The 64,553-nt window shown below is 42.8% G+C and overlaps 1 protein-coding gene and 1 long non-coding RNA gene across 3 annotated transcripts; one reads left to right on the top strand and one right to left on the bottom strand.

The window, feature by feature from the left end:
- Positions 1-5,807: 5,807 nt before the first annotated feature.
- EIF4B (eukaryotic translation initiation factor 4B) lies at positions 5,808-51,916 on the bottom strand. The gene is made up of 15 exons (XM_061614589.1): positions 51,810-51,916; positions 37,928-38,068; positions 31,801-32,009; positions 27,044-27,160; positions 22,674-22,728; positions 21,909-22,049; positions 19,919-20,035; positions 18,791-18,973; positions 18,028-18,265; positions 16,891-17,000; positions 14,553-14,772; positions 10,936-11,003; positions 9,562-9,676; positions 9,200-9,269; positions 5,808-8,125 (listed from the first exon to the last, which is right to left on the bottom strand). Exons 1-15 carry the CDS (start codon positions 51,820-51,822, stop codon positions 8,045-8,047), a joined length of 1,878 nt encoding a protein of 625 aa, XP_061470573.1. The 5' UTR covers positions 51,823-51,916; the 3' UTR covers positions 5,808-8,044.
- LOC133379406 (uncharacterized) lies at positions 51,667-63,129 on the top strand. Of its 2 annotated transcripts, XR_009761173.1 has the most exons (4): positions 51,667-52,176; positions 52,750-52,912; positions 58,125-58,206; positions 62,773-63,129. It is a non-coding gene; the product is annotated as an uncharacterized LOC133379406 (long non-coding RNA). The 2 variants fall into 2 exon arrangements; XR_009761172.1 differs by lacking the exon at positions 58,125-58,206 and having other exon boundaries at positions 51,680-52,176.
- The last annotated feature ends 1,424 nt before the right edge of the window (positions 63,130-64,553 follow it).

The raw sequence follows: 64,553 nt of genomic DNA, 5'->3' as shown, positions 1-64,553 counted from the left end.
GATCCTTTTCCCCTCCATTCTTCACCACCACTATCCATTTTTTTAAATAATTGTTTTCTCCACTCCACCCCATCTCACTCTCCACCTCCTCCCTCGTCACCTCCTACCCATCCACAGAGCATGAGGAAAGAGCAACACTGCAGAGAAGCCCAGTTTGAGGCACATGATTTTCATCCACAAATCAGAGGAGCAGAAGACTTCCCCTGCTCCCCCCACAAGTAATAATAATAATAATAATAATAATAAATTTAATTTTTGTGTCGCCTATCTGGCCGAAGCCACTCTAGGCGATGTACATATTAAAATTCAATAAAATACAATATAATTACAGAATAAAATACAATTCAGTCAACACGAATGCAGGCGTAAAACTATGTAGGGCAATCAGAAACAATAAATAATCACAGAAAAATTAGCCCACCCTGGAGATCCCAAAGGCCTGTCCAAAGAGCCAAGTTTTTAAGGCTCGGCGAAATGTATCCAGGGAAGGGGCATGGCGAATATCAAACGGGAGGGAGTTCCAGAGAGTGGGGGCCGCCACTGAAAATGCCCTCTCTCTAGTCCCCACCAACCTAGCTGTTTTCGTTGGTGGGACTGAGAGAAGGCCCTGCGTGGCTGATCTAGTCGGGTGGCTTAATTTGTGGTACTGGAGGTGCTCCTTCAGGTAAACTGGGCCGAGACCGTATAGGGATTTAAAGGTTAACACCAACACCTTGAATTGGGCCCAGAAAACAACTGGAAGCCAATGTAGATGAAATAACACTGGTGTGATGTGATCACGGCGGCAGCTGTTTGTAAGCAACCAAGCCGCCGCATTCTGCACCAGTTGTAGTTTCCGGACCGTTTTCAAGGGTAACTCCACGTAGAGCGCATTGCAGTAGTCTAATCGAGAGGTGACCAGGGCATGTACTACCAGTGGGAGCTGATGAATAGGGAGGTAGGGTTGCAGCCTCCGTATGAGGTGTAGTTGATACCAAGCTGCCCGGCTCACTGCCGAAATCTGCACCTCCATGGACAGCTTGGAATCAAGAACAACCCCGAGGCTGCGGACCTGATCCTTCAGGGGTAAACTCACCCCATTAAGCCTCAGGTCAACAACACCCAACCTTCCCCTGTCACCCACAAGCAGCACCTCGGTCTTATCAGGATTAAGCTTCAGCCTGTTCCTTCCCATCCACCCACTCACGGATTCCAGGCACTTGGACAAGGTCTCCACAGCCAACTCCGGTGAGGATTTAAAAGAGAGGTAGAGCTGCGTGTCATCAGCATATTGGCTGGCTGAGAGGCCTGGGAGTCCTTCTGCCTGCAGGAAGAGGAACATTGCGCTGCCAGGGAGGGAGAGCCCCTCGTCATCTGCTGCTGCTGTGCTGCTTCCCCTGGCTGTCACCACCACCACCCTTCCTGCTGGACTGCTGCTATTAACAGCTGCCACGCCCTGCAGGACCAGGTCCCAGCCTATTTCATCGTTGCTGCTGCACTGCGCGAGGAGAGTCTTCAGCATGGGACATTGTCGCCGGATGTATGCTGTGTGGTGTGAATGAGATTGGTGTGTGTATGTATGTCTTTGCTTGTTTTAACTACACTTTAATTGTATTTTATTGTATTTTAATGCTATTTAATTATTTGTTCTGTTGAGTTTGCTATTTATTTCTATGTTTTTGTATTTTATGTTGCTGTTTTACTCTTATGTACACCGCCCAGACAGCCTTTTGGCTTTGGGCGGTATAGAAATAAAATAAAATAAATAAATAAATAGCCATTTTTCCATTATCAGTGTTAATTCCATCTTCCAACTTCCATCCTTGCACCCATAATAATCTTGCTGTCATAGTCATATAGTAAGAGTCTGATGGGAATTTCCTTCATCACAAATATTTCCTTGCCATCAATTCTGAATGTGTTGCTGAAATATTGTTGTAAAGTCATATCTCTGTTCCTCTTTTTTATGAAATGCACTAGCACATCTCTTGAGAGTTTTTCCATTGTCACATATCTGGAATTAATTCTATAAATTTTCTCTATTTCAAGTTCCATCAAATCATTCCAGTCCAGAAATTCCATTGAAACATTGATAGCTTTATCTCTGATATCTTCATCAATTTCTCCAGGGACAACGCCAAATTCCAAACAGTAATCTTTATCTCCAGGATCCACAAACTCCAAATATTTTTCCAGTTCCACACTTGATATATCTGTTCCAATCTCCAGGATTTGCATCCTCCCTTTAATTTTTGCCATAAAGTCCAAATCTTTTTCCAATTCCACATTTGATATATCTGATCCAATCTCCAGAATTTGCTCCTTCCCTTTAATTTCTTTTTCATCTTCTATTGCTTGTCCATCTGCTTCTTTTCTCATATAATCCTTTATTTCTTTCAGCTCCTGTTTCACTTTACCAAATTCAGTTGCCATCTCTTGTCTACTCTGTCCCAGTTCTTGTTTCATTATCTTAATCTCATCCATTATCTTCTGAAACATATCCAGAGGGGAAAACCTTTCCAGGGGTACATCCAGGGTCTCTGCCACTTCTTTGATTGTCATTCTTAAAGCCGAAGAAAAAACCTTTCAAATTTCCAATATAGCCACAATTCCCAAGCAAAGAGTAATTTGCTTCTTTTTCCAGCAATAAGGGAGTTAATATTCCAGGCCTGTTGACATCATCTGGCCAGCACAGTTCTTATCTCCCGCACGTCCAAGAATGCAAAACAAATTTGGTTCACAGCGCCGAACAATTAGTAACATACACGAACAGCAGATTTGTCTAAAGAAAGTAGTCCAAGAAAAAGTAGTCCCAGACATATATCAATCAAATAATCATCTAAATCAGATTTTCTCTTCGGGTAAGTTGCCCCTCATCTGTTTTAATCTTTATAGTTTCCAAATTCAGGCCAGCTTTTTGCCATAAAAAATAAGATAAGCTTTTTAATTTTTCTTTCCTCCTCAATTCCTTGTATAAAAGAGAGAAGTGTAACTCACCCAGATATCTTGATTGCTGATTCTTAAACAAATCTCTTTTACTGTAGTAATTTAAGCCAAATGATAAGATTAGACAGAAGAAAGCTCGCCCGTTGCGGATCGTTTAAAAGAAAAAACGTCTCGCTTTTTTTCAGCCCAGCTTGCTGGAAGTCCTAACTCCGTCCTCGGCTGCTAGGTATGCCTTCTTTTCCCAGGGAATTCCTGATCGATTCCAGCCACCGACAGCCCAACGAAGTTTCTGTGGATAATCTTCGGTTCACCCTTGCCTGGGAGAACATTTATACCAGTCAAAGTTCCCTTTTGACTGATTTTAAACTGAAAAAAGCTTCCTCTGAGACAGAGCTCATCTCAGAGGCAGCCACAGGCGGAGCAATCCTTCTGGGAAGTCCAGTATGAGCGTGTCTTAACTCTAGTCTTAAAAGAGCAGGTTTTATGATCACTGCATAAAAGCATCACCCCACATACACGTGTAATATTGCTTCAAATAATCAAACCCATCCAGGTTATATCTTTCCCCAGAGCAGCTATTCAAGGCTGATCTCCATATTTTTCTCCCCACGCCTCCTCACCCACTGCCATGGAAATCCTTACCAAAAAAGAAAAAGGGTGTGTGTGTGAAGTAATTAAAACACAACTTTAATTTTGGAAGAATTATGCAAATATTACTTTGATTTGCACCAATTATCCTGGAATTAAACCTTCAGCAGAGAACATACAAGTCTGTATGTTAGCCTTTGTCAACATGTCAGCCTCCAGATGTTTTTGGACTAGTGTCCCATTAGCCCAGCCCATGGGAGAGCTATAGTCCAAAACATCTGGAGGGCTCAAGGCTGGCAAAGGCTGAAGCCCCTCAGTTGCAAGCCTGGAGTCCCCTACAGCTGTTTCAAAAGCAGGAAATGTGCTAAGAAAGCTACTTTGGGGGATCTTGACAATGTAGGATACTAGCCCACTATCTCCCTCTTGTGGAATCAAAGCAGAATCTTAGCAGTATACAGCATGCAACCAGTGGTAGACTACACAAAACCTTTCTTGGGGCCCCATCAGTTGCTGGTACATCCAGCAACTTGATAGGGCTTTTTTGGGATGGCACCCTGCCTTCTGTTAAAATACGGCTGGTGTCTCCATTATATTGACTTCTGCTGAAGGCGATCTCTTTTCAGCAAGATATTTGAGGGTGAATGATGAATTTTGTCCAGTTGCAATGGGGGAACAGCTTTCAGCTTGGTACAGGTTTTAATACCATGTTTTGTTATACTGTGCTTTTATCATTTTAGCATAGCTTGTGAGTGTATGAACCAGCCTGAGGTTATTCATGATTGAAGGGTGGTGTAGATATTGAATAAAAACAGCTAATTAACTAGCACTGACTTTTCAGCAAACTGAATGATCTGCAGCGCCTAGACTAGAGCAATGCTTTATGAAACTCTAGATTGAGGGGACCCTTTTCATATGGACTTGTCTGCTGCAAAACCTGTGTTTTGGATTTTCTGGGGTGCATATTCATCTTTCACATGGCACTACCCTGTTGAGCCTTACTATGATACCATGTGAATAATATATTATCTAGGAGACATCCAGCCGTACTTTGTGGTTACATAGTGCTGGGCAAGCAATCTTGCCTTGCATTACCAAATCTCCACAGAAGGTAAACCAAGATGAGCCACTAGTGAACAGCAAACCAAGCTGCCTTGAGGCTCCAGGTAGGAAGGGACTCTGAGGCAAGGGGAAATTAACAAGCAGAACGTGGAATTCTACAAAGCAACCCTTCAATTTTCAAGCTGTTGTAACGCATCACTCGGGACCCCATAGAAGGGGATACAGGGCCTAGCCTGCCAACCGATTTAGTTGGATACCACAGATCCCCCTGTCAAAAGACTTGTCCCCCTGGGGTCCCTTGTCCTTAGTTCTCCAAGGGGGGCGTCTTTGCTTCTGAGAACAGTCTCACCCTTAGGGCCACTGCTTCCCAGGCACTCTCCCTCTTTCAGGAGTAATTACTTCCGTAGTAACTGCCACCACCCTTCTGGCTAGGTTCCTTTCTCTGAGGGAAGGGACCTCAGAGCCCAATGTGAATTCCAAGGGATTAACCCTCGTTAACTAACAGTAGTGTTCAGCAGTCAAAGGAAAATAAGGAACTCTCTTGGAATTTTATCCTTCCCTTTTTATGGGGTTTAAGTCACCAAATAGGGGGGAAAGCAAACAGTCATCTCCCGCCTCTGCAGGGGTCTACTCCTTTGAAGCCTTTGAAGATAAGGGAACTAGCCAGCCTCACCCAGGGGTTCTGATCTACATACCCCTTCTTCCTGACTTCTAATCCCAGGAAGCTGATAAGAATAGCTAGGGATCAGTTACATCCCCTTGCCCAGGTTGCAAATTGCCTGCCTGACACTGAGCTGCGGATCTCCCCCAGCAGGGAGTCCTAGGTAATCATGGGCTCCCAGAATCCTCTCTGGTTTCTCATTCCAGCTTGACCAAAGTTAGCTATTCCTGACACACACACACACACACACACCCCGAGTAAATTTAAGTTCCATCAGTGATGCAACTGTCTGGGATGCTCCTTAAATCCATGGGACAGGGAGAGGCAGCATGCTTCTGAATACCGGTTGCTAGAAACCGGAGGGGAGAGTTGGTTATTTGAGGAAATTGTCTTTCAGTAAAACTTCACCCTGACTCACTGATGAACACCAGAACACAGTTTGAAAACCAGTTTGCAGAACCTTGTATGGATGAAATGGACTAATCCGTTCCATACATGTGAGTGCAACATCTGCTTGCCTCCTTGTGCTCATGCAGAAGAGACACCGCTTGCAAAGGACTCTGGCACTGAAGTGTTATTTTAAAGATTAGTTTTATTTGGAGAAAAACAAAAAACTGAGGCAGGGAGGGGGGAGGGGAAATTTTACATAATAAAAGACATCTCCCAGGAAGTCCACACAGATTACAAATCATTTTCATAGAAGATATTTTGTACAAATTTTACATGTCTTTAGAATGTGTAAAATGCACCTCCACTTTGTGAACCTGTCCTGACAGCGCAGAGAGAAAGAGAGAATAGGCAAGGGAGAGACGGGAGGGTAGAGAATGCTTCTGGGGTATGCAAATTAGCAGTTTACCTCAAATATAGCCCCCCTCCACATTTCACACTCAAAGCAATATTGCATTTCAAATCCGTATCTGCTCTCAGCAGGGTCTCCCCCTCCCATTCCTTTATATCCAGCCCCCAGGACATGCCAATACCCTTTATGTTTCAAAGGACTGATTTAAACTGTAGCTAAAAGTTATTGAAATAAGACACCAACCACAGCAGGCTTTGCAACACACTGAATCTTGCATTTGAGTCAGCTGGATTTGCTTCCAAGAGGAAAAGGCATAGTTTCCCCCACCACCACCACCACCACGTAAAAAGTAGCAGCTCCTTGGTGAGCATGCGCACGCCTTGTAAAGCTAACCACTTGTTCTAGCCAGATACTCTACAACCTCAGTGTAAAGCATGTTTTTGGAGAGTTGGCTATTAAAACCTTGTGCTAGTTCAGTTCCACTGTGCAGATAATTCCCACTTCCCCTACCCATAAACTCAAGGTATAAAAAAATGAAAGAACCAAGACTGCAACAACAAATGGAATAGATGTGTGTCTCAGTTATGTCTGACATCTGACGGTGCTGGGGTGGTGGTGAAGGAAGTTTAAAAAAGTAATTAAGGGGGCTAAAAATAAACCCTTTACACAAGGCCTGAAGAACGTTTGCCAGCCATGTTGTGCACTTACTTGCCCAAGATGAGGAAGGAACTTGAATAGTCACATGATGCCAACAGTAAAAGATACTCAGCCACACTTTCAATGACTCTTGCTACCTTTAAACAGTGCCCAAGGTTAAAAAGGTGCCATTTAATTTTGTGAGTGGTTGTGATGGTACCTCAAGTGATTAAAAGGGGGAAGAAGAGGAAGGGATGGGGGGGGGAACTTCCAAGAAAAGTTTATAGTCTCCAGAAATTCCTCTTTCAACTATTGATTCCCATAAATCCAGTGGCTCCTTCATATATTGCAGTCCCCTTCAGGGAGGTTACTGAAAACTGATTCCATTTGGTGGAGCCTGTTTTAATATATAAAAAGTTACTTTCTGCATGGTTCAAACTGACCACACACTCTTCAAACCAGCGCTGCACAGTTCTAGTGACCGCTGGCATGGAGAGAGCCTCTGCACTATTTGGTCAAACTACATGGAAAGTGGCTTTCAATGAAGAAGCAACTGTCAGCAGCCTTCATGATGGGGATAGGCAAGGGTACAAAACTGGGATCATCTTTGAGGCTCTCAAGAAGAGGGTACCCTTGGTAGGCAAAGTTCCATTAAGTTTCAGCCTTAGTGTTGTCCTGGGGCTTTCCATACCTGTTGGATTTCAGAGACAGTTGGGACAATGCAATGAAACCCCCGCTCCCAGCAAAGCCTGCATCTAAACTCAGGGATTACTTGTGCAGAGATGCAATCCTCTACCTTGACAGCCATCTCATCCCTTCCTCCAGCCATTAGGACAAGACTGCTCTCCTCCTCCTTCAACGCACTAAAGCTTTCAAGAGTATTTTTTTCCAGGTTACATTGCAGAACTCAACCAAGCTAGCAAAAGCGGGAAACAGACAGTTCTCAGCTGCCCAAGTCCCCACTGCGCTCACTCATACACACCTGGCCTGCTAAAGTGCTAGCCTCTGCTTTTAATGGGAAGGACCTGGGGCTCTGGACGTGATCAGAAGCTGCATGAAGTCACACTCAAGACACACACTGGGCCTATTCCTTTTTTTTTTTAAAAAGACACCTGCCATTTTCTCTCTTGCTATACTTTTGTTTGCAGGGATTTCTCCAGTTAGTTCAATACTTTTAAAGGCTGCAGCTGCATGCAAGAGAAACTGTATCACTTTTTCATTTTTTTTAAAGGAAAGGTTTAAGAAAGGTCTCTCCAAGGAGATGTTGACTTGTAGGCTTTTATTTTTCTGTCTTGTCTGAATAAAGGTTTGGTTTTGCTTGCCGAATGTTCCTGGGTGGCAACTGGTAAGGAGCCAGCACGGAGGGACTGGACAGTTTAGTCAGCATACTCATTCCCCTCCGCTTCATCGTCACCATCCACTGACAAAGCAGCATACTTGCTAGCACAGCTAAATTTCTGCAAGGAAAAAAAGCCAGGAAAGGGGCGTTAAAAAACAGCACTCCAAACTGGACACTTAAAAGCTGTCTTATGACAAGTTTGACAAACAGGGAAGTGGGTTATCAGGTGCTATTCAGATGGTACATCACAATCCTTAGAGGGTAGACAGAAATGGCAGATAAAAAAGGAACTGTGAAGCTCACTACGTGATCCTTGGCCCCATCACCGTTTCTCAGGGTTGCAATGAAGGAGAAAGAAAATAAGCTCTATGCCCCTTTTACAAAATGGGCTTTATGGCCAAGATTCTTTGCATGCACTCCCAGGAAAGCTCTACTGATTCTTGTTCTATATGTGGCAGACTTTTTTATTGGTTCTTTCCCCTCCCCCCCAGAAATGGAAAGAACAAAACGAGAACTCAATAACCAATTTACATGTGCCTTTCTGTGAGCCACTTTTGAGCATAATTATGGGAAACTGGAATATAAATGAAACATACCTATCTGTTCTCCTAGAGCACAAAGAACTTGAACATATGAAGCCATCCTCGTATAAAGTATCCCCCACCCCTAATTCAATGCTTCTCCTTGGTCACTAACCCATCCCTGCTATCCCTGTTAACTGAAGATGTCAAGAAGGACCCTGCTCTCTATCTTACATGTGATCTACCAGTGAGGATGGGGTTTGACCTTATTTCCAGTTTAGGATTTAGAAAACTGATACTTGGCTTTCTGGTGACTGATTTTGTATATTCCTACATCCATGTGCAATCCAGTAGTATCAACAGAACTTTGCCCATGACCTGGTGAAGCCTACTTCCCCCCTTCAGAGCCAGCAATGGGAACCAACTCTGTGAGAAGCAGAACTGCAATAGCTATGAGGAAAAAAATATCAACACAACACAAGGGAATTCCACTAGTGGTATCATAAACAAAAGTATGACTTTTCATTGGTTGGACCCAATTCACAATTAACAGGGTAAAGTGCAGAAGGAGCCTCGATATCCTCCAGCTCAATGAGTGACAAAGAACCACTGCCTAATTTCCTATGCATTTAACCAAGAATTACTTTAAAAGCAGTAGATTCAGTGCTTACAGGGGTAGGGTTCTCTTCAAATTGCTTTGGCTCAGATGCAGATCTTGAGTCATGCTCCTTACTTTCTTTCCTGAAAGAGATTACCAACACCTTAATACAGTAACTAAAGTGCAAGGTTTACACACATAAGAATAATGGAGTCAGAACCATTTTACTCCAAACCGAAGTCACAATGCTAGGCAATCTATACTCCAGCCCCATGGAGAACTGTCTGGACAACCCAGAGCACTGTGTGCCCTAGACAGCAAACTGAAATGAGATGTGCAAGGTTTCGGCTGTTTTATTTCAACTTACAGTGGCTCCCCAGTAACACTCCAAAGCAAATCCAGAGTTAGAAGAGTAGGATGTGAAGACAACAATACCTATCTGAATCTTGCCAATGGTCTCTGCTGCCTCCATCTCCAGGACCACAGCCAGAGCTCCCACTTCGGCCTATTGGAACACTCTCCTTTCCTCCATCAGGTCTATTCTCATCTCCTGAAATAAGTTGAGAGAAGTCTTCCATTATTCCTTCTTGAAATAATTTCAACCATGTGATATCCACTCAGATTACAGGGACTCTTAACACTAAAAGGTCATGTACCTGAAAGTAAGTTTCATTTCAATTAAATTTACTTCTGCCTGTGACAGGGTACCAAGTCTTAATATTTATTTTCAGCTCTTCATTTTTCTTTACATAAAGATCTTCTACAAATGTGAAAGGCTCAACAGTTTTTCTTACTTTAAAATTAGTGCTCTTGATTTAGATTCCCTCCTTGAATTTTAAGGTCATAATAGTTTCCTGCATTACTTCATTATGAAGTGAAATTTCAAATATACTTTGCCACTTTACTGACAAACTTGATCATGATAATAGAACAAGAGTTTGTAGCAGTATACTTTGTCCTTGCCTTCACCAGGAAGAGGTTAATGCTGGAATCCTACATGTTTACCTGGGAGTACGCTCCAATGAACACAGTGGGACTTATTTCCAAGTAAACATACATAAAGACTATGGCACAAAGTTTTTTTTTTATCATCTCAGGCAGGAAAGTCAAGTTTGTACCATAATGCTTTCCACTCCCCAGTCAAACCATTACCACTGATACAAACTTAAGAGGATCTCCTGCTAGTGAGAGTGAAAATGACACTAAGACAGGTATAGGGTTGTAACATAGACTGAACACACACACAGCTTATTGAAACCTAGATCCAAACAGAAATTCCCCAAACAGATTCAATTTGACATTTCTTCTTACTGGACTCCCAACAGAAAACTCTGCTGCCCTCTCCTGGTAAACTGGAATATATATCTAGAAACTACACATGCAAGTAGTAAGTTGCAACACTGGGAATCTAATGCTTCTCAAGGCTCTCAGTGAAGAGACAGGCCTAAAGTAGAGATTTTCCTTGTAAAGTGGAGGCTTTTTTTTAAATCCCAGCTGGAACTTGCATTTATCTGTAACTATTTTTAATATCTGCAATTGTCTTGTGTATGTTTGTATTGTATTGTGAAGTTGCATTAAGATGCTTCCTAGGAAGAGATTCATGAACAAGCAAACTCAATTGCCATAAAGGCCATTTCAAATGTTATGCATTTCCTCAAAGAAGCAAATTCCAGTGCAGAACCAGTAATAAAATTTGCATGTGTATTGCCGTGCATGATAACTGCACACAGCAAATCTACAATCCCCAGGGCAATCTCTCCTCCCCACTGACTCCTGCATGCAAGTTTCCACACTCTACTCTAGCCTTACCTTTCCTTGGGGTGTTCTTGGAGGGCACTCCATCTTCTGAAGGTAAGGGTGGCACAGCCTGGTTGCCACTGCAACAGAGAGCAGATGAAAATAGAGTTGATACTTCCTAAAGTTTGTGCACACTGTACACTCCCGGAAATGCTACCTACCTCCATGCTACATTTTAGTAAGCTGAAGTTTCTTATCTCTAGCGAAGCTATCTTTTAGGCCTTTAAGCCTGCAGCCAGAGGGCAAGAGAAGTACAAACATACACACAGCATGCAAAAAGCTGTGTACCTAAACACAAGAAGCCTGCAATGATCAACCATGATGTAAGAGTCAAATCAATACTAAATTCCTCAGAGCATCAGACCATGCTTACATATTTCTACCAAAGAACAACAGGAACTACGCACCTTTCAAGCTAGCATGGCCTTGTATGCGTGTACATGCTCCCCCCGCCACCAAAACAGAGTTATCCACAATTTTAGTTTTTAAGTAAGCTACTGCTTAAAAGTCACACATGGAGGACTCTAAATAAGACTGTATGTGCCCTGCAGGAGCATGGAATTTTGTGTTGGTTTAATTTTTTTAAAGTTTGTTTCCAATTCTTATTTACCATCCAAAAACTAACTTTTGTGAGGGTTTTTTTCCCTGTATGTTAATTTTTATTGTAAAGAGCCAAACATGAAATCTACAACAACAAAACCAGCAACAGCAAAGCAACACTGAGATGAAGCAAAAAATCCCCCTACAATTATTTTATAACAGGAACACAGGAAGCTGCCTTATACCAAGTCTAACCATTGGTCAATTGATGACAGTGGCTCTCCAAGGTTCCAGGCAGGGGGCATTCCCAGCCCTACCTGGAGATGCAAGGATTAAACCTACGACCTTCTGCAGATGCTCTACCCCTGAGCTACAGCCCTTCCCCAAATGTTAAATAATGTACAGACTGAAAAGCTTGGAGAAGTAAAACAATATTTGCTTGGTATGCAAAATACCACAATTATAAGCCCCAAGAAACCTCTCTGGGGAGGCGGCAATTCCATAACCAGGGTGCCACCACTGAAGCTCAGCATCCTGAGGGTGCCCGATTTCATTTAAAAACCCACATACATTCTGGGCCTTTATGGCTACAAAGGTAGGCTTCAAAGTGTGCAAACAATGTCTGGAGCAATCTCAGAAGCTATAGAGGTGGCTTGCAGTCACCCAAATACAAAGCATCTGTGTCCTGGAGATCTTCCCCATGACTAATAATTTGTATACTCACGTCTGTTTTTAAAGTCTTATAGACTAACGAACTAAAAGCAACAGGAAACAGCAGTCACTTCTCCAACAAGCTGAAGGCCTGACAATAGTCAAACAATTGGATCTCACATAGCAGATCAGAAGGAGGGTGAATGGGAAAGGCAGCTCTTCTCCCATACTGAATCAGATTGTATCCTCATGGGAAACCAGCGATAAATAAGCTAGCAGAGACTCTATGGCCTCAGACCTTATTCTGTATCAGGCAAAATCCTTGAGACATTTTAAATCAAGTTATATGTCGCTTTCTTTAAACCTTCTCAACAGCCTTCCTTGCAACAGCACTTTGGACAGTCATCCATATAGTTGTTTATATGTTCTCTTTCCTCCCAGATTCATTAAATTAAAGGAGATAAAAGACAGAAGGAATAAATGTCAACTAACAGAAATAGCTTGGATCTTTCTTTCTTTCTTGTTTTTTGTTTGGACCCCAAAAGGAAGAGCAACTAATGTACCTTAAGGGAAAAAAGTATTGTATTTAAATAATCCCAACAGCTTTGTTTAAATTTAAAAATTCATTCTGCTGGTAAATATTGTGCTGTGGTGATCAGTCTGTGAGTGCTGTAATTCTGTGGGACTGAAGAAAACCTGTATCTCAGCTTTTTGGAAATCATGAAAGCGTGAATTTCTAGTTTTTATGGTTGTGAAGATAGGTTTGGGGCAATGCTAGTTGAAGTTCCAAGCCAGAGAGATCATCAAGGTAAATTCTTTAGTGGGTAGGAGCTTTAGGCTGCAATCCAATACACACTTACCTAGGAGTAAGTCCCACTGAACCCTTGCCTTTTATGACATGCAAACCAAAAACATGCAAAACAGCAAGATTATGCAAGAGAGAAAATTGTGCAAATTTGCACAATATACAGGTCAAAGAATTAGGGTTTGCTTGATGTGGAATATAGATTACTTTGGTACAATTTTTTTAGCAGCCAAGGTTCAAGTTTATATACTCTTATATTAGAAATGCAAATGATTAAGTGGTATATAAATGGTTTAAATCAAATAAATGAATAACTCAACTTGTTGCTGTGGAATTCAGTTTGCCCTGGCACAGAATTTTGATTTTCCTGTTCACCTTGTTCCAGCCTTGTTTTCTAGGCTGGAACCCCTGACTTGTACTGAGACCTACCACCCTACAAAAGCAGCTAGACTGGAGAGGACTAGATCAAGAGCCTTCTCTGTAGCGGCTCCTTTGCTATGGAATGCCTTGCCAACTGACCTCTGCCAGGCCCCCTCCTTGCTGTGCTTTCGACAGGCCTTGAAGACTTGGCTCTTCAACCAGGCTGGGGAGGGGGGTTAGGTTGTTAGATTGCAGTTCTAGGGGTGGTTTTAATTTTTCTGCTTATGCTTTTTATGGAATGTATTTGTATTTTATTGTACGTCGCCCAGAGTGGCAGGATAACCCCTGCCAGATGGGCGCCTAACAAATTAGATTAGATAGATAGATAAGACAGGTAAGACAGGTAAGACAGGTAAGACAGGTAAGACAGATAGAAGCATTCTCTGATCCAGGTTAACTACTTGAGGAGACTTCTGCTGAGTCAAAACTAAACAGCTACTTTCCTACCTGCTGTGTCAGCATTACAAATATAGTTGGATAGCAAAGACGTTCATAGTATCAAAACTTTGTGTTTTATTCTCACACATACTTAACTTTTACAGCAGAAGGCCAGGCCTGTCTTCTGCCGTAGATGGATGAGCAACTTGTTCAAAGCAGAGGACTAAAGGCTGACAAATAAATGGTTTACTTAGTCTGAAGGAAATAGGGTGTTATTTTCATGAATGCCACAGGTGCCAGATTACAGAGTTGGATTCCCTTTACACAGTATTCTTGTTCTGAAACTGCTGTTGTTTTTTCCCCAGCGGGTGGGTGGCAGGGGAGAACTCCTTAACTTTTGAGAAAAGTCTAGTTAAGCACATTTCAGTCATGAGTTCAGAATGACACCTACCCCATGTGAATTAAATATTTTGGCTTCTACACCCCCATTCCTTAATGTTTTGCCATCACCTTTTCAAAATATTCTTTCTGCAACCAAAATTACTAGAAGTTTCGCATTTAAAAAATAATAGTAATTTGGGATTCTATCAAGCCTTAGGGCAGGTATGAGGAACCTTTGGCCACCCAGATGTTGCTGAACTGTAACTTACATCAGGCCCAGCAAGCATGGCCAGGGATGTTGGGAATTGTAGTTCAGCAACATCTGGAGGGCCAAAGGTTCCCCACACCTGCCTTAAAGTAACATGCAGCCTATCCCGTCTGCAAAGTAATTCATTGGTTGAAAAGGACAGACTAAAAAGAGGAGCATGTGCATCCACGCCCCAGAGGCACTCACCTTGTAGGGGAATACTGGTCCGAGTCCGAGCTCTGTGAGCGTGCCGGGTGAGAATTGCTGCTGCGTTTCACCCAGGCGTTTTCTTTTGGCGGAGGAGCTGGCATCACCTTCAGGGGAAGCTTCTCTTCCCTGGGAGTCTTGGAGGTGGGAGACAGACCTTCATCTTCTTTACTGCTGCCTTCATTTTCCAATGATTTCTCACTCTCCCTCCTTCGTGAGGCTAGAGAGACAGTATACAAAACAATGTGGGTAGGGAGCCGTGTTTTCTCCCTCAAGGCTCTATTACTGAAAATACATTTTCCTGGGTTATTTTCCCAGTGTTTCTAGGCTAGCTGGATGCTTCACCAATACACACATGACCAAAATCACTCAGTGCGTTTATACACTAAAGTAAACCTAAACTGGGTCTGGTACTTAATCCACAATGCCAAAACCACAGAATTATAAAAAAATATCTAGACTGATGATTCCAATATAGGAAGGAGACTTCCTGATAAGTTTTTTTGTCAGCTTTTTTGTCTTCCCTAGGGCAGAAGTGATCAATTGCCCATTGGAAGCAACAGAAACATCCCAGATTTCAACATAACTGATTGGGGGTAGATGTGCTGCTCCCCAAACAAAGCTCTAACCTATGTGATCAAAAGCATGACGTGTAAAGAACCTTGAAGTTTAGCTCAGCTGTACTATCCAGTCTTCAGTCTATAAGTAGGTTGGCACAGAGGCTGTGCCGAGAGCCAGTGTGGTGTAGTGGTTAAGGTGCCAGGGTTTGAATCCTCACACAGCCATGAAGCTCACTGGGTGACCTTGGGCCAGTCACTGCCTCTTAGCCTCAGAGGGAGGCAATGGTAAACCCCCTATGAATACCGTTTACCATGAAAACCCTATTCACAGGGTTGCCATAAGTCGGAATCGACTTGAAGGCAGTCCATTTCCATTTTTACAGAGGCTGTGAAGCTGACTGTGGTTGAGGAAAGGGGCAGGTGATTAAATCCTTTCCATATGTATAGGCTGTTTATGCAAGGAAAATCATCCCACACACACAAAAATGTGCCTCTTCACCAACTGAAATCCTATTCGTGCCTGCATGTGAGAAAACAAGCATAGAAGGGATTTTGATTGCAAAACATGAACAGCTTACACAGAAAGACTTAATCATTTCTCCCAGCACTACTGCTATGATCAAGTTCACAGCTCCCACCCCGACCTGTGCTACCTTTAGAAAAATCCACCATGTATATAGTTTGGGTCTCAGGATTGTTAAATGCTGTTTTAAAATGCCATACTGCATGCTATTTCTCTCCTACCCCTTGTCACCATCTGTTAATGGCCGATTTGGCTAAGGGGGGGGAACACATAAAATACATCTCAGTTTACAGCAAAGGTCAACCTAGCCAAATTGCCTCACAGACTCTCACCAAGACTAAAGCCAGTGTTCAGTTGCATGCGAAGCATATGCATTGTGCTTTAACTCCTAGCAGAGAGCAGAATGGAAATTCCAGTCAAATAGATATCTGGGCAATGAGAGACAGTCTAGTTAGAAAAAAACACAAATCTGCTCACCGTGGCAAGTGAGGCACTGCCCTCTGGAGAGCATAATAAATGACCAGCTTTACTTCCAGATTTGACGCTGCAGTGGAAGACAGGGATTGTTCTTAGTTGCACAAAGATCCCCACTACCTTCCCAGTTCCAGTGCTGGGAGGAAGGCTGAGGGGTTTGCAGCCACCACCATCCCAGAAAATGCCAGCAAGGTGTGCGTGTGCCCCTTCAGCACTGCTAGGTAAGGGCGTCCCTGGTGCCTTTGCACAGTGGTGCCCACGTGGTCTTTTGGGAAAGGTTAAGGGGTGGGAAGGTTGGATGCTGCTGCTGCTGCCTGAAGGCACTGTGGGAACCCTGAAACAGCCATATCCAAGGTAGCATGTGCCTACCAGCCCAAAATTGTAGATCTTGTTGATCAGTCTATTGTAAACAGACAAAACACAATTCTGTCAGGCTTTTTACATGATTGGCAGCACCAACCACTTGCAATCCAACTTCTTACAGAGGGACAATATTTGTTTAAAAGAGGAAGGTTGTATTAAATTGTGAACACACCACTGATCACCCATTACCTTCCCTACTGATCAGCTATTTAGTACCCGAACTCTGGATCTGTTGGTAGGTTATGGACAACTTCCATTATGAAGCACTAAGAATCCCCATATCTCCAAATTTTGTCATGCGACTCAACCGAAGCTTGCCCAATGGGAATGCACACAAGAGGACTGGCTGTAATCAAGATAAGTAACAGGGCTTTTCAGAAACAAGATGTGCCTCAGGGTCGAGGGAATTGCAACTTACTTCTTCCTGTTGGGCCTGTCCCCACAGAAGCGGTTGTACTGCCAGTCTGCGAGGATTCACTCCCTGTCCGTGACCGCTCTTGGTTATCTTCACTACGCCAGCTGGGGTGTCTAGAGCATATTCAGAAAAGCTAGGTTTACTGAACTGTAGATGTGGAAAAATCAAGCATGCACAACTGATGCTGCTGCACTGCAGAAGCTAAGTAGATGTAACCCCAATCGGTGCCTAGATGGGAGACCAAAAGGAGATACTCTCAAATTTTCCCAAATTGAGAATGTCATATGTTCAAAGAGATATCCTTTCAGAGGAAGCTTCCCAAAGCCCCTTTTGGGGAGGGGGGGAGAAAACCTCTTTGGAGAAAAAGAGCCTTGGATCACACTGCCCACAAGAAATACTTCACAACTGAGCTATGATCCCTGCTGCAGATGAGGCCCAGTTTCAACCTCTGTCACCTCCAAGTGAAGAGATTTTGGACAGCAGGTCTGGGAAATAACCCTCAACATTCATATGTTCAAGTCTGAAAGAGCCCTGAAGGGATAAGAAATGTTTGTTAGCTGCTCTTGAGGAGATACCAACAATTCATGTGTGTTAACTAAAATTAAGATACTTTTGCTGGGGACTTACATGTAATGTGATTTGCCCTTGCAGTCGCCTGGTGTTAGCCTAGTTTGGCTGTTTGACATGTTGTAATAGCACAGTTTGGGAGACAACAATTTAGGCAGGCCTGATGCCTGCCCAGCATTAATTCTCTGGGCTTACACAAGTAGTTACAAAACGTTGCTCTTTAATGCCACAAACCTAGCTACCAAGTTCCACTAACTATTATTATTTATTAAATTTATATCCTGCCCTTCCTCCCAAAGGAGCCCAGAGCAGCAAACATAAACAAAACAATCTGAACAGACTCAACAGATGTTGTTTCAAAGGCAAGCTAACTGAACGTTACAGTTCACTTTCTTCAGGATGAATACACTCTGGGGGTGCTCTGTAGTACCAGATGAGCTGTGGGTGTATCTATAGCACTTTCTGCAAGATCACCAGCTTGAGCCTGGCATCATACTAGGCTCAGATTTGCAGACAGCTCCAGCAGTTGCTCTGCAGGGCTGTGCGCATACCATGCCTTTTCCTGCCACTCACCGCTCCCGGGGCCGCCGCTCTAGCCTGGGCTTATCATCTTCCAGCTGGCGCTGCAGCTTCTCTTGCTCTTTCTGTAGCCTCTCTTCTACTTCGCGCTCTCTTGCAGCTGTATCCACAGGCTTGGCCCCCCCGAAAATGGAGGCTGCACGGCTGGACTGGGTAGCAGGAGCTACAGATGTATCTTCATCCTTGGGTGTGCTCCGAGGCTTCAGGTTCAATTTAGGCCTCTGAGTGGGACCTAAGGGGAAAAGAGCAGGAGGTTGAAGAAAATGAACAGTGCAGAAAATGAAGAGCCAAAGCCACTGGTTTCACAATTGGGGAAAATCTAACAAGCAAAGACTTGTGAAAAATGCGTATGTTTAGCTTAGCTAGGTAAGTATGTTCAGATTAAAGGTTGAATGGTATATGACATTTAGGCCACATAAAGGATCTCAGGAACAAGAGTCAGAATAAGGACCAATGCCCAATAGGAGCCAATAAATTATTAGACAAACCATCTACAAAAGGTGGATTTTCCAGCTCTCAGAATGGCCAGACTACTGTGTTTGATGGATTTGGCCACATACTGTATGCACTGGGGATAGGTGGTGGATAAGAAGAAAAAAATATCTATGTCTTAAGGTCAAATTCAATCTAGTTTGCCCTGGATTGAATATGACAGGCAATAAGGGACAATGGAACAATCTGCAGCTGAACATAACACGCAATGATGGCAAAGCCAACAACTCCTCCTCCTTTTCTTCTGAGTAAGCACTGAACCTACCTCTATCATCCCGCCGGCTGTCATCCCTACTATAGTCATCCCGTGAGCTGCTCCACCTATCCATTCGGTCATCCCGTCTCTCGTAACGGTCTTCATAGCGGTCACCACCACCCCTAAAATCATCATCCCGACGGTACCCACTGCCAAAGGCTCTTCTACCACTGCCTGACCTAGAGTCGAAACCTGCAGGGGAAGGAAGTTACAGTGGTTCAATCTAGCACAACAATCTAGCACAACCTGCAGGGGAAGGAAGTTACAGTGGTTCAATCTAGCACAACATGTCTGAGGGCAGCATCCCAGGGTGCTCTCAGGGGAGCCAGAAAAGAGAGTAGCCTTCAGAGTGTGCGACACATCCACAGACAAATACACATGTGTGTATGTAGCTATGAAAATGTTTCCCTGACATGACATCCACAAACAGAGACACACAGTCCCTGATCAATCAGCAGCCAAATATGGACAGAAATGACAAATTAATCCAATTTCAAAAGGATGTCATGTATAGTCTGCAGGGTGTTCTTTTCAGTCCCTACATGCGCATCTTGGGAAAAAACCTTCCACTTCAGTTCAAAACCTGACCAAAAGCAAAGCATAATGAATAGAGCTGGAAAGTGCTAAGTGGCCAGGATGCAAGTCATGTGCACTGGTATGAAAGCACCGCTCCTAATAACTAGGTCACCCAGGCCTGGAGGAAAAACAAATGGCACCATCACAGAAACCAAGAAAAGGATAACTGGTAGAGAAAGGTCCAAAGGTATAACATTTAGTCTCATCTACTATTTACTCACAGCCAATACATTAGCTAACATTATCCAGATAATAGGGCATTGCAGACACAGAAGCACACGCAAGATGTAGACCAAGTAGGCAGGACTAGCAAAATTTCCTTCCACACAAGAGCAGTAATCAATCTTGAAACACACAAAAAACCCCTCTAAATATTTTCACCTTCAAGACAGAAATGCTTCCATACCCTGACTATACACAAAATAGACTGCTCTCTAAAAATGTCATGTCAATAGGTGGGGAATATGGGAGCTACACAACACAGCCCATGTTACAATGTAAGCAATTTTTCAGATTAAGTGATGTCTCATGTAAGCATCTCAAACCCCAGACCCACAGTACCTCCTCTATCGTATTCTCTACGGTCATCGTAACGATCTCGGCCCCCAAAACGGTCCATCTCTCTTCGGGGACCATCACGGTACCGATCCGAATCATAACGATCACGGTCCCGATACCCTAAGTGGGAAAACAAGGTTACAGTATGTACAAGATAGAACCAGAGTGATGACTTTCAGAAAAAGTATGCCACAGCCTGGACGAAGTTTAAGCATCACCCATGTTTATGGCTGCCATTCTGCTAAGTTACAAAACTATTTATTGTTGAAATGCTGTTTCACCTTGCACTGTGAGAAAGCATTTAACACTTGTATTCCACAACACCCGAAAGTTCACAGTAGAAAATTATGCACAAAAGCAGGTTTTGAAGTACCCCCCAAAAATGACCCTACTTTTCCCTTTTCAGAAATCTCAAGGAAAAAGCAATGCCACAACTATGGGATAACAAAGAATGCCTCTCAGCATGCTTTTTTCTTTTGCATGTTGTACATAATACACTAAAACCAAGAATACCTTTGGTTATACTGATCAGACTGAGGAAACAGGTAAAATAAGAATGAGAGTGTGGCTTGTCTAAGGAGTTCCATGTCAGAGGTGAAGCCTGAACAAAGGACTTCTCGTCCACTGTGTGCCAAATAATTCTGCCCAAACTTGGTCTGACTCTCCTTTCTATTTTTCGGGAGGAATTCACCCAGCTTTCCCATAAAAACCTGATTATTTTCTTGCTAGAAACTGCCAAAATGGAGAATGCCCACCACTGGAACCACAGTTCAGTTTTTTCATTTGATGGATGGTGGTGTAAAGTTTGGAATATTGTGCTGCAGGACAGATTGACTCAGTGTAGTCGATTAAGTAAGGGAGTAATAAAATCAGATAAGTTTTGAGTTTGTTTGGTGGCCTTTTCTGATTTACCTTACCAGTCCAGGTTGTACTAGATGTCCTCTGGATAGCCACTTACCTTTTTGGTCAGATCATCTCCCACATTATTGACTTATTATTTGTATCTGTCTGGTCTATACCTATGTATGCTATTTTAAGGCTTTACTGTATATGTTTTTTGTATCCCATTCTGGAGATATGTTTGTTGCTCCCTAGTTTTGTTTCTGGTTACTGTTATTTTATTGTGTTTTATTGTACGTTCTAAAATTCAATAAAAAGACCACAAGTAAGCTAGAGAACAGTAGAGGAAATGTACTTTCCTCAATAGGAGCGGCCAACTCACAGGAAGCGACGCAAACCTGGGGTATGAGAATTATAAAAGGGTCTTTTTCCCTTTTCAGTTGACTCGAGAGAACTAGGAAGTTAGGAACAGGCCTTCAACTCACCTGTGCTGCTAAGACTGTTATGCTGCCCCATAATTATCTTATCTCAAAATAAAAGCATGAACAGAAATCATGCAGGAGTTGGAGCAGCAAGTGACTGTTTCTAGAACCAGGCCAGCTTGGTTGGTTGACATGAAGGATATGTACAAATTAAGTGACTTCTCCAAATCCTGCATTGAGTAGGGATATTGGTAGGAATGTAGGTAAGAAGGGATAGACACCAGAAGCCCAAAACATAGGAAGGCGGCTTAATCAAAGTAAGACCACTGGTCCATCTAGTTCAGTACTGTCTATTCTGATTGGTTTCACACTGGGGACACTGCCAGCCCTTCCTGGAGATACCAGGAACTGCAGATGTTCTACCAAGGATCTACAGCCCTTTCCTAGTACACATTAATTCCTTGCTTACTTTCCATAGTAACTGGTTGTCAGTGACCTGGCATTCACTCTAGAATCATGTACAGGGAGGCAAACAACTCTTGTCAGAATAAATTATCAAGAAAGGGTTTTTCTTTTAAAAACACACACAATAAAAGTGGACATAACAAACCTTAACTCTGTAACATGTATTTCCACACCTCAGGTGCCCAGTGGATTACTTAGAAGCATGTAAAAAAAATTAGAAAAGAGCAAGGGAAAAGGCCACAGCACACAATTAGTCATGAACTCACTATCTCCAAAGCTATCCTCGCTCCTGCGGGGAGGGTAGTCATCAAAGTTATCTGTAGCAGGACGAGCCCTCCAGTCAGTCTCGAATCTCTCTGAATCCCGGTTTCGATCACGGTCTCTACCAAAAGAGCGATCATCCCTATCTGCGTAAAGGAAGGAAAAACAATCCAACAGTTAAATGGCACACTCAGTTTCATGGATTCACACATCTGTAGAGGAAGTTGAAAATCCTCTGCATCAAAACAGATGTTAACCAACATGGCTGCAGCAAGAATTCTTTTGGCCAAGTGAATGAAGGCCTCCTTAAAACCACTGTGATGTAAAGGACAATGGAGAAAGGAGCCAATCACTTCACTGACAAAGCAATAACCATCAGCTTTGGCAAGACTACATACAGTACTGCATATATAAGAGGCAACAGATTGTTGGCTCTGCATACTCTTTGGCATCTGCTTATACCTTTTGAGCCCTCAGTCACTGGGCTAGAGAGGCATTCTTAAGACAATGGGAATCCAGTGATAATTCTACATTACTTAGTACCCTTGCAATGAGTACTCTTGAACCTGATAAGCTAAGTCAAAAAAAGCCCCATCACTGTGAAGGTAAAACCAACAAGTATTCAGCACTCCTTCTCAATTTCACCCTGACACTGAAGTGACTTGCTAGTAGGTGGAGGGAAAACTGAGCAGTTTCACTGCTTTATTTGCAGCCCTTGTACATAAAATTTAGCTGGTGCAAGACCTCTCTTCTCTAAGCCATATGCTTACCTTTATCCTGAGCTTGATCAGCAATATCCACTCGTATTCTCCTGTTCCCTAGAGACTAAACATACAATGGAACATTAGCTTGTTTTAAGTCTGTATTAAAAAAGGTGCCCAGCAAGCTCAAGACTGTATTTGATTAATGCATATAATTAGTGCTGAGTAAATGGATGCCCTGATAGCTCTAGATCGTCACTGGATTTTGTCCCCCAATGTTCCTGATTTACATTTGTAGACCATCACCTGCACTGATGTATTGGAGAACATAGGAACTGGGTGTGCATAAGAATAATGTCATTCATGGGTTCTCTCCAATGTGAGTGGTCAAAACTTTTAATGTGCCTAATTGCATTACACTCAATTTGTACTTAAGAGATTCTCCATTTCAAGCCAAAGCTACTTCAAAAGTTCTGTAACTTTTTCAGTATAAGCTAATGTAAGGGATCAGCTTCTTGATGCACATTAAGTTGCATTTTTGCTCTTATGCTCACAGTGCAACAAAGATGGGATCCCCAAAAAGAAACTGGAAGCAGAAGCAAAAAATGATGGGTTAAACAAGAAAAAGTTTATTTTTCGAACATGCTTTAGGTCCTACTGGTCCCTCGGGGAAATTCAGACTTGCTACTACTTACTAGCATAAAATGCCCAAACTGCATTCAATAAAGAAACCTCTTCCTTGTTTACCCCATTGCTCTTTGCTTATTCTTGCATTCTTAGCCAATTCCTGGATCTTTCCCTTTGTCTTTCACATGGCAAAATTGGGAAGAACTTATTTATGGCACAAGAAAAGCCTCCAGAATTGGAAATAGATTGGCATAGGGTATCAAGAGCTACTTCTAGACCAAGGGTTGTCTCCACCGCTGCTGTACTTGTGCAACAGATTTCTGGTTGTGCAATGGAAGCTCCACTTCCTCTCCTCTCCCCCCGCACCCTCAAAATCTGCTCCACAGGGCTGAGTCCCTCCAAAGCAGGTTTTGAGGGCATGTTGGGGGGGGGAAGAGAAGGGGAAGTGTTACACAAATGGAAACTTTGCTCATGCAGCACTGCAGACAACCCCATATTTTAAGCTGCTGCGCCTATAAACCCCCTAACTTCCCTCACAATTTACAAACCTGCTATCCTGTTCCTATTTTAGCTTTGTCCCATGCAAAAAAAATTTTTTTTGTTAAGACAGGAAAATTGTCTGGGTGTCATACAACAATTCACCAAATTAGTCAACAGGTTAAGAGTTCTTCCAAAGAATCTTCAGATCTTATAAATGCATAAGCATTTTAACTGTTGTGCTGTTTTAATGGGCTTGTTTATTATATGTTTTAATTATTGATGTTTTAATATAGTTGTTTTTACTATGTATTTTAATTGATGGGTAGTTGTATTTTTATAACTGGTTTCTTTTTATTTTGCTGTTGGCATTTATTTGTGAGCCACATCGCTATTTGTTCTTGAAATGAAAGTCGATATATAAATTCTTTTAATATTACTCGTCATCTATCTGGCAAGTGGTATTATGCTTTCAAGCTCTTGCATTAGGCAAGAAACACTTTCAGATAACAATGTCTGCTGCAGCATCACTTGCCAAGCATCGACCACCAGAATAACCTACATAAGCTATTTAAGAAAGGGGTACAACCATCTGAAAATGCCCTCCTGCTGCGGAAAGGCAACACAATGGGTGGTATTCAAAGCTAGTCCTATTCAGACTAGACCAATTAAAGTTAATAGACATGACTAACTTAGGTTCAGTCATTTCAATGGGTCTACTCTGAGTAGAAGTTAGCTGAATACAACCCTATTTCTCAGGCCTGTCTCTGAGAAAACAGCAATTTCTTGATCCAGACTTCTTGAAACATGAGCCATCCCAATTAGGGCAGACCACTGCTATCCCTACTTACATTTATGGATTGCCCTGAAGATCGAGAATATGGAAAATAACTTCTGAGATGTGGCTAATTTAATCCAATTTTACTCTGATCAATCACTGTGCTATTTCCCCCCACTTAACTATAGATGTCTTCTATGTAATTGGGAGGGAAGCAGGAGGAGAATAAAAATTGAGCCCATTGCTGGAAAATGTGGTTAAGAGGGAGGGCCCCAAGCTTAAAAAAATATTAAATGTTGCTATTCTAATGCACCTAACTTGAACTGTTGGATATAACTACATGTCTCCTCCTCCTCTGGGTTTTTATTCAGAATCAATGTGCTATTCTCCATCTGACTGCATCCAATTTCTGTAGCCAATTAGAGACTTTCAAAGACAATCTATTTCAGATGTATACAAAGCATCTTCCAAAGTATTCAGTCGGCTGTGGAGACCCTGTCCAAGTACCTGGAATCCGTGAGTGGATGGATGGGAAGGAACAGACTGAAGCTGAACCCCGACAAGACCGAGGTACTACTCGTGGGGGACAAGAGAAGGTTGGGAGATGTTGACCTGAAGTTCAACGGGGTAAGTCTACCCCTGAAGGACCAGGTCCGCAGCCTTGGGGTTGTACTTGACTCCAGGCTGTCCATGGAGGCTCAGATTTCAGCAGTGAGCTGGGCAGCCTGGTATCAACTACACCTCATACGAAGGCTGCAACCCTACCTTCCTGTTCATCAGCTCCCACTGGTGGTACATGCCCTGGTCACCTCTCGACTGGATTACTGTAATGCGCTCTACGTGGGGTTACCCTTGAAAACGGTCCGGAAATTACAACTTATACAAAATGCGGCGGCTCGACTACTTACGAATAGTCGCCGCCGGGATCACATCACACCAGTGTTGTTCGAACTACACTGGCTTCCAGTTGTCTTCCGGGCCCAATTCAAGGTGTTGGTATTAACCTTTAAATCCCTATACGGTTCGGGCCCAGTTTATCTAAAGGAGCGCCTTCAACGCCATCTATTATGCCGCCCGACACGATCAGCCACACAGGGCCTTCTCTCGATCCCATCGACAAAAACAGCTAGATTGACGGGAACTAGAGAGAGGGCATTCTCAGTGGCGGCCCCCACCTTCTGGAACTCCCTCCCACAAGATCTACGGCACGCCTCTTCCCTTAATGTATTCCGTAAAGCCTTAAAGACCTGGCTCTTTCAACAGGCCTTTGGGATTTCCGGGGTGGGTTAACTGCTATGATTAACATGCCTCTTACCCTGGTTTAGTATTGCTTTTGCTGCTGCATTATTGTATTATTGTGTTTTATTGTACTGTGTTTCAATTGTTTATATGTACGTCGCCTAGAGTGGCCATCGGCCAGATAGGCGACACATAAATTAAATTTATTATTATTATCGGGGGTTTTTAAAAAAACATTTGCATTTTAATATCCATTTCGCAAAAATAAAGAGATCAGAATACTTGAGGCATCTCCCTAAAACACATTATTTCCAGCATTGCTTCCAAGTGAAGCGTGTATTATTTCAAGAATGTATGTTGCCATTCTTTGTGCATCTTGCAGAAATCTGACTCACTGAGATCTGCATAAGACAACAGGTTTTCTGCCCTTAAGTTTGCAAACAGTATCAGGAAAAGAACATTTCTAGAGAGAGCAACTATAACATTCTAAGTGATTTTACTGGTAATCCAGCTCTTGCAAAGGGTTAATTCCTTGAATACTGCCTTTCAACTCTAATTAATGTGTTTGATGATCTAACAGCACCACTTTTGAGATACACATATACAACTCTGTTTTCTTAGGATTTTGATGTAATCACTGTGACATCTACATGGACAAAGAGCTGGGTTCATCTCCGGTGGCTAACCACGTGAAACAACTTATTAAAGTTTTGCCTACTCTTCCTTTACCACCATCTAACCCCCTCACCGACTGATTCCTAGAGGGCAGGTGGGAAGTGCTTACTATTACTGTATAGTACCCTTGTGTGAGCACCATGCCCCCATCTGTCAGAAAACAAAGAGCAAAGTGTGGACTTTAAGAGAAACAAAGCTTCAATAGAAGCTTATCACATGGGGCATAGAAACATCAGTTACTATTCTAGAAGTATATGTATTTAATCATATATGGATAGTTCAACAAAGAACTCCGACTAGCTGCTGATCATGCATGCAGATTGGGTTTAAAGTGTACAATGAGGCTGGACAGCTTACATAATCTGCCTTCATCTTCCAGTTACTACCTTCTGCATGCTTAGAAGTTTCACATCAGCTGACAGAAATGCACCAGATACTGTCACAGGTTATCTCTTTGAATTAGTCTTTCCTCTCTAATAGTTATATCTGCAAAGTGAAGTACCTTCTATGCAACATTACCCAATACTTCAGTGAAATTTCCAAGAGTTTTGCTTCCTTTTATTTTCTTTAAGCCTCAGAGGCTGGGGACATCAAGCCACAACAGAAAGGATATGGCTACTTTTCTTGGCAGGTTTCAACTCACCTCTTCATTGAGGCTCAAAGCACGGAGCAAGGAATCCAGGTCTTCAAACTCAGCATATCCAAATCCTTTCAACCTCTCTGGATTACTAGGCTCTCGTGGCAAACGAACAGCGCTTATCTACAGTTGTTTGGGAGAGGAAAAGATGTTAAGTAACTATCTTCCTACAAGAGTGTGGCAATGGTAGCAAAAACAGCACCCCTGGCACTTATTTAAAATAATCAGCTTGTGATAGCAGGCAGAATAAGTCACTTGGAAAGAGACAGACAGAAGTGCATGAAGGTGCTAGGATTTTCACTCCTTTAATCAGACCATGTAATATTATACTCCATACTAATGAAATTACTGTCACATCCCTTTGATTCTATAATTGCATAACTAACACCAATTACTGTGTTACAAGCCAGTGTAATAACACTGGAAGAAAAACATCGCTTACAGCTCTATCGTATGCATGTCTACTCAGGCTACCTCCCACCATGTTCAATGGGGCTTACCCCCAACTAAGTGTGTACAGGATTGCAGTCTTAACCACCCTGATTTGAAGCAAAGCAGTGTGCTTACAAGGATGTTAATGACATTCTAGGTCAGGAGTGGGCAGAAGGTAGACTAGGATCTACTGGAAGAGTTCAGCATGATTTGCAATAGACTAGCAAGGGACTGACTCCCACTTGTTTAACAATAGCAACAAAATGGCCTTTTCCATCTAAATAGGCTGTCAAAATGAAGGAAACAAATTCCTAGGCTCAGAATGTACTCACAGGCACTCTGTTCTCTAATACTGGATCTTTTGCCCCTGGATCTGGTTGGTACATCTTGGCATTCTAATAAAACACCAAGTAGATCTGACAAGCCTAATGTCTGCCCACCCCTGTTCTAGCTAACAATAGTTTGAATGACTGACAGGGCAGATAAACTCCCTCAAATCCACTAAAAAAGCAGCATGACTAATGCTCATGTACAGAGGTCCTGGTGCCTTTAATATACCAGATCTAGTAACAGGACTATGACAGTTGTGTGCCCACTCTTATTATGTCTAAGTCTTGAAGGGGCCCTGGCAATTGCTGCAGATGAAGGGGGAAAACCCTGTAGTTCTTTGTGAAGAATTAAATCACAAACCTTTAGAGACGACCACACCACTAAGAGTGAGCACCAAGCTGTGGGTAGGAAACTGTCACTCAGCAATATGGCAGCTTTCAATTAGAGTAAGGATCCACTCATATGGTGTTTGTTCCGCTTTTACTGCGTTTTTTGGGCGTCGGGCACCATTTTATTGACGGAGTTCCGCTTTTTGGCAGGGGTCTGGAACGTAACCCGCCGTATGAGTGGGGCCCTACTGTAAAGCTTTGTAGGCAGCTTAGGAGTGATTTGTGTATTGCTCTCCAAAGGTCCATGCATACTGTAACTATCCACCCCTACCACCAGTTTAATGTAGTAACCCCACAGAGCCTAAGAACCTTCACCAACCTGGTGCCCTCCAGATGTTTTTGACTGCAACTCCCCATGGAGAAGGTGCCAGGTTGGCAAATGCTGGGGCTAGGCACTCAATAAAATAACATTTCACCCATTAGGAACAGTCTGCTTTGATCAGCAGAGCATACTGTTATGGGAGTAACATTCAATTCAAGACCCAATGACATTAAGCTGTATTCTATGATCTGACCTTCCAGCGCCACCCCTTTGCCGCTGGTACTACTCATGTTTTAAAATTTCCTGTTACTTCCTCTGTACTTCTCCCCACCAAGCCTAGAAATTTAACAGGCCCCAATATTGCTGCTTCAAGTTATTTGATGAGTAGCCAACAGAGCTCCTGTTGAAAAAACTCTTCAGTTCTCAGCTAATGCTCTGCTCATCTAGCACAAAACTGTCACTCAATAAAGTAAATAAGCTAACAGTTTAGAAGCAATTAATTCAGCATACTTGTCACAGAAGTTAACTAGTAAACTTTTGATACTACTGAAAAAGAGGGCCATTAATTTATTTCTTTGCTGCTTTTATTTATTTATTTATTTGTTTGTTTATTTGTTTGTTTGTTTGTTTATTGGTTGATTGATTGATTGCACTTGTATACCGCCCCATAGCCGAAGCTCTCTGGGCGGTTTACAGCAATCAAAAACATTAAAACAAATATACAATTAAAAACACATATTTTAAAAACAATTTAAAACACAATTTTAAAATTTAAAAATAATATAAAAACAATTTAACTTTTAACTTTCATGGACAATTTTCTGTTGTCAAATAGATCTCCCAATGGCCCACTCACCTGCCGAGAACTCAAAAGCAACTTAACCTTTGATTATCAAGAATCCAAAAGTGTTCATATGGCTACAGCCTTGGAAAGACAACTTGCCAAACAGGACTGATTTTCTCCTGCTCCTTCCTCTGTCCCACTAAGGTTGAGACACCTTTGTCAGCTATACAAAGGGCTTTTCTGTTCTGTTTGTCTAGAGGGAAGGAGGTCACAGCAGATATTCTGGGTGAAGAAAATTAATAGTGAACTTTCCCAGTGGGTTATGCTTCTGCTGTACTTTTGGCTATATTCAAATGCAGGAAGGTCCTCAACATGCTAAGGATGTCCAGAGTTTGCACAAAAGTTTGTCCACAATTCATCCCAACAACAGCTCCATTCACATGTAATGCTACGCCAAACCATGGCTTAGGACAGACATGCAGATTCCCAGAAAGGAGATCTACCTGCTATGCTCCTCCCCCAGTCCCCTTGTTGCTATGCTGCCCGGGGCAAAGCCATGGTTTAGCTTAGCATGTCATGCAAACCTGGGCTTATGGTTACAAACCTTGATGACAGTTGATGGCCTGTCTGGAATGAGACACACCATGAGACCAGGTTTAAACAACACACCAAGCCAAATCCATCCTTAGCCTCAGGTAATGTGAAAACAGCAGGACTGGGGGCAAAGCACAGTGGTTACAATCTCTTTTCCAGGAACCTGTGTGTTTATGCTAAGCCATGGTTTAGCTTAGTATTGCATGCAAACAGGGTCAATGCATAAACTTTGTTTATACATCACTTGATTAGGATCTGAACTATGCATCTTTCCAACAAAAAGACTGCTACTCTGCATTTTTGGTTGTTTGACTTGTCTAACTCGGAGTGGTGTTTTTAGATTTAGTTTCCAGCAACAGGAATTCAGAAGCATGCTGCCTCCAGCCATGGAGATTTTAAAATCCCTACAAATAAAACAACAATGGGGCATTTTTAAAACTGGTTGGGTATACTGGAACTTCTATGAAAACTGAACAGTATTAACTAACAAATTGTTTAGAAAACAATATTCATTAGAGTGCAATAAACATGAGCTTGCTTATCAGATAATCTGAAAGTTTTGCACTTCTAAGGCACTGGATGAGCAGAACTCCTAGGCAAGGCTCAGATGGGTAGGGTCTTAAGTTGCTTAGAAGGTAACTGGCAGCCATTGCATTTCTATTTACACTGCACACTCACACTGTTACAACAGTGGAATTCCAGGCTACCAAATGTTTGTTTAGTCTAATGGCTAACAAGGAGAAATGTTATTTATTTTTTTTACCATTACAGGACAGTTGGTTCTTTCTATGAACTTGATTCACGGCAAGTGTCACAACAAAGATCAATGATGCTTTCCTTAAATGTAGAGAAAATTTCTTTGAACATCAAATGCAGTTTCACCACACCTGTCACGTTTCTTTTTAGCCCTGAGCTATGTACAGGATTTCAAAACAAGAGGCTTGTCTATTGGGAATTGTGATCTGTCCTTCCAGTGTCCTGGTGACTAGAGCTACAATTCCCAAACCATGTGCCACAAGAGAAACGCTCCAATGCTGTGTGAAATAACAGTTCCTATGAGTCCAGAGTGCCTCTCACAAAGGCTACCTGTTGCACCTCTTTGTGATTCACTGTTCTGGCCTTAACTCCTTCCCATCTGATGGTGTTGGGGTGGGGAGAGGAGAGGGTATCACATTCTTGATGCACACAGTCATCCCACAGTTCTGGGACATTAGGACGTGGCACCGTCAAAACAGGAACTTAGACCCAAAGTCTGGGTTTTCCTTGGAGGGCAGGGTAATTCTTGCTGTTATATATTCAAGTGGAAGCACAGTATCTGCCTCCATTTTTTAAAAAAAATGTCCATCACCTACCATATGTTTGGAGACAAGAACCCTGACCAATCACCCACTCAGCAAACTGCATGAAATGCCATTATCTTAAGGTGTGGCTTCCGGTTTTGGACTAACCAAAAGCAGGCAGCTATTATTTATAATTAAGAGGTTTACTTAGCACAACACTCAACACTATTTGAAAACAGTGGAGTTGAGAGTGCTAGTGCCTTCCGGGCTGCGAGGAATTAAAGTGTTAGAAACAATATAAACACCCAAATAATTTTTCTCATTTTATAAAGGGGCTCTTGGGAGTCACACTTAAAGTGTTAAGACACTTGAAAGAGCAACAATGAAAAGATATTCTCACTTCACAGAAGAGGCCTGGGATTTCTAGCAAACTCTATGGAAACCTGTATGAAGTTTTGTACCAGGAGCATCTTCTAAAAAAGGCGCCATGTGTGGAATTTCTCTGGCATTACCATTTTCACACAACTGAAAAGAATGTTGCTATCTCAAGGTGACACCTGGTTGTCCCCTTATCAAAGAATGCCTGAATCTCTTCCGCTGAATGTTTTCCACCAGATTCCATGTTGCACTAACAGGAAGTGAACATATCACATGAAGAAAAGAAACTTAAAAGCTACCCATGAAATACTCACATTAAGTCCTCTGAAGAAGTCCTTAATAGACTCTTCTGTCACATCATAGGGTAAGTTCCCCAGAAAGGCAGTGTAGGGAGGTGACTTTGGGAGACGGCTTCTGTCAATATTGGGCTCCCGAGCTGCCCGGGGTGCAGTGGGCAGGATGGAACGGTCAATTGGAGGGGCTCGGTACACATCGTCATCATTGCTATGCCAGGTGGTAGAAACTAGGAGGGAAAAGTTTTGCACATTAGCAAACTATGCAGCGTTTACAACCAAAAGCAAAGACTACACAGCTTCCATTTGATTTGTGGGCAGCAAAGCAAATACTGGAGATTTATAGGGACCAAAGGGTCATTAGGGCAAGAGCGCCTCCACCACAGACTATCCCAATACGGGATCCTTTTTGCATGCAAACTACAACCTATTAAACTGCCATGTCACTATATAAGCAATTTCCTATGACACAGATCTCTCCTCACAAAATAAGACACTGCACAAAAACATAAGAAGCCCAAAGCTGGCTCCAGACCATCCATTCAATGAGAATGCAGAGGGAAATGGTTGTTTCTACAAAGAGAAAAAGGCAGTCAATGACTGTTGATGAATGTACACTGCAAGGTGTGTAGCTGAGAGCACCCTCAAATATCATAGGAGGAGAAGGTCTGCTGTTCCAATGGCAGAGGCATGATTACATGCGAACCACTATGAGTGAAGAAGCGTCTCTCATGTGTAGGGATATATGCTACAGCAACACTTTCAATCTTCTGCAGCCTCAGACTACCTGACTGAAGCCTCAGTGACTGTAGCTGAGCAACAGCCCTGCATGCTTATAAGGAGATTGTCCAGGTACAACAGTGTGTGTGGAGGGAAATCTTTTTTAAAAAAAAATTCAGATTCTAATTCAAAACTGTTTCAACAATCTGTGTCTTTTTTAATTTAGAATAACCCGATTTACAATGAAGTCTAACAAAAGCCATGTTAACAGTCTTATAGCGCCTTGCAAAAGTACTCAGACCCCTGACCAATGCTCTCATATTACCGAATTACAAACGGTATTTTGTAATTTCGTTCTGTATGATATTTTATTTTGAAACACAAACTCAAAATCAATTATTGTCAGGTGACATTGGTTTTATGTTGGGAAATGTTTGTAAGAAATACAGGCATACCCCGCTTAAAGTAGCTTCACTTAAAGTAGCCTCACTATAAAGTACATGCTCCATACTCCACCATACCCCGCTTAAAGTACGAGCGCTTCGCAATAACGGACACTTTATTGGCATGACGCCGCTGCCTTCTAGTGGTGATTGCATGCAGTACAAGTGAAGATAACTGCTTCACTTTAAGTACATTTTCACTTAAAGTACACTCTCCGGTCCCACTGCATACATTAAAGCAGGGTATGCCTGTATAAAAAACTGAAACATGTTGCTTGCATAAGTATTCAGTCCCTGTGCTGTGGAAGCTCCCAGTTTACACAGAAGAAATTGCCCTGTTGAGGACACAATCACCTTACCATTGGCCTCCACCTGTGAACCATTAAAGTTGCTGTCACATTGTCAGGATAAAACCCCCACTGTTGAAGGGTCATTGGTCAGGCTGGGAATCTGAAGGAAAATGAAGACCAAACAGCATTCTACAGAACTGAGAGATGTAATACAAATGCGTAGACGAGAAAAAGGGTACAAAATAATATCCAAGTGTTTGGATATCCCAGTGAGCACAGTTGGATCAATAATCAGGAAGTGGAAGCTGCATCACACCACCCAGGCACTGCCAAAAAAAGGCCATCCCTCAAAACTCAGCACTCAAACAAGAAGGAGACTTGTGAGAGAAGCCACAGAGGCCAACAATCACTTGGAAGGAGCTACAGAGTTCAGTGGCTGGGAGTGGAGTAATGATGCACCAGTCAACCATATCAAGAGCTCTGCATAACACTGTCCTGTATGGGAGGGTGGCAAGAAAGAAGCTGTTACTCAAAAAGTGCCATCTGAAAGCACATCTGGAGTTTGCCAGAAGGCCTGAGAGTACCCCAGCTGTGATGTGGGAAAAGGTTTTGTGGTCAGATGAGACCAAGATAGAACTTTTTGGCCAAAGCTCAAAGAGCTATGTGTGGCACAACCCTAACATTGCCCATGCCTTAAGACACACCCTCCCTACAGTAAAGTATGGTGGCGGCAGCATCATGCTGTGGGGATAGTTCCCATCAGCAGAGACTGGGCATCTTGTTCAAATTGAAGGAAGAATGGATGGAGCAAAATACAGGGAAATACTGCAAGAGAACCTGCTTCAGTCCACTAAAAAACTGAAGCTTGGGAGAAAATTCACTTTTCAGCAGGAGAGTGATCCCAAGCACAAAGCCAAAGCAACACTGGAGTGGCTCAAAAACAAAAAGGGAAATGTCCTTCAGTGACCCAGTCAAAGCCCTGATCTCAATCCCACTGAGAATCTGTGGCGCTCTTTGAAAATTGCAGTTCACAAGTGACATCCAACCAACCTGAACAACCTGGAGCAAATCTGTTAAGAAGAATGGGCCAAAATCCCTCCACACTGTGTGCAAAGCTGGTACATACCTATACCAAAAGACTTAAAGCTGTTATTGCAGTGAAAGGTGGCTCTACCAAGTATTAATGTCTGGGGGTTGAAAATTTACGTGAACAGCATGTTTCAGTTTTTTATGTTTCTTACAAACATTTCCCAACATAAAACCAATAACATCTTACAACTGATTTTGAGTTTCAGTGTTTCAAAATAAAATATCATACAGAATGAAATTACAATGTACCATTTGTAATTCAGTAATATGAGAGCATTGGTCAGGGGTCTGATTACTTTTGCAAGGCACTGTATCTCTCTTTCAAACTAAATCCATGATTCTCTATCAAACAGAGGCATCAACAAGCTCCAGCTGGACTTGGTAGCCAATGAGAATTTCTAACAGCCGAAAGGAACATACTAAATGTGCTTCTGAACATAAGCAGAATGCCACTTTCTTTTCACCAAGGAAGTACATCCTTGCCCTCACATGCACACACTCCAGCATGGAAGAGAACAGATGGTAAAGTTTCATTTCCAGGCATATTCCCTGTACTCCTCTTTCCACCAGCACTGCCCCCCACCTCTCGTGCAAATATACTGTAAACCAGGAGTGAGTAATTATTTTTGGCCCAAGGGCCAAACTGAGTTTTGCCCAACCCTCAGAGGCATGGGTTCTTAACCTGTGGTTCATGGATCCCACAGGGATCCATCATGGATGGGCTTCAGGGTTTCCATGAACCGGGCATGTATTTCAAATGCAATAAAATTAATTGTATTTATTTAGAGGAGTCCATAGATTTCATCAGATTCTCAAAGGGGTCTGTGACCCAAAAAAGGTTAAGAAGCACTGCTTTGAGGGCTTCATGTGTCACACACATACATGCACATATGGATATACACTTGCACACACAGCACACATTCAGACAGACAGTCACACAAAGGACCCCTTCTTTTGCCAATCAAGCGGAGGACCTGGGAGGTTTCTTGCTCATTGCAGCGCTGTGATGGGATGGAGATAGAAGAGGAGGGAATCCCTCTTCTTAAAAAAGGGATTCTTCTTCCCTTGGGGCACCTACCATTCTAAGATCTTAGGAAGCAGAAAGAAGCCTTCCTTTCTGACGCTGGCAACATCCCAGAAGCAGAAAATATCCCTTTTAAAGGTTAGAGGAAGCCCCCCAATTCGGGACTGAAGACATTCTGGACACCCAAAATGCCCTAAGCAGCTATCAAGGACTGTGTGGATGAGGAGAAAGTATATACTAGCTTAACCTTTTTCTTAAAGAGGCCACATTTTGAAGGCCTTGGGTGCCACAAAGAAACATAGGGGGGGCAGATATGGCCCATGGACTAGCCATTCCTGCTGTAAACAAGTCACATACAAATAAACGACAGTCCCTGTTTTTTCCTCATTCCTGTCTGAAACCTCTTCAAAAAATGCTTTCCCCCATACCTTTGCAGCTCCCTTGCCTTAGGTAGGCAGTGGTGTTTTTATCTACTATTCTTTCAGACTGAATTTGCACCTAAACCAAATACATCAGGACTGACTCTGTTGTCAAGACTAGGGCAGTAGCAGGCAAACAATCTTCATTCTAAAGGTAATTCATTTCAGATTTCCTATCCTTCCTTGCAGGAATTATGTCAATAAAAAAAAACCAGCCTCAGCCAGTATAGAGCAGCTGGTGTGACCTGCGATTGGGCTAAAGGTTTCTTTACTTTTTTTCAGGGGAAGGAAGAAGAGAAGCCAACACAGAGGCAGGGAAATGAGACTCCGCTGAGGTGTAGAGCTAGTGAGAGCAGCAGGAAAGAACATGCAGGAATATTTTTTTTAAACGGAGTGATTAGCTCCCCCTTGGTCAGAAGACTGGGGTGTGCAGCAGGATCAGTGACTCAGCAGCAGAAACTTGCCTGGAAAACCTGGTTTCCCATCCTCAAAGAGGGAAAATGATGGCAGGTGTTTAAGAACAAAATGTTGTGTAAATTTGTATAAATGTTAGCAGAGAACGTCAACAGTCTGAAATGCATGTGTGTGTTTACCTAAGAAAGTAGGCTTTTACCCTGCATTGAGACCACTGAGACTTAAGACTTAGTAAAATAAGAAAAGCTACTTTATTTATAGAAATACATAGTAGATAGGAAAGGCATACCTAGTTCTAACTAAGTTGGAGGCGCAATGCCCAGGTTTGGGAGTTGCCCTCTCAGGAGAGAGCGAAAGCAGAGACAAAGGTGTCTCCTCTCTCTCCGACAGTCGAAGAAGAGAGAAAAGGGCGGAAGGAGGAGGGGCAGATAAGCTTCGCTAAGCATATCAGTCTGCGAAGGAAGGAAGGAAGTCAGAGCATCACAGGTCAAGGTAGGCAAGCCTAGCCATCTGGAGGACCCTATCTCTATCTCTCTTCTGGAACATAAACAAAAGAACAAAACAGGAGTTGCTCTTGCCCCACTTCCAACACAAAACACCACAGCTGCTTCTTGCTGGGGGCTGCTAAACAGAATCAAATTCATGGCCTCTATAGCAATGGTGGTGAATAATAACTGTGGACTCCTAATCAAGTTCGCTGAATTAAAGCCTGCCTTTCCATGTAAAAAATGAACACACATCACTTGGGAGAAAGCTATCTGAATTGAGCTCAAGCATTCTACATATAACAGAAAAGGTCATGGGTTGTATTAAACATAGCACACACAGAGTTCTGCTTGAGCAATGAGACGCTCTTCCTGTCTTCACGTGCCCCCCAAAATCTGCTCCTGAGGGTTCCCCCAATCCTACGGAGCAGATTTTAATAATGAGAGAAAGGCTGCAAGGGAGACAAGAGGAGGGAAAAGTTCTGTTGTGTAAGCAGAAGTATCTTGCTTGCAGAATGGCACACTAGATACAACCCTTTATACTGTATTTGTTATTGTGGCACGTTGTTAACACTAATATCCATGCTGTTTTGTCAATGGTGTCAAAGACATATATTTTCCATTTCTACTCAGTAATTACCACCTTATTACCTTAGAAATACCTTAGAAATCTCTCTTACTTAGTGTCTCAACATGCATACAAAAACAACATGGTTGTTTTTCAGGGGGTGTGTGGAGGGAAGCTTATGCTTATCATGCTATCTTCATAAGTATTCAGTGCTGCAGAAGAATGTGGGACCTGGATCTCTGCACCCGTGTGAGCTTCAGGAATGCTCCAAGCACCTCCAAAGCTCAGCATGACAGCAGAGGTAAGATCCCACTCTTCTCCTCTGGGCACACATTTTGGCTGGACACCAAGGCTGTTTGTATCATAACTGTTCTCGGCCACTGTATTTCTTTTGTTTTCTCTTATAAAGATCAACTGGCAGTAGAGAAGCCAAGACTGAGAAACTGTATCAGCCTTCCCCAACCTGGCACCTTCCAGATGTTGCAGGACTACAACCCTCCACCCCATAATCCTTGACTACTAGCAATACTAATTGGGGCTGTTGAACACTGTAGTCAAACAACATCTGGAGAACCCCAGTTTGGGGAAGGAGATAATATTTGCTATTTCAGTATTAGAAGGCCAGGACATTTCTCACAAACAACTAGAAACTGTTCAGTAGAAACAAAGCAAAAAAAAATGATGTTTTTAACTTACCATCTCCTTCCAGGTCGTCTGTCTCATCTGCCCAGCTGACTGGTTTTGGAACGAAGGTGGGACCACCACCACCGCCATCCTCTGCCAGGAAGTCCGTCAGGGTCAAGGTCAGGGTCTTCCCCTTCTTGTTCTTCTTCTTAGCTGTAGGAAACGAGAAACACATGTCTTAACAGCTTCTTCAAAACAACACTTTGTTTGAGGGGCTGGAAATAAGTTGGTATTGTCCATTACTGTTCACTTGCAAGCCATGATGCTGACCTTTTAATATGAATACAAGCAAGTTAACTATGCAGGAGCTTCAGGATAACTGAACGGATGGATTTCAAAAATGTAGTACAGCAGGGCCCCTCTTGCTGGCGTTCTGCTAATACAGCAGCTCCAGCTGATTGCGCGCTCCAGCTGACAGGGATCAGCTGTAGCTCGAGAGCTCCCCGCACTCCAGCTGATCCCATGCTCCAGCTGATAAGCTGTATCATGAGATCAGCTGTAGCGTGGGGAGCTCCTGCGCTACAGCTGATCCCTGTCAGCTGGAGCGCACGATCAGCTGGAGTGCGGGGAGCTCCTGCGCTACAGCTGAGTAGAGCCCCACTTTTCGGCGGGGGCCTGAAATGGAACCTGCTGTATGAGTGGGGCCCTACTGTAAGCACTACCACAAAGTCAGGAGAGACAGTGATAAAAAGCCACCCTTCCATTAATAAAGTGCCATGCAATTTCCACTCCACTTGTTGCTACAGCATTCTAAGTTGTCTCTTCCATATAACAGTTTGTAATGAGTTCTCAGTAAGTTGAGAAAATGCTGGTACTCTCCAGAAAAAGGGAAGCTTTTTACAGAAAGGTGTCTGGCCAAGTGAATTTTGCAGTAGGACACCATTGCCCCTTCTTGAGGTTCAGAGGAGCAGCATTTAACAAAGTAAAGAAGCTGGTGGCATAGCATGGCCCAGAAAGGAAATTAGGACACAGGGGAAGCCTTGGGTTCAGACACCTAATGAACAAGAAGCTCTATCCTTCATAGCTTAACCCAAGTCACACAGTGGTTCTGTGAATAAGGTGAACATCAGGAAGCACTTTGTATACAGAACAATCCTCCAGAAACCCACTCACCAGAGAAAAGGACTATTGGCCAGGGATAATACCCAGCATTACTTAAATCCCCTCCCTAGAGTTCTCTGTAAACTGCAGAGAACTTGGGGGAAGGTGTCTTATTCCATTCTGGGAGAGCTGCTGCCTACAGCAAAGTTCAGAGATGGCTGCACTCTCCAAAGCCCAGCACAATGGGAGACACCATCCCATGACTTGGGAAAGGAGAAGCGTTGATGGAAAACTGTCTAGGTATCAGGGATTCCCAATAACAAATAAAGCTTCAAAAGTTATTACTGTAACAGTTAACGCCAAAGAAATATTAAAATGGTCCAACAACATCTAGAGGCACACTGGTTGGGAAAGGCTGGTCCACACACACACATAAAACAGATAGCCTTCTATCCTGGCAGCACACTCATTCTTTATTCTTGGAAGTCTGTCCTTTATCTTAAGTGTCAAACATACAGAATGGGAAGGTATTTGCTATGAGCTGTTAGAAGACTGTTGCTCTAAACACTTGCGGGGGGGGAGGGAGACTAGCTCATAGTAGAGATGTGAAGGCCTGGAAAAAAATGGAAAAATAAAAACGCTCAGGTTTTTCCCCAAAGCCTTTTGGGGTCCCCCCCCAAAATGTTTTATTTTAGCATGAATAAAATGTTTCATTAAATCTTGGCCCTCCCTTTTGCTCAGTTTTTTTTATGGGAATGGATGCCTTATGTCTGCTTGACACCGTGAAGGACTAGCAGAGACAAATAATTTTCTTTGTTATTAATGTTGATGGTTTCTTCTGGGTTTTTTTTAAAAAAAATTTGCCTGCTCCTCATAAACTGGCAAAATGCAAGAGGTTCCTTACAGTTCAGGAGCTTGTAGCTCCATTTGTTACAAAAAAAAGTAGAAATTTAGAACAGTAAATTCAATTTGTAATAATTGTTTGAGTAAAATGTACTTTTCATATACCTAATGTGATAATTTTATGCCAAACCAACTTGCACATAATTACATTTTATGTTCCTAAAGTAACAAAGTGACTTTCAATCTGTAAAAAGCGCTGGTATTGCATTTTTTCAATTTTTCTGAAAATTTCCATTTTTTTCAAAAACACACACCATTTCCCCCCATGGCTTCAAAATTTCCAAGAAATGTTACATTTCTAGCTGGGAGAACTTGATTGCCCACTGTGAAATGCTGCTACAACTACACACAAAGGTTCTTAGCCCTTACAGTGCTGTTAACATGCTAGAAAGTACATTTGTAAGCACGGCAGGATTCTTTAGAAGATTGGAATAACTGCATACTATTGAGGCCACAGAAATGTTTCTAGGGAACATCCTTTCCAATACAAAAAGGGCACACAGTGTTTACTACTTTTCATTTGCAAGACTTTTAAAGAGAGTTATGTGCTTTCCGTTCCTTCAAGCACAAACTCCTCTTTATAACAGGTAAGTAACTGGGCTGTAGTAGGATTATGCTGTCCTTGGCTGAAAGATAAAAATCATATTGAGAAGGGAAAGAGCTATGGGCATATTCATGCTAACAAAGTCAGTTTAGCTATTTACAAGCAAGGATACACAAACTTTATCTGGCCTTGGTAGTCATGCAAAAATCTGTGCTTGCCTGTGATGTTATGCTCCAGACACGCCTGAAACCTAGCACAGCTAACAGGGGTCTGCTCCCTACCTGCCTTCCTAGATCTAAGCTAGGCGGTGATGGTGGAGACAGGGCTTTCCCTGACATTCTGCCTGACCTTGTGCACTGCCTCTGTCACCTGGCACCAGAGAAAGTTCAGAATTTATAAACACAGAGCAACTTGCACACTTACAAACTGCAGTCTTTTCAGTACCTAGAAGAACATTCATTGAATACCGATTAAATATGGTTGTAATCACGGCTGTGGAGTCGGAGTCGTGGAGTCGGAAGCAATTTTGGGTGAAGTCTGAGTCGATAGAAATGTACCAACTCCGGCTTCAAAATAAATTTTGATTGACAATTTTTTTAAAATGTAAATTCAAAATGTCAAAGAAGCTTCCCATGAAGTCAGCTGTAGTTGAGCATTTCACCATAACTCAAGATGGAAAACATTTTGTCTGTCAGTGTATGACACAGGACCCAGATGAAGACAAATGCTGTGATGCCAAGATCAGTGCATATTCAGGCAGCGATAAAAATGCTCCTACGAGAGCTTCCAATTTAAAAAGACATTTACAGCCCTTTCCAGGGGTGTGGAGTTGAAGCAATTTTGGGTGGAGTTGGAGTCAGACAGTAGAAAAATAGAGGAGTCGGAGTTAAAGGTTTGGCGTACAGACTCCACAGCCCAGGTTGTAATTTCTGTATTGTATTCTTTGATTAGCCAATTTTATAGGAATACAAGATATTCCAACTGACCAGTGGCTTTCAAGAGGATGGCAAACCACAAGTTCCACCAGCAAAGGTGACCTTTTCTTGCCTTATTTTTTTAGGACCCTAAAGGCAAGTGGTTCTATGGCACTGCTTGACTATAGCTGAAAGACTAGATAATGGATGACTTCTATAAAAAACGTTTTCATTTTAGCAAGACTGCTCAGTGTACAGAAATGCTTTACAATACATCACTTATCCTCACAGCTTACAAAACAGTGGTGCAAGCGATCAGCGCAATGAGAGTCAGTGGGAGCTATTTCACAGATCACATGAAATGTCACACTCAGATTTGTCACCAAGTGTACACTCAATGGGAAACTGCAGCCAGTCCTGACTCTCTAACAATTCACCTGTCTGATACACAAGTTAGTGAACACCTTATTTGTAAAGTATCTCATTTATACACCTAAAAACGTGAGTGAAGATGCCACAAGATTCACTGATGAGGGAAGGATTTGAACCTGGGTCTTCAACAAGCAAACATGACCTGAACCATCAATGACAGCAGTTCTCAAGTGACAACACTTGTGTCTTATGGATCATCTGCCTGTATGCCTTTTTAGTTGGTATCTCTCCATACCTTTACAGACAGATCTGTATTGAGGACTAGAAAAGTTACTTTTAGGAGGACTTGAAGAGCCATGGCGAGTTCTATTTGACCATGCCACTCACCAACATTTCCAGGTTGCCAGCAGGGAGAGGTGGGATGAACAATAAAAGACTGGAAAAAACCCTCTTCCAATATTTACACAGCTAATCAGCTACTATTGTACTTGATGTAAGCAAATTTTGCACCACCACTGATTCAGCCATTTACATAGTCCTTTTATTTTATTTACTTACAAGTTACAACATCTATATGCCTTTCAAATATAAAGTTCTCTGGGTGGCTTACAATAATGAAAATATTGTTAAAACACACTAACCATAACAAAATACTGCATAATTTTTAAAAAATCCGTAGGATATAATGCAGCCTGAGTTATCAGGATCTTTACTCTCATTCATATGCACGCCAAGTGATGTTCCAAACATCCACTTGCTACTCACATCTTGGCACCTTATCAATAACTGATTGCTCTGCTTTCCTTCAACTTTTATCCTGGGGTAAAACAAGAAGTATGTGCATATGACGCTCATGAACTCCTTCTCAGGAACAGTCTATTTTGGAAAGCATTCTGGAGCCCTAGAACAAGCAGCTTCAAGAGTGCCTGTATGATGACATTACAGCAACAATGCCAAACAAGCTGGATTTTTCTTCTGCAATTATCAACAGTGACTGGTGAAGAAGCAACATTAAGAATCCCCTGCCAATAGGGTGGTTCATTATGTACAATTTTCAATACTGTTTCAGGAAGCCTGCATATTCAGCTAGGGCTGTCTGACTCCTGTAACTCCAGCAACCAGAGAACTCCACTGCCTGTGTGAAGGGCATGGCATCAGTCCAGTATGTGAAATGGACTGGCAATGCAACACTTAATATTTCTGAGCTGCTGCTGCTGCTGCTGCTCATTCAATTTACTTACTTTCTTCTGCAACCTGCATAGTAATTGGCCAATCCCTGACCAAAGATAAACGGCATGGTTTTAAAATATTTGCTCCCTCCCCTCTCTTATTAAGAGTGTAAATCCTACAGTAAAGTTACAGAGTCATTTTTGCTTGCCTCCACATTGTGATAATTTCAATTATGTCATCACATTATGACTTCATGGCAAGGTTGTCAGAAGATATAAAAGGCACCCTTCAAACACAGGCAGCTATGCCCACTTACAATGTGAAAGAATTGCAGTTTCTTCATCTTTGTGCTATGAAGGCACATAGCTACCCACGCATGCTCTCTATTCCCAGTGACTAGAGGAGACTGGTATTCTAATGAGATCAAAGACATCAGTGAGTGGAATCCACATTGTAAATGCCCCCATTGTCAAAATAAGACAGGCTATGGTAGAATACCCTCTTTAGGATGCACACCTTAACGTGGTGAGGGGGTTTGAGAGTGTTGAAGAAGCTAAGAGCAATGCCGTCAGGAGTCTAGACCAAGAGGCTAGACTCCTAGCAGGGGCACCCAAGGCGCAATGGTCAAAGCTGAGACACCAGACTAAGATGCATCCAAACTCAGAGGAAGGCAATGGTAAACCACCTCTGAATACCTCATACCACGAAAACCCTATGAACAGAGTATCCAAAATGCAACACAAGATAGTGCTGGAAGATGAGACCCCCAGGTCAGAAGGCACTCACTGAGCTACTGGGGAAGAACAAAGGACAAGTACGAGTAGCGCTGTGACTAATGATGCAGCTGGGTCAAAGCCGAAAGGAAGCCCAGAGACTGATGCGCACAGATGTGAAAGGAGAGTCCAGAGTTGTACGACACACACAATAGGAACATGGAATGTGAGAAGCATGAACCAGGGAAAGTTAGAAATTGTCAAGCAAGAAATGGAACATATCAACATTACAATACTTGGTGTGAGTAAATTAAAATGGACTGAAATGGGACATTTTCAATCAGATGTGAAAGGAGAGTCCAGAGTTGTACGACACACACAATAGGAACATGGAATGTGAGAAGCATGAAACAGGGAAAGTTAGAAATTGTCAAGCAAGAAATGGAACATATCAACATTACAATACTTGGTGTGAGTAAATTAAAATGGACTGAAATGGGACATTTTCAATCAGATGTGAAAGGAGAGTCCAGAGTTGTACGACACACACAATAGGAACATGGAAAGTGAGAAGCATGAAACAGGGAAAGTTAGAAATTGTCAAGCAAGAAATGGAACATATCAACATTACAATACTTGGTGTGAGTAAATTAAAATGGACTGAAATGGGACATTTTCAATCAGGCAACTACAACATATTTTATGCCAGAAATGAGAAATCAAGAAGAAACGGGGTTGCTTTAATAGTGAGAAGTGATGTAGCAAAAGCAATTAGGAGCTACAATGCAATGTCTGAGCGAGTGATATCAATGAGATTAAACGGGAAACCTATTAACATAACCATCATCCAAGTCTATGCTCCAAACGGCAAATGCAGAAGAAGAGGAATTGGAGAGATTTTACGCATAAGTACAGGAGGAAATTGATCACATACCAAAACAAGATATGATGATAATCATGGGGGACTGGAATGCAAAAGTAGGGAACAGAGAAGAACTAGGAATTGTGGGGAAATGGGGCTTAGGTGACAGAAATGAAGCCAGAGAAAGACTTATTGAATTCTGTGAAGCCAATAATTTGTTTCTTGTGAACGCATTTTTTGAGCAACCAAAAAGACAACTGTACACGTGGACATCACCGGATGGTCAATATAGGAATCAAACTGATTACATAATTGGAAACAGAAGATGGAGAAGTTCCATACTTTCTGCAAAAACAAGACCAGGAGCAGACTGCGGTACAGATCATGAACTGATTGTATCAAAAATCAGAGTAAAGCTAAAGAAGAACACCAATGCACTCATAATGCCAAAATACAATTTAAATAACATCCCAGAAGAATATAAAGATCAAATAAGGAACAGTTGAAGGTCTGGCGTACCGACTCCACAGCCCTGGCTGAAGCTCACTCCGACAATCCACTGTATGGATTTGGGAAGCCTACCTAAGAGGCAGTAGAGAAACACCTAAAACAAAACAAAAGCAAAACCCAAAAGCCCTCCTTAAAAAAGGCAGATGTAAACTAATTTAGGCTCCATCCTCACTATATGTTTAAAGTAGTATCATACCACTTTAAGTAGTGCTGGCTTCTGTCAAAGAATGCTGGGAACTGTAGCTTGTTGTGGTTGCTGAGAGTTGTTATTAGACCCTTACTGCCCTCACAGAGCTACAAATTCCAGAGTGGTTTAACAATAAATCCTTCTTCCCAGAGAACAAACTACAGTTCCCAGGATTCTTTTTGGGGGAAGTGGTATAATAGTGCCTTAAATGTATAGTGCAGATGGGGCCTTACAAAAGCTTGTAAGGCAGCTAGCTACCTGCTTGTGCTCCATTCCAAAGAAAGGGTGCCAATGCAAAGATAGCCAAGATGTGCTTGCCCTGATTCATGCATTTTTCAACACAAGGGAAAAAGAAGCAGAGCCTTTTTCAAAGATCAAACATGCGAGGGAATATACAAGTACTGGGCATAAGATGTGAAGCACTTGTCAGAGACAAATGCCACTGCACCATCTGAATCAGCAGCATATTCCACCTTGGACATACAAAATATAATGAAGACACTGTCCTACCTCATCATGTTTCAAATTGTAGTGTGGTTAATTATTTGTTAACAACCCATCTTGTACATCTTCTAGTTTAAGGTGACTCCTTCCTTCATAATTCAGAGGACAAATGCAGGGCTGCAATCTAGTGTTTCACAGATCTGGCCATTTGAAATCAAGAACTGCAACCTTAAAATACTGAATGCAATGAAAATACAGTGTAAAAAACCAACAACCAAACAGCTCCCTTAACTGTTGTAGTTAAGCATAAAAGATCATTAAAATATTAGGGTATTCCCGTTTGGAGGGTTGACGTTCAGACTGGGAAGGACACACACGCAGTATCACCTTAGGAATAAAAAAACAGCAGTAGGCAACCTACTGATTGCAATTATCTCAGAAAATGAAAAAACCACACGTACTGCCTTCAAGTCAATTCCGACTTATGGCAACCCTATGAATAGGGGTTTCATGAGGCTGAGAGGCAGTGACTGGCCCAAGGTCACCCAGTGAGCTTCATGGCTATGTGTGGATTCGAACCCTGGTCTCCCAGGTCATAGTATAACACGTTAACCACTACACCACACTGGCTCTTCTCAGAAAATGAACCTTGCTGTATTTCTAACATACAGGAATACGGAACTTCACTTTACGGACACTCGTGAGTATGGACATATTTACAGTAGCACCATTCCCGTTTACGTACACTCGCTTTGCAAGAACGGACACTTAATGTCATGACGCCACCGCCCAATCAGTTTCCAACTACAAGCTTTTTCTTAAAATAAGGCCTACTGTGTTTATTTTAGTTATAAATGTGTTATTTACATCAGTTATGCCCATATTTATTTATTTATTTAATTTAATTTATATACCGCCCTAAGCCCGAAGGCTCTTTGACAACTGCAGTGCAGTATATGCGTTGATAAGTGAAAAAAGGTAGTGCCTCACTTTAAGTACATTTTCGGTTTACGTACTCGCTCTGGACCCATTGCGTACGTTAATGCGGGGTATTCCTGTAAACTAGTTCCTCCACATATAGCCATTTCCATTCCTCTTTTGTCCCCATGGCACTCTTAAAAATGACTATCTGGTATGAAAGCAAATGCCGTGCTGACTAGCAAGCACTGGACTCAAAACCTGCAGGCTCAGTTTGCATCAAATGGCTGACAACTCAGAGCACACAGCATAAAGCAAGTCTTACTGCAAAGATATACAGTGTTGCTTATACATCATCAACTCCGTCAACGCTCAAGAAAAATACTGAATAGCCCACATGGATGAAAACAGCCCTCCTTAGGGGTATAGGGTATCCATAAGCCAATCCCAACTCATATTTCAGACCTCCAAACAAGACCCCATTGTGCCTATATTGTCCAAGCCTGCATTCTGATTCTAAAGAACTAGGTCAGAAATTACACCTAAAAACTACTGTCAACAATACATACAATTTCTGTAACTTAGCTGAGGCAGCAGAGTAGCCACATAGCAATTGCTGCTGAAATACAACCCACCTGTCCTATCATAACACAGCTTTATGGAACTGTTTATCAAGTTTTATCATCTGAGGCACAAAATACATGCTCATGAGGATGCTTTGGACAAGTCACCACCTCTCAGCCTACTCCAATTTGCAGGCTTGCTCAGAGGCTATCACAAAGATATATTACCAATCCTTACCCGAAGGCAAGTTAAAATTTAAAAAGTTGTATTAAATGCAAACCAGTGCAATATACAAAAAAGGAAACTGAATAGGTCTTTTTCCTATTAAAGTGCAGGTGAAGGATGCTTGCTAAACTTTCTGGGCTGAAGCACATACGCTGCGCTGATATTTGAAAAATACATGCAACCACAGGTTTCAAGTTCTGCTGTCTTTTCTCTTGAGAAAACACAGGGGGCACAGCCCACTGCATCTCCGCTATAAGGTTCACAGATGTGTAAACAGTAGTTTCAAAACTCTAGCAAGAAGGCAAATTATCTAAAGCAATTATCTGATTAATCCTTAAATGAAGTTCTGCTGTGGTTCAGCCTCCTTTTTTGCGCAGCACTCTAGGTGCTTAGTGAGAGCCAGTGTGGTATAGTGGTTAAGGTGTTGGACTACGACCTGGGAAACCAGGGTTTGAATCCCCACATACCCATGAAGCTCACTGGGTGACCTTCAGCCAGTCACTGCCTCTCAGCCTGTGCTCCTCAACATATTTGCAAAGGTTTGTAGTACCATTAGGAGTCAAACAACAGAGTCCCTGACTCCAGCAAAAGCCAAACATTCTGAAAGAGATCTGCAAGTGGCATTTATGGCAGTAAGTGTCTCAACAAAACTACAGAATTAAAATGGAATTATGTCTGGTTAACAGCAATATTAAAGTGGTGCCCTGCTAAGAAGATTCTGAAGTGTGCACTCCCATTTTGCACCTAGTATTTCCAATGTAACTGCTATCTGGTGCATTTCAAAGGCATATGGAACTTAGCCATCACATTAAGCCACGGGGGGGGGGAGCCATGCCTTTTCCCCCACACAAAGAGCACTTACTCAAGAAACCCTTGCACCTTATTTTGTATGGAAGTTGCTGCAGAGCTCCTCCGTATTTCTTAAGAACCCTTATGCAGTTCTGTACACAGTGTTAAGAGATTAAAAAGCATGCCAAATCCTCTTGACTGTCCAGAGGAAGGTGAAAAGCAAAACATGAAATGCTCAATTCCTCACCTTGAACAGTCCAGACACTTCAATTTCCAGCAACAAAAAATACTCCGAGGGGCTAAGAAAGTGTAAAGCTGAAAGAAGGAAAGCAAGGGACACTATATGCCCCCCCCCGCAACTGAATTGCAAATAGGGCAGTGCATGAAGTAAGGTTAACACATCATGAGAGCCTGTACAACTAAGGATGGGGAACCTAGTTCCCTCCAGATCTTGTGGAACTCCCAACTCTCATCAGACCCAGCCAGTATGGCCAATGGACAAGAAAGGTGAGAGGCATAGTCCAGTAACATCTGGAGTAGCACAGGTGTAATCCAGGTGTAGAAGGTGAGATGTGTTGTCCAGCAATATCTGGTGCCTCACCCCATTGTACACTTGTACACAGAACAGCAACAGGGATCGGTGGGGAGAAGCAGTAATCTGGGGAAAAGGAACCAACTTTGAACCAAATATTAACATGAGGGAATGTGTTGGCAGCAAAAATCTTTAAAGAAAAAAACATTTCTGGTAAGAGAACAGCCATGTAAGGGTGAACACCTTAGGCAACTATTTTCAGGTTTTCTGCACAAACCAAATTCTTTTCACATTGCCTTGTTTGCCAGGGAACTCTTGCACAGGATGCTGGGACATATCCTAGGGGCATGATGTCCAGTTCCTGTATTGCTGGGATTACTTCTATTTTCCCAACATTAGTCGAAGGGCCAAAAAAAAGAAGATTCTCAAGAACAGTTGAAATTCACAGTAATGTTTGCCGCTGCCTAGGATAAGGGCTTCACAGGTATAGAGATATGTGCTCAGATGATATGCTATTGTCCAGGGAGGACATGAACACCCAAGAATAATGCACTTCCCAAGAGTCAGCTTGGCAGTGGCCCTTTCCTTTTTCAGAATGTGTTTGAGTCAGAAATACAACATTTATATTTATGTGAAGACTACATCCCAAGGGATTACTATGGTAAACAGAGATTTTTTGCATCTTCTCTGTACAAGTGGAAGTGTATGCAAAACACAGAGTACACCCTAATTAAAATTTGGTGCAGCTGTTGGGAGACCAGCTAAAGCAGCCTTGGGAGCCTGATTTAGCCTGCAGGCTACCAATTTGTCATCCCTTTTCTGGAGCTGCGACCACAAGGACATCAAGGGCACCCACCAATACTTCCTTTGCAATGTGAAATATAGGGAAGATCAGTAGAGGTGAACACACTACCTTTCCAGGAAACTTGCCAGTCATTACTTATCTGCTCACTGAGGAATCTTCAATACATTTCCAAGACAGACCAGGGTTCCTTGGAACCCAGTTTGCAAACGGCAGCAGCACAGAGCTGTCAGGGCAACAGATAACCCTTCGATCAGGGGTTCTTAACCTGTGGTCCATGAATGGGCTTCAGGGGCTCCCATGAACTGGGCACACAGACACACACACACAAAAAATTTCCAATGCAACAAAATTAATTGTATTAATTTTATGGAGTCCATAGAGTTCATCAGATTCTCAAAGGGGTCTGTGACCCAAAAAAGGTTAAGAGCCATTGCCTTAGATAGAAGAGCTGCACCTTAAGAAACACACAAGCAGCAATCCTGCTACTTTGGCACAGAGGGAATACCTATTGAAGTCTTGCCAATCCAAGGTCCATCAACTTTGGAAGTAACTTTTAGGCAAAAGTATTTCCCATTATCCAAAACACACATTGGAGGTGCTACACTAGAGCTTGGTAGGCCATCAACACACAGAAATAAAATTAATTTTCCCACAATAGAGTAAGGATGTATCATGATCTAATACCAACAGCTTCTGTACAGATGGCAATGTGCTACATGCCCGCCAAGATAGGAAGCAGCGTGCAAAGGACAGGAGAAGCCTCATTTGATGTTAAAGCAGAAATGCTATGGGCCCAGTTTAAGGGCCCAGCCATTGCGACCAACTGCCTATGTCCCTTCTAGCAAGGACAAAGCTACATAAGCAACAGGAGTCAGGTCACAATCGTTCCAGCACTCTCAACATTTGGTGAGTAAATCTTATATATGAGAAACAGATTGCAAGTCACAGCACAGTATGGAAGAAACCACTAGAGAAAGGACTGCAAAGTAGTTCCAGTATATACAACAAGAGAATGAAGTGGTAAAATGGATTATATCACTCCAGACTGCAGGTGGGAAATGGCACTTCTGAATGTTCCCTTGCGGAGAAAAATTCCATGAATGATACTAGTATATCAGAACAAAAGATTCTAGGTCAGTCTGCTTCATGCTGTACCAGTTCTCTACTTGGGGATATTGTTTACAGAGGAAAAAATAATAGGATCCCTCTTCAACAATCTGAAGTGGTACAGTCCATTCTATCACCTCATTCTGCTGCATATGTAGACAAGTCATGTTGTGTTGTGTGGAGGAATGACAATGGGAAACAAAGAGTCAAAATGACACACTAAATATGCTCAACCCAGCATGTTAAACATTATATAGGATAAAACAGAGAATAGCCATAACACCAGCCTTGCATCCAGGAATGGCATGAACAGGAAGGCCATCCTGGGACAGAACAAGAACATGGTATTCAGAGAAGCCAGATACCAGAGAAGTAGGAAGAGGGAAACCATACTATCCAAATAGGAACGGGGATCGTTATTATACACATCATACAGCATTGCTGAGAATATAAAAATGCTGTCACCTCCCCTCTTCGTGAAGAATACCACTTAGCATTTACATAGCAGCATTCAAAACACTCCAGGTATGTCATCTCAATCGTTACAACAGCCCTCTAAGGTGGGTCAATTGTCATAACACCAATTTTCAAACTGGAAATGGGCAATGGCGGATGAGAAAACAGTTAACTTGCTTAAGGACACCTCGTGAGCTCGTGACCCAGAAACTCTCAGCTTTAGTAATTCCTTCTTGGGGGTGGAAGGGATCGGCCGGTGGAAAAAAAAAGGGGGGGAAGTAAACCACTTAATACCGCTCTCTGCGGAGGGGGGGGAGGAGAGGGACGGCAGAGCGCTACGTACAAGTCCCACTCGAAGAGCTCGACCCAGACTCCGTCACACCACGCCCCTAAGTCTGGCCTGTGGGGAGTCAGCAAGAGTTGCACCCACGTGGGTGACGCCCAGGTTCTTCCCCTCCCCACCTCACTCGCGCCCTGCCGCGCGCCATCACGCTTGCGCACTGGAACGTAGTCGAAGGTTCCATTTGCCGCCGCCGCCCCCACCCCCTTTCCATCATTCACACGACCTGCTCTTCCTCCTCCTCCCCTCCCCCCCCCGACAGGCACGCGTCGAGCTGGCACTACGAAGGCCTCCGTTGCTGCATTCGAAGCCACGGGGCGCGCCTGCTCACGTTTAGTCGGAAGAGGGCGGATGAGGAGGCTCGAGGGCGGCAGCTGAAGGGCAAGAGCCGCCTTCTCAAAGGTGCCCCGTCCACCTCCCGGCGTTGGAATAAGGTCAAATCAGACGCCCCGGGCCTGTCTGGAGCCCAAGGCCCATGCCCTACTGAGCACCACTCACCTGAAGCCGCCATGTTGGGAAGAGGAGAGAAGGCAAAAGGCCCGGATGCGGCCGTCACGTGATTATAGCGAAAGAGGCACCTCCTTCTCCTCTGAGGGGGGCGTATGCAAAAAGAAGGAGGGGAAGTGGGGCGGAGCGAGCGAGAAGCCGATTAGGCGGATTGGTTCTGCGATTCTCAGTTTGGAGGAGGAGGTAGCATCACGTAGAACAACGCTTCCGAGGTCGAATCTACTTTCTAAAAGTGGAGGATTGATCCCCGCCGGCATCTCCACCTATAAAAGGACCCCAAGACGGCAGGGTTGGTGGGACGCGGAGGTCGCTATTGTCGGTGGTGTGTTTTTAACTTAGCGCGTATCCCACTTTACTGGTAAGATGGACCCAGTGCATGGCTTCTGTATTAAGGCAGCTTCGGGGGGTCGGGTTATATATGCTGTTTGTGTGTTGTTTATCCACATAATGGAAGCATTGCACTTTCTCGAAGGTGTATTAAATGAGGTGGTGGGCAAAGCGGTTTTTAAAAAAATGTTACCCAACTCCACGTTAAAAATAACAGCAGTAATGCATCCTGCAAGTCGAAAACTAGCGCACAGGGTGGCCAAAAAAACTTTTTCCCTGATGGTGTATTGATCTTTCTTTCTGTTGGTGGATTTTTTTATAAATTGTATACTGTGTATAAAGTTCTCTGTTAAATTTCAGTCCCTTGCTGAAAACGTTCCTATTCGGTCAACCGTTCCCTGCAGTTTGACCAGCCACATTCTGAGCAGTTTATATGTGTGTGGATTTTATATTGTTTTATGTAATCTCTGTTGTTCACTGCTTTGTTAATGTTCTGTGATTAAGTGGTATATGCATTTGTTAAATAAAAATATTTTAAAATGTGAATTCTGGCTCAACCCCATCGTCCATATTAAAGTAGTAAAGTCCATTCTGTTTTTCCCAGGCTCTACAACCTATTTCTGATGCAGTTTTAGATCAAGCCTAAAAGAATCACAGTCTTACACCATATTTCTGCTCCAGGAGCTAGAGGGAGCCCCAGCTGATGAAGTGTCAAGGCCCCAGCTGACAAAGCATCAAGGCGAGTTAAGCAGCAGAGCGAAAAGAGGGTAAGTAGCTCCCATTTATTCCATTATTAAATTGAAGTAAAACAGCTCAGAGCAATAAGTAATAAGGGCAGCCCAAGGTCACCCTGAGCTAGGAGCCAAATCCTGAAAGAACCTATATCTGAGGAGACAGATCCTAGGAGAAGGAAGCCCATAGAAAGCTAGTTTTCAACACCACCCTAGCAGGAAAGCTTCAGGGGACACTGTAAACAAGGCTAAATTCCAGTCGGAGAGAAGGGGGAAAAGGAAACTCCACCGACACATACAGGGAGAGAGTCAGCTCAGTCCTTGCTAAAAAGGGCAGCTTCAGCCTTCCTGAAACACAACCACAAGCTCTGTTTCCCTAGGTTAAAGAAAGGTCAGGCTGTTCTAGGTGGGAAAACAACAAACACAAAAGACTTGCCTGGAAGGCACAGCCCCTTGATTAGATTAAAAGCAGCCAAAAGCTTATACAGCCCCGCCCCTCGCTCAGGAAGGAAGGAAGCCTGAGAGAATACTAAAGAGTTAAGCCCCAGCTGATAGCCATCAGCCTCAAGTAACACATCATTGGCTGGCAGCAGTAGCTGGGAGGAACCAGCCACACATATAAAGTCAGAGCACCCTAGCGAGGGAGCCTGCTCCACGAGCTAGAGGGAGCCCCAGCTGACGAAGCGTCAAGGCGAGTTAAGGCGAGTTAAGCAGCAGAGCGAGTTCGGCAGCAGGCCGAGGAGGCCAGGGCCCCCTACTCTGCCCGTCTGTTCCCTGACCTCAACTAAACTGCAGTCTCCAACCCATTGACATAATAAACCTTAAACAAAACTATGCAGGTAAGAATATGTGGGGGCTTTCCAGTGTTTTGCACCGCCTGCAGCATGTACGACTATCTGCCTGTTGGACAGAAGTCGTGGGTGTGCTCTCGGTGCAATGAGCTCCTGGCTCTCCGGGAACGACTTCATTTCCTTGAGGCCAAGGTGGCGGACCTGGAAAAGCTGAGAGAGGCAGAGAGGTGTGTGGAGGAGGCCTTCAGGGACGTTATAGCTGTGTCCCACTCCAACGATGATAGCTCTCCTGCTATCATGGACAACGATGGTCTCGGGGAAGGAGAGCATCCAGCTGAGGAAGAGGGAAACGATCCCTTAGAAGGGACCCATTCCTTGGGGGATGAGCAGCTATCCTCTCGTGCCGAGGATATATCTCCAGGGGGTGGAAGGATCCTTGTAGTGGGTGATTCGATCATTAGGAACATAGACAGTGGGGTGTGTGATGGGCGTGTAGACCGCAAGGTGTTTTGCCTGCCTGCTGCGAAGGTTGCGGATATCGCCCGTCGTTTAGATAGTTTGGTAGACAGTGCTGGGAAGGAGTCAGTGGTCGTGGTGCACGTTGGCACCAACGACATGGGGAAATGCAGCCGTGAGGTCCTGGAAGCAAAATTTAGGTTGCTAGGTAGGATGCTGAAAGCCAGGACCTCCAAGGTGGCTTTCTCTGAAATGCTACCAGTTCCAGCCAGACAGGCCCAGCTTTGCAGTCTCAATGCGTGGATGAGACGATGGTGTCGGGTGGAAGGGTTCGGATTTGTTATGCACTGGGGAACATTTTGGGACAAGCCGGGCCTGTACAAAAGGGACGGGCTCCACTTGAACCAGAATGGAACCAGACTGCTGGCACTTAAAATTAAAAAGGTAGCAGAGCAGCTTTTAAACTGACTGAGGGGGGAAACCCAACAGGAGCTGAGAAAGGTCCGGTTCGGAATAAACCTCCCCCCTGGGATAAAAACCAAAGGAATGATGAACCTTTAAAAGGGGTAGGACTAGAAGTAGGCATTGTGAGAGCAGGGGCACAGGATATAAATTCAGAAGAGCAAAATTACCACAGGCCTAACCACAAGTGCCAAAGACACTTGAAGAGAGACACTGCTTACAAGTGCCTGTACGCTAATGCTAGGAGCCTCCGAACCAAGATGGGAGAACTGGAGTGCTTGGTCTTAGAGAAGAGCATTGATATAGTGAGCATAACGGAGACCTGGTGGAATGGAGAAAACCAGTGGGATACGGTTATCCCTGGATATAAACTATATCGGAAGGACAGGGAAGGACGTATTGGTGGCGGAGTCGCTCTATACGTGAAAGAAGGCATTGAATCCAGCAAGCTCGAAACCCCAAAAGAGGCAGACTCCTCCACAGAATCGTTGTGGGTGGTGATACCGTGCCCCAGGAGGGACTTAATACTGGGAACGATCTATCGTCCCCCTGATCAAAATGCTCAGGGAGACCTTGAGATGAGATATGAAATTGAGGAAGCATCCAAACTAGGAAATGTGGTAGTAATGGGTGACTTCAACTACCCGGACATAGACTGGCTGCATATGTGTTCCAGTCATGACAAAGAAGCAAAGTTTCTAGATATTCTAAATGACTATTCCCTAGACCAGTTGGTCATGGAACCGACCAGAGGGACGGCAACCCTGGACTTAATCCTCAGTGGGGACCGGGACCTGGTGCGAGATGTAAGTGTTGTTGAACCGATTGGGAGCAGTGACCACAGTGCTATTAAATTAAACATACATGTAACTGGCCAATTGCAAAGAAAATCCAACACGGTCACATTGGACTTCAAAAGAGGAAACTTCACAAAAATGAGGGGATTGGTAAAAAGAAAGCTGAAAAACAAAGTCCAGAGGGTCACATCACTCGAAAATGCTTGGAAGTTGTTTAAAAACACTATATTAGAAGCTCAACTGGAGTGCATACCGCAGATCAGAAAAGGTACCGCCAGGGCCAAGAAGATGCCAGCATGGTTAACGAGCAAAGTCAAGGAAGCTCTTAGAGGCAAAAAGTCTTCCTTCAGAAAATGGAAGTCTTGTCCGAATGAAGAAAATAAAAAAGAACACAAACTCTGGCAAAAGAAATGCAAGAAGACAATAAGGGATGCTAAAAAAGAATTTGAGGAGCACATTGCTAAGAACATAAAAACCAACAACAAAAAATTCTATAAATACATTCAAAGCAGGAGACCATCTAGGGATACAATTGGACCCTTGGATGATAAGGGAGTCAAAGGTGTACTAAAGAATGATAAGGAGATTGCAGAGAAGCTAAATGAATTCTTTGCATCTGTCTTCACAGTGGAAGATATAGGGCAGATCCCTGAACCTGAACTAACATTTGCAGGAAGGGATTCTGAGGAGCTAAGACAAATAGTGGTAACGAGAGAGGAAGTTCTAAGCTTAATGGACAATATAAAAACTGACAAATCACCGGGCCCGGATGGCATGCACCTGAGAGTTCTCAAAGAACTCAAAGGTGAAATTGCTGATCTGCTAACTAAAATATGTAACTTGTCCCTCGGGTCCTCCTCCGTGCCTGAGGACTGGAAAGTGGCAAATGTAACGCCAATCTTCAAAAAGGGATCCAGAGGGGATCCCGAAAATTACAGGCCAGTTAGCTTAACTTCTGTCCCTGGAAAACTGGTAGAAAGTATTATTAAAGCTAGATTAACTAAGCACATAGAAGAACAAGCCTTGCTGAAGCAGAGCCAGCATGGCTTCTGCAAGGGAAAGTCCTGTCTCAGTAACCTATTAGAATTCTTTGAGAGTGTCAACAAGCATATAGATAGAGGTGATCCAGTGGACATAGTGTACTTAGACTTTCAAAAAGCGTTTGACAAGGTACCTCACCAAAGGCTTCTGAGGAAGCTTAGCAGTCATGGAATAAGAGGAGAGGTCCTCTTGTGGATAAGGAATTGGTTAAGAAGCAGAAAGCAGAGAGTAGGAATCAACGGACAGTTCTCCCAGTGGAGGGCTGTAGAAAGTGGAGTCCCTCAAGGATCGGTATTGGGACCTGTACTTTTCAACTTGTTCATTAATGACCTAGAATTAGGAGTGAGCAGTGAAGTGGCCAAGTTTGCTGACGACACTAAATTGTTCAGGGTTGTTAAAACAAAAAGGGATTGCGAAGAGCTCCAAAAAGACCTCTCCAAACTGAGTGAATGGGCAGAAAAATGGCAAATGCAATTCAATATAAACAAGTGTAAAATTATGCATATTGGAGCAAAAAAATCTGTATTTCACATATACGCTCATGGGGTCTGAACTGGCGGTGACCGACCAGGAGAGAGACCTCAGGGTTGTAGTGGACAGCACGATGAAAATGTCGACCCAGTGTGCGGCAGCTGTGAAAAAGGCAAATTCCATGCTAGGGATAATTAGGAAAGGTATTGAAAATAAAACAGCCGATATCATAATGCCGTTGTATAAATCTATGGTGCGGCCGCATTTGGAATACTGTGTACAGTTCTGGTGGCCTCATCTCAGAAAGGATATTATAGAGTTGGAAAAGGTTCAGAAGAGGGCAACCAGAATGATCAAGGGGATGGAGCGACTCCCTTACGAGGAAAGGTTGCAGCATTTGGGGCTTTTTAGTTTAGAGAAAAGGCGGGTCAGAGGAGACACGATAGAAGTGTATAAAATTATGCATGGCATTGAGAAAGTGGATAGAGAAAAGTTCTTCTCCCTCTCTCATAATACTAGAACTCGTGGACATTCAAAGAAGCTGAATGTTGGAAGATTCAGGACAGACAAAAGGAAGTACTTCTTTACTCAGCGCATAGTCAAACTATGGAATTTGCTCCCACAAGATGCAGTAATGGCCACCAGCTTGGATGGCTTTAAAAGAAGATTAGACAAATTCATGGAGGACAGGGCTATCAATGGCTACTAGCCATGATGGCTGTGCTCTGCCACCCTAGTCAGAGGCGGCATGCTTCTGAAAACCAGTTGCTGGAAGCCTCAGGAGGGGAGAGTGTTCTTGCACTCGGGTCCTGCTTGCGGGCTTCCCCCAGGCACCTGGTTGGCCACTGTGAGAACAGGATGCTGGACTAGATGGGCCACTGGCCTGATCCAGCAGGCTCTTCTTATGTTCTTATGTTCTTATATTAAGGACTAGCAAGTTTATTATGGCATAAGCTTTCATAAGCTGGTGTTCACTTTATAGCGTGTGCCACAGGCAGCCCTGAAGAGCCCTGCTTGCTTTTTCCTGCTGCCCACCTCATCAGCTAGGCCAGGTGTGGGGAACCTTTGGCCTTCCAGATGTTGCTGAACTACAACTCCCATCAGCCCTAGCAAGAATGGCCAATGGCTAGGGATGATGTAGTTCAGCAACATCTGGAGGGCCAAAGGTTCCCCACACCTGAGTTAGGCAGTGAGGGAAAGAGTCCTGCTAATTGTAAAACGTTATAACAGTCTTCATCAACCAGTGTGCTGATGGAAGTTGTGATCCAGAACATCTGAAAGACTGGGGAAGGCTAATTGGAATGATCTTAAGGTAGGTACCCGGAAGTGAGGGATCATCTCATGTTTTATCAGGTTCTACCCTGCACCATCATAATCTGGGTTTCTTTGGAGGAAGGTGCATAATTGGCCTCTGTTCCCTGCTATATGCTTCATCTCTTCTACCTTTTCATGATCCACCCCTGAACCCACCCCCAAAGGTTTAGGATCAGAGACCTATGTATGTGCCTTTACATGTATGTGTGAATATAGTCCATATCTCTCTCTACCCCTCAGATCAGGGATGGGGAACCTGTAACCTTCCAGATGTTGTTTGTCAATAGCCTCCATCATCTTTGACCATTGGCTGTGGTGGGTAGGACTGATGGGAGTTGGTCACCAACAATTTCCAGACAATCATAGGTTTGTAATCCCTGCCTCAGATATTTCACTTCTAGAAACCTAACATCTCCCCAAAAGACAATAAAATAACAGTGTATTACAAGTGCTAGAAAATAGGGACTGGCCCTTACATCACAATATGTAAATTGCCCTTACATTACATTATTTAAATTTTTATCCTACCTTTTTACACAATGGTATTCAACATGTTTAACAGTATGCAAGATAAAATACAACATAAAACAATCCTATGAAATATAAAAAAGGTATATAAAACAAGCAGATAAAAAATAGATTAAGGGCAAAGCAATCCTATACCTACATTATTCTGGGACCGAAGATACACCTCTGCACAGCTGCCAAATCCAATACATATTCAGCAAGTTCAGAAAATATTAAAATGGTATGAATATGGCAGATATGCTTCCAGTATCCCTGGAAGCATTGCCACAGCCCACCAATTGGGACCTGTGCCAGCAATGACACCCACAGTGATTGGGAAAAGTTTATTTATTAAAAATGCAAAAGTAGGCATAAAATCAGGAAGCAGTACAACTCGTGCCACCACAAGTCAACAACTGTAGAAGCATGCTTACCCTTCCAGAAGAGCCTATCAATTGGAGATAAGCAGCATTCACTCCATTTGTCCCTAAATGGGCACAGCAATCCTATACTTCAGTTATGCTGGGGATAGCGATGTGATCTGTTAGCCGGAGCTGGTTCAAAAGCAGGCTGTCGACTAACAGGCCAATACAATTCAAGTTCATTCTTTGTCTGCTAGCCGCTGGTGTTACTGATTGGTTTTTCCCCCCTCACAAACAATATTAATATTTTGAAAGGAAATACCAATTTTTAAATGAAATATTGGTAAATGAAAGGGAATAACAATAAAATTATTGCCCTTGATATTTTCAAGGCAGATTTTTAATTTAAAAATCCATTTTCAGAAATAGCTGCAGAAAAATCCAGTCCACAAGGGAATAGGTGAATTAATGGAAAATTCAGTACCAAATCCGAATTGGGTGGAATTCTAGCACATCCCTGGCTGGGGTGAAGCTACATAAGCCTGATGGGAAGCTTTATTATTCTTCAGGAAATTCTTACACATGTGGAGGGAGAAAATATAGTTTAATGCAAGAATGGAATGGACATATGGGTACATGCTTCTGAATGTGACACATCCCTAAAAATTGTTGCCTTCTGGTGTGATAAACATTCTGCCCTTGAACAAAAAAACTGGTATATGGGCTTTTCCAGATTTCAGGCAAATAGGCTGTTGATATTATTAGAGCGAATAATAGCAGAAGAAATGAATTCATCTAAAGAACAAATATCAAAATTATATAAAATATTAATAGGTTTAGACATGAACACAACAGAAAGTCTCTAACATATATGGGAATCTGGTATAACACACCAGGAAGGAAGGGTGGATGGGTGGGTGGGTGGGTGGGTGGGTGGATGGGTGGGTGGGTGTTCAAACCCCTGTGTGCTGGAGAGGTTTCACCAATAAAAGCACATACCAACATATGTGGTAGACATGTCCAATGGTTCAGGAGGGGTTCAGGAGGAAGAGTGAGATATAAATTAAATAAATAATAAATAAATTTTGGGAAGTAGTTTTCAAGAAGTGCACAATATAAATAAATCACAACACAAAAGTAAACGTGAGACCAATACTGGATTTTTATATGAAGAACAAAAGTTAAAATTAAAGAGCTAATAGGATTAATCCTGACAGCAGCCAAATTTACTATAACTAAACACTGGAAAGATTTATAAGGAGCTAACCTAAAATATCATATCTAAAAGATCTCATTTCTTATATGCCCAACCGATCAGTGTACTCTACAGGAGAAGACCTTTAGATACCATCTCATCAGGAGATTCATTTGGTACAATGTAGGAATTGGACCTTTCAGGTGGCAGCATCTATTTTTTGGAACTCCCTGCTACATATCAGACAGGTACTGTCTTGATCAAAATGATGATCTATACATCTATTCAATACGTTCCTTTTTCAACAAGCCTTTTACCTTATATCGCAAGGAAAAGTGTTCTCGGCCCTACGAAACATCTATACGCGGCCTTCGTGGATTTGGCAGCGGCCTTTGACTTTGTAGATAGAGCAAGGTTGTGGGCCAAACTGGCCAAAACTAATATAGACAAGCATCTTCTCTTCCTCATCAGAGAACTATACACTGACAACAGTGCTAGAGTTAGGGTGGGCCTTTCTGGCACCCTTACAGATTCCATGGTTACTAACACGGGAGTTAAAAAGGGTTGCCTCTTGGCCCCATTTAATTTCTACCTTAACGAAATAACCTCTGAATTGACTGGCCCTGATTTCTTTCCTCCCGCCCTTGGAAACAGGAAAGTGTCGATTCTCTTATATGCTGATGACATGATCCTGTTGTCCATTACACGTGTTGGCCTAAGGAGATTGCTTAGGAAATGCAGCACTTATTGTGCAATAGAAAACCTCCGGATCAATTATTCCAAAACCAAAGTTATGGTTTTTGGTAAAAGGCATAGAAATTTTTCCTGGACTATGGATGGCCACCCGATTGAGCAATGTCATGCTTTTAAGTACTTGGGTATTTATTTCCAGGATAATCTTTCCTGGAAAAAAATATAAACAATACTAAAACAGCAGCTTTAAGATCCTGTGGGGATCTTGAGCTTCTATAGAACAGTAGGAGGCAATTTAGTCCTCCCAGCCCTAAAAATTTATACAAACAAAGTTCTTCACCAGATTATATACAGTGCACCTGTTTGGGGATGGGAAAGTTCCATCTTGTCCTCCCTTGAGACAATTCAAACCAGTTTTTTAAGAAAACTCCTCCGCCTCCCCCCAGGCACGCCGGCTGCATTGCTCTGAGCAGAACTTGGCCTCCCCCAAATTAGAGCCCATGCTCATTATACCATGTTCAATTTCTGGGAATCTTTAAAAAACGCTTCTACCAAACTCTCAAAAATCTGCTATGACCAGGCATTAAATGATAGCTTTTGGTGCTCCAGAATAGCAAGCCTATATCACTTATAACAACCCCAAATTTACTCATTTTGAACCGAGTTAAGTTGAAAGATGCAATTTTTCAACACTGCTTCTGGATTGATCATCTGGCCATTAATAATTCCAAATTTTCAAGGTGGTATGGAGCAATTAAGTCGGATCATCAGAGGGCTAGTTACGTGTCCTATCCTATGCCAACAAACTTTAGACACGTATTTACCGCCATAAGGTTCCAGACAATGTCGATGGCAGTCTTGTTAGGCCGCTATAGCCAGGTCCCTTGGGCCCAGCGATTATGTATTTGCGGAGCAGAGGTGGCCAAAGATCTACCCCATTACTTTCTGGATTGCCCATTATATGCCCACCCGAGAGCTAAATTCCTTGATGGTTTGTTGTTACAACAAGGAACTTTGCAAGAAATCATGGTCCGTCTCTTATCGGACCAGGACCCATTAGTCACACACAGAGTAGCCCTCTTTGCATTCGCTGCCCAAAAGCTACGGGCGAAGTATGCTGAAGTTTTGCTAACCAATCCTTAGTGAATAGTATCATGGATATGTACTTTTTATCTGTTTTAAATGCTTGTTTGTTTGTTTTTTTAATACTGTAAATTATATAATGTATATTGCAAAGGCCTACGGCTAGGCAATAAAGTTTGACTATGAAGTTGAGTTGACTATGAACAAGCCTTTTAAGTGGGGATTTTTATTCCAGTCTGTATCTGTATTTGATTTGGAATTGTTTTTATTTATGATGTTTTCATTGTTCAGTTGGTTTGCAATGTTTCATGTAAAACTATTAACAAATGAAATTAAATAAATAAATGTTGGTATTCCAAACTGTGGCTTATGGCAATAGTTGAAAAATTGACCCCCCAAATTTGTTGTTATGTGCCTCCAAGTCAACTGCGACTTATGGCGACCCTATGAATCAGCGACCTCCAAGAGCATCTGTCACGAACCACCCTGTTCAGATCTTGTAAGTTCAGGTCTGTGGCTTCCTTTATGGAATCAATCCATCTCTTGTTTGGCCTTCCTCTTTTTCCACTCCCTTCTGTTTTTCCCAGCATTATTGTCTTTCCTAGTGAATCATGTCTTCTCATTATGTGTCCAAAGTATGATAACCTCAGTTTCATCATTTTAGCTTCTAGTGATAGTTCTGGTTTAATTTGTTCTAACACTCAATTATTTGTCTTTTTTGCAGTCCATGTTATCCGCAAAGCTCTCCTCCAACAACACATTTCAAATGAGTTGATTTTTCTCTAACCTTTGCCACATCGTAGGACTTCATTATGTATACAAACAAAAAAGAAGGCAGGGATCAATTATTGGCATATTTACACATTTGGAATACATGAATAATATGCAATATAATGCAAACTGTAGATGTAAACCCAATCCATTGAAGGCAGCTTGCTCCACCCAAAAGAAGCTGTAAACTCTTAACTCTGAGTGGCATTGTTTTTGAAAATGATGTATGGAATAATCTGTTGAATATATGTAAGGTAACAGAGAAAATGTTATAGATGTTTTTAATTTTGTTGTGAATATATAAGGAAAATGCATATCTATCTAATAAATTTGGAAACATTAGAATTGGAAAAGTCACCTGTTTATATTTACCTCCCTTGTGCAATGTCTTACTTTATTACAAACATTTTTATACTGCCCTTCAGTTATTGTCAGCTCTTCACTGAGACAGCAGTGTCGGTAGGGGTGCAGGCAGGGCTGGAGATTCCTTGGTAATTGCCAGGCCGTAAGTCCTCAGCCGGCAGCTTGGCTATAAATCTGCCAGGCTAGCAAGGAGGAAGCAAGATAAGGGCAGAGGCCGTTCAAAGCTTACGTGCCAAGCCAGAAATCCAGAAGAGACGTCAGTGAAGGTCCGGGTCTAGTTTGCCGAGAGATCAGTCCAAGTCAAGGTTCAGGGGATAGGAAGACACACAGTGGTCACACCTGACGTTGTAGTCAGCAACAAGCTGAAGCCAAGGTTTGACTTTTAAGGAGCAGGTTTGTCAGCAGGTGTGAGCCACCAGCGTTTTGGCCTTAAGTGGACAGGCCTGCCCCTCTTCTGCCTGACCTTCTGTTGTCTACGTTCTGCAGGTGAGGGGGGAGTATCCTGTTCACTGGCTGCGTCTGGCTGAAGGGCTTCAGCTGTGTCTGGGGTGCTCTGCAGCTGAGGGGGAGAAGGAGCTGGGTTCTCAGGAGTTTCCTCCATTTCTCCTTCTGGGTCTGCTGCTTCTGGGTCTGCTGCTGTTACTCCTGAGTTATCCTTGTCTGATGAGTCCTCTGACGGGGCCATGACAGTTATATTGGCATGGCAGTTCACTTAGTTTATTTTCTGGATTTATAACTTCATATAACAGGAGTTCTCTGAGTAGCTCATAAATGTTCCTTTTAGATGGAGTAGAATGTGCAACATATGCTGAAAACAGAACTCCCAATCTTAAGAGGTTTGAATAAATATTAGAGCCCTGAAAGCACAGTTTGGAATGTGTGTTAAATTTGCTTTTAATTACACTTAAAATGGTATGGCTCTCCTCACCTTAGGTGTTTAGGTCCCACAATTGCTAACAGGTACATGAGTGTGAAAAATTGAATACTGTACGCCAGGGCTGTGGAGTCGGAGTCGTGGAGTCGGAAGCAATTTTGGGTGGAGTCGGAGTCGGTAGAAATGTTCCGATTCCGACTCCGACTCCTTCATAAATGGCAAATGTATATTAACTAGTAATAACAAATTTACTGTAGTAAAATGGCAGCACAAGGCATTTCATCACCATCACATGAATCCAGAGCTTGGAAAAGTTACTTTTTTAAACAACAACTCCCATCAGCCCCAGGCATTGGGCTCGTGGGAGTTGTAGTTCAAAAAAGTAACTTTTCCAAGCTCTGGATTCACGTGGTGGTGATGAAATGCCTTGTGCTGCCATTTTACTACAGTAAATTTGTTATTACATTTGCCATTTATGAAGGAGTCGGAGTCGGACA

Source organism: Rhineura floridana, chromosome 3, assembly GCF_030035675.1.
Source record: "Rhineura floridana isolate rRhiFlo1 chromosome 3, rRhiFlo1.hap2, whole genome shotgun sequence".
Classification (NCBI taxonomy): Eukaryota; Metazoa; Chordata; class Lepidosauria; order Squamata; family Rhineuridae; genus Rhineura; species Rhineura floridana.
The sequence above is the reverse complement of the archived record's forward strand: the minus strand, read 5'-3'. Positions and strand labels throughout refer to the sequence as shown.

Bases quoted from the DNA above. Each gene is read 5' to 3' on its own strand.
- EIF4B (XM_061614589.1), bottom strand. The intron at 32,010-37,927 runs GTAAGTTAAAAA...TTTCCCTCCTAG, and splicing joins AGACGACCTGGAAGGAGATG to TTTCTACCACCTGGCATAGC. The intron at 18,266-18,790 runs GTAGGTTCAGTG...TTTTCCCCTTAG, and splicing joins CAGCCGGCGGGATGATAGAG to GTCCCACTCAGAGGCCTAAA.